The sequence below is a fragment of the Periplaneta americana genome, chromosome 16 (assembly GCF_040183065.1).
Source record: "Periplaneta americana isolate PAMFEO1 chromosome 16, P.americana_PAMFEO1_priV1, whole genome shotgun sequence".
Classification (NCBI taxonomy): Eukaryota; Metazoa; Arthropoda; class Insecta; order Blattodea; family Blattidae; genus Periplaneta; species Periplaneta americana.
The window spans coordinates 45,524,666-45,596,754 of NC_091132.1; the positions used below are offsets into that span (position 1 = coordinate 45,524,666).

The 72,089-nt window shown below is 34.1% G+C and overlaps 1 protein-coding gene across 1 annotated transcript; it reads right to left on the minus strand.

Moving 5' to 3' along the window:
- Positions 1-9,086: 9,086 nt before the first annotated feature.
- LOC138716211 (cuticle protein 7-like) lies at positions 9,087-37,924 on the minus strand. Its single transcript, XM_069849046.1, has 3 exons — positions 37,836-37,924; positions 15,729-15,935; positions 9,087-11,480 (listed from the first exon to the last, which is right to left on the minus strand). The coding sequence occupies exons 1-3, from the start codon at positions 37,848-37,850 to the stop codon at positions 11,124-11,126; spliced, it is 579 nt and encodes a 192-aa protein (XP_069705147.1). The 5' UTR covers positions 37,851-37,924; the 3' UTR covers positions 9,087-11,123.
- Between the last annotated feature and the right edge of the window lie 34,165 nt (positions 37,925-72,089).

The following is a 72,089-nucleotide window of genomic DNA, read 5'->3' on the forward strand; positions in this document are numbered from 1 at the left end:
GTTAACATTGAAATAGATAATTGATAAACCCAAGTACAGTATTAAGCATTAAAATCAGTAATAAAATATTCACGTATAATACCACAAAAATATTTGGAAACAAGCCAACTACATATTTTCATTTTGGATTCAGCATTATTATTAATACAAAAAAATCGTACTGCTATTTTGTTCTCTATGTTAATTACTATAATTTCGAAGCTCGGAGATTTTTTAGTTAATGTGGAAACGAATTAATTTAACATGTTTTGCTGCTTAGTAAAATGGAACGTTCCAACCAGAAAGGAGGTATTAAAATTCATCAGTGCAGCTCCAAAAGAAACATTTCTGATATTAGAGATTGCTTTCTTTGTTTTTTTGGTGGATACCGACGGCAAGAGTTTGTGAATATATTAATGAATAATATATTAGAATTGTAGACGATAGAGGCTCAGAAACTGTTGTAAATGCTTCTGAAACGAAGAATGATTAAGAAGAGATTTTTTTAATATTATTGACGTGAAAAAATGAACAGTTTGCATTTGATAAGAGAATATATGTCGTCACGACCACAGGATTGCTCTGAGGGAAGCGTCTTCTTGAATTAGAGACATGTCGTTGTACTGAACAACCTGTTGAGAAATACCTTGAGGAAAATTCCAAGCATAATAGTAAAATACCTGGGTTTGACGGAATTGGATACGTATACAGATCATTGTTTGCAACGAATTTCCACAACTCTTCTGGCGAAAGCAGGGACTAGTATGACAATATTAAAACGATACAGTGGATGAAAAAGTACATCGGTTATCGGAGGATATTTGGAGGACAGTATTTATTCAAAAAATGGAATTTCTAAGATGTTAGCTGGTGTAACTTGTACTTCTAGTAGGTCTTGTATATAAGAATTATCTGTTTTTGTAAATCAAGACAGTGATAATCAGCAAATTATAAAACAGGATTTACTGCCAGTGATATCAATATAACGGGAAGCTATCAGAATTGTAACTTCTATCTGAATCGGCTAATAATTAATGTTTACGACCGATTAATGTTCTATTTTTGTATTTTAAATTTACTTACAGCGTAAATGTAATATCAATATAACTGGAAGCTTTCAGAATTGTAACTTCTATCTGAATCGGCTAATAATTAATGTTTACGACCGATTAATGTTCTATTTTTGTATTTTAAATTTACTTACAGCGTAAATATAATATCAATATAACTGGAAGCTTTCAGAATTGTAACTTCTATCTGAATCGGCTAATAATTAATGTTTAAGACGGATTAATGTTCTATTTTTGTATTTTAAATTTACTTACAGCGTAAAAGTAATATATCTGTGCAGATTTCAACAACTATTTCTTTGGATAGAGTGCAGCAAAAATTCTAATACTATATTACTCCTAAATGAATACTATTAACAGAAAAAAAAATAATTTTCTTGTATATAAGAATTATTTGTTTTTGTAAATCAAGACAGTGATAATCAGCAAATTATAAAACAGGATTTACTGCCAGTGATATCAATATAACTGGAAGCTTTCAGAATTGTAACTTCTATCTCAATCGGCTAGTAATGAATGTTTAAGACCGATTAATGTTCTATTTTTGTATTTTAAATTTACTTACAGCGTAAAAGTAATACATCTGTGCAGATTTCATCTATTTCTTTGGATAGAGTGCAGCAAAAATTCTAATACTATATTACTCCTAAATGAATACTATTAGCAGAAAAAAAAATAATTTTCTTGCACCCATATATAAGAATTATCTGTTTTTGTAAATCAAGACAGTGATAATCAGCAAATTAAAAAGCAGGATTTACTGCCAGTGATATCAATATAACGGGAAGCTTTCAGAATTGTAACTTCTATCTGAATCGGCTAATAATTAATGTTTAAGACCGATTAATGTTCTATTTTTGTATTTTAAATTTACTTACAGCGTAAAAGTAATACATCTGTGCTGATTTCATCTATTTCTTTGGATAGAGTGCAGCAAAAATTCTAATACTATATTACTCCTAAATTAATACTATTAGCATAAATAGTAATTTTCTTCTAAATATTACCACTGTTTTACTCTATTGAGTACTATCCGTAAGATTCTGATGTCTATTCTTTTTATTAGAGAAACCGATAAGGAATGATTTATCCCTTTGAAGTTTTTAAACAAAACAGACGATTTTCTTGCAAATTAAATGAAAACACGTTTTATTACTTCCTGTCATTAGGATGTCTGGCACTCCTGCTACAGTGACTAAAGAATAGAATGCTGCTATTCAAACCTGAGTTCGTGTGTGTATTCATAGGTGTGCCGGCGATGCACTGTTGCCAAACTGCGCAGGCTTTCAGCCTACTTTTCTAATTAACCACACACTTACAGTAATTTACAAAATGCATAATAAATCTTTCTTTATTTTAATTTATTCTATTGCTCATTTGAATCTGCACAGTTATATAACTTCCATCCTGTATATTCAATACCTTGAAATATTACTTTCTTGTTGTTGTGTGATAATCTTATAACACCCGCGGGGGAATTATAAAACCTTAATGTCCACGAGAAAATAATTTACTGCGTAACGTATACTAACTAGGCAATTAATAAACAATTATGAACTAGTCAACCATAAAAGCAATTATATCTGACAAACTTTATACCATCTGGATATACGTCACAAGATTCTTCGTCTTTTACGTAGTCTTCTACCGCTAACTATAGAGAAATACACAGTTTTTGCCCCTTTAGAACCTCGTGGTAACACTTTTGTTGCTATAACAGCAGTCACCCTGTCAGGCATGCTCTCCACTAGTTTGTGTAGGATATCAACTGGAAGAGTCGCCATTTCTCTTATAACATGACAGTCAGTTGGGCAATGGAAGGTGGCCTCATCTCCAGAGATCTCAATCGCCGGTCCAAATCTTCCCAAAGTTGCTCACTGGGATTGAGATCAGGACTCTGTGCAGGCCAGTCCAACAGGTGAGCATTATTGTCTGCATACTACTGCATAGTAGCCGCCGAAACATGGGGCCAACTTCCATTCTCCAACTGGGCGCCATGTTGCAAGAGGAATGACGACACATTCCAGTGGATATCCTACGCAAACTAGTGGAGAGTATGGCTGACTGCGTGGCTGCTGTTTAATATAGCAACAAGAGGTGGTACCACGAGATTGTAAAGTGGCAAAAGCAGTGCCCAATTCCTTTTTGGTAGATAGTGTATTTTAATTGCCACCCAAGATTCGGTGTTTATTCTTGATTCAACTTCCTTTCTCTTCCAAACGCCCGCTGCAGTGAATCCGTGGTGTGAAATCCCTAATACAGAAATTAAATTAATGTTAGAATTAGTAAAATTGAACCTAAATAATATTATTATACTAAAACATTTATCACAGTAACTTTCAGAATCACCGTTCGTTCACACATAGTAGACATTAAGATGGCAATAATAATTTTTCAGTGCTTCTTCGTGGTTCTTCTACACAAATCCATGCAGTTTCTGGTCTTAAAGCAAGTCCTCTATTTTGCGAGAATTATGCAAAGCATTTGAGGTGAATTTTCTAGTTTAGCACCAATTTCTTCAAGTTTCTCCTCGGTGAGCACATAATCTCTTCCTGTTTCGTTTTTTGTCCAATATAGATCAAGTTTGTCTAAAAAAATTAATAACTTTGGTAGCCTCTATATGTATAGAAAGAAAACCTGGGTACATTGTGACAAACAGTGTTCTTACTTCTCTCGTACTTACGGTGGCTGACTGACCTAAACCTTCGGCCTGTTATGTAGAACGTCCGGGTTCGAATTTCAGTCAGCTCTGGGAATTTTCGTTGAAAGATCGATAGTGACACTTGTGGCGAATGCTCTCAGGTTAAATTTTCTTTTACCAACTTCGTTTCGAATTTCGGGTACTAACAAATACTCCAACTGTAGTTATTTTCTAACTGTTATGTTGGCAACAATAATTTCGGTTAGCAGCATAGGAAACTGATGAAAATGCAAATAAATACATTTTAGGTTAGGTCTCATGAATCATAAACTCTTTAGTCAAAGCAATAAATTTCATGTCAGAAAAATACATTTTAATATTAGATCATACTAATCCTAATGGGGGAGGTCGAGACGTAGATGAGAGGATAATATTAAAATGAATTTGAGGGAGGTGGGATATGATGAAAGAGACTGGATTAATCTTGCTCAGGATAGGGACCTATGGCGGGCTTATGTGAGGGTGGCAATGAACCTCCGGGTTCCTTAAAAGCCATTTGTAAATAAGTATGTAAGATAGAATTAATAGAAATATCAGAAAAATAATTAATGGGGAATACAAAGGAAGGTTTGAATTTCACAAGCAATTTATTTTAAAACCGAATATTTCTATGTGTAAAATAATTATTTTCAGATGTTCCTACAAGTATAGCGTATTTTTACTGGTTATGAGCATTTAATAAATATTCCTTCCAGATATAATTTCCACAAAGGAAGTAACGAATGAATATAAAAGATCTGGAATCGGAATTGTTGCGTGTATTACATCACTATTGATCGCAATCGATCAACGCTAGCAATTAATCATACCTGGTCATTAATCAGCAATCAAAATATCCTGGTTCGAGACCTACACGTAACCTTCTCTCGTGTTTTTATGCCTCCGGTATAGGAATATGTAATCGGTCCTTTCATTCGTCTATCAACAGGAAATGGATCTCTTCTGGCCACTCATATTTCAGCATTATAATGTCATAGACATTCAAAATTACATTAGTAATATAATCTGGCTGTACCTGCTTACAAAATTATAATGATTAAACTAGAATTACTGAATGAAAGTGAGATAAGGAAATATGACCAATAAAGAAGAAAGAAAAATGTTAATTATTCCTTATAGGCCTACCGAACTTATAGTGTTACACTAAAACATACATCAAAATTTTGGGGAAACATTTCTCACATCTAGAGAATAAAAAAAAGTAATGTAAATAAAGGTCCAAAAACGCTTCATTTTCTTGTCAAAACTCTGAACAACTGTGTTTATATTCTTTTACGCACAAGTTTCATTATCTTCAACAACAAAATCCGTTTCCTTATTTGCTATCCCCATGCACTTTTAACTAAAAGCTAAATCCTATTTGTTGTATTCTTCAATTAACTTTCTACTCATACTCAATATCTTCATATTCTTAGCCTAATAAGATCTGCTCATCGGCTCCATGCAGTCTCCAATCATCACTCTTCATCGTATTTTATCCCATACAGCTAAAGCTTGTTCTAAAATATTTTGAACAAGGTAGGAAATAAACAACACCACTGGCGTAACGTGAAATTCAGATGATACTTTGTCTTTAGTTTTCATTTTTGCAATTTATTATATTATATATATATATATATATATATATATATATATATATATATATACAGGGTGTATCAAAAATATGTGTACAAACGTCAGGCATGGGTTCCTTACACCAAAAGAAGGAAAAAAGTTCATATGAACATATGTCCCATAGTCCTTTGTTTCCCCGTTATTCATTTATTAATAAAAGTTTCAGTTCAACGGCCTTCGAGGTCCAACCTCAAAACTTCATTTCTTTATGCACTCATTCATAGAAGGCTGTGACTCGTTGTATCAGAAATGGACTGCAGATGGCGAAGTGTTGCCATGGAGACTTGTTTACATGTGTCATTTGTCATTAGTCTGTCTTCAACGTTGCAATTGTGAACGTGGAGTGAGTTAACATGTTTCGTTCAACCATGGCAGGACGGTATTCATTTCGTGAGCAGGCTGACATCATTTTTCTGTATGGTCGCGCGAATGGTAATGGACGCGAGGCTGTACGGCTGTATCAGATGGCGTTTCCAGACCGAAGACAACCGAATCATCAAAACTTTGTTGCTGTGTATCGTCGCGTTGCTGAGACAGGAACCGTTGCACCACAGACTGGTGATCGAGGAAGACCAAGAGTTGTTCGTACGCCGAACCTCGAAGAAGACATTTTACACTGTGTCGAAGACGATCCAGGTATCAGTACAAGACAATTGGCTGTGGCAACTGGTACATCACACAGTACAGCATTGAGGGTACTTCACGAGCAGCTCTTGTATCCGCAACGTGTGCAGAGCCTTTCGCCTGCCGATTATCCACCACGGGAGAACTTTTGCCGATGGTTTCTAGAACAAATAGCCAATCCATTGTTTGTCTCATCAGTTTTGTTTACAGACGAGGCAACGTTTGGGAGAGATGGAATTACCAATTTCCACATTGAACACGTATGGGCAGATCGTAATCCTCGTGCTGTATTTCAGGCTAGACATCAGCAACAATTTAGGATTAATGTGTGGGCTGGAATTGTAGGTGACTGTCTGGTAGGTCCATACGTTCTACCAGCACGTCTTACAGGTGCTATCTACAGGGACTTTCCAAAACACTCTTCCAGAATTACTGCACGAAGATGTGCCTCTGAACATAAGACAAAACATGTGGTTCATGCATGATGGGGCTCCAGCACATTTTAGTCGCCTTGTTCGAGATACACTGACTGGTGTCTACCATGATAGATGGATAGACAGAGGAGGACCAGTTCAATGGCCATCACGTTCTCCCGACCTCAGTCCTTTGGATTTTTATCTTTGGGGGCACCTTAAACAAATGGTTTATGGAGCAGACATCCCGGATCAAGAAACTCTTCATCGACGTGTCATGGAAGCCTGCGAAACATTCGACATCATCCCGGAGTATTTGAAAGGGTGCGACAGTCCATTCGACGAGTGCATGCATGTCTAGAAGCAAGAGCAGGACATTTCGAGCATTGGTTATGAGTTTTGTGTGTTGGCATATTATGAGTGTACCAATGTGTTGAACAGTTCCTAACGGGGAAACAAAGGATTATGGGACATATGTTCATATGAACTTTTTTCCTTCTTTTGGTGTAAGGAACCCATGCCTGAAGTTTGTACACGTATTTTGCATACACCCTGTATATATATATATATATATATATATATATATATATATGTATATAATTTGTTTCCAAAACCTGCTATTTCAGCTATTTCACTTTCAGTTATTTTTACAGGAAGAAGCTTTAAAATAAACGAGCCAATTTTGAATACGTATTCATTCTTATCTTAATTATATTTTATACCATTCTATGTCCTTAATGTACTAGAATACGTCACAGTTTCTCAATTAAAATATAAGGTAGTTGGTTTTGTCCTGAAAAAAAACATAAAATGGGAGGTTTAGGAAAAAGAATTCTTTTAAATATCATTTTCAGTGACAAATAGCAATATTTTGTCAAAAAATAACTTTACCATTGGAATAACAGTTTAAGATATATGTATATTATGTTATTCCTGGAGCACGTACCTCTTTGCTCTCCCAACTGGAACAATATAGAATAAATAATATCACAGCTCTACAAGAAACAAGATGGTTTAACACTAAACCTGTAGGAAGACAGAAAGCCAGATGGGAAGATGCCATACAAAATGATGCATTACAGATTCTAAGAATTAAAGACTGGAGGAGACGAGTTCGGGACAGAGAAGATTGGAGACATCGATTGAAGGAGGCCAAGGCTCAGAAGGGGCTGTAGCGCCATTACGGAATTTTATCTTCTTAAGTCAAAATCGGTTTTTGAGCAAAATGAAGGTTTTGCAATCAAACCATTAATATTTACTATATTCTGTGGTGTTTGGGTAAAGAGAGATAAGTCATAAAAATGAGTTCGGAGATAAATGAAAATTAAACTTGGAACCCTTATTACAAATAATTTTCTACACAAATAAAACACATCAACTGCTAGTATTCTTTGATTTTTGCACACACACGTGTATAATTTAACTTGTGTGTTCATCTGGGGAACAAAATTCCACCTGGACAAAAAACTGACTTGTACCCCTTTACCCGAACATCACAGATATAGTCTCTGATTGAGGTTCTAGCTGATATTTACATATGAAGAGTTCGCGGGTAAAACGATGAATGTCACATTTCTGTTAAGGATTAGATAATGATCTAATTGAGTCTATAACTGCAAGATGTAGTGCTGTTTCTATAGAAAATGAAGGAAAGGATTACTGTATACATGGTGATAATTCTCCTTTTTATCATTTTTCATAAGAACAATATTAAATTTCGCAGTGATCCATTGAATTAGATAATTACATCAACGTTAACAAAACTGTAACATTCATCGTTTCTCCCGCGAACTCTTCATATATTATCAGGCAGTACATTTCACTTGACGATATGTGTCAGAGGAAGAACAATTGTCCGTATAGACCTACATCTGGGGTGAGACTAAGAGGAAAGCAGAAAATAGGAAAGATGGGAGAATGCTAGGTTTGCAGTGAAAGACCTGTCCATGGGCAGTACACTTATGTATGTATCTGGAGTCTGATTAGTGTAATATGTAGCTAATCGGCGATGTATGCAATGGAGAGGAAAAGGAACTGGCCACCCTACACCATTACCTCATGGCCTAGTTGCCTCATAAATGGTGCCTTGTTAGCATCACAAATTCAGATCTGTCTTCGGACAGTTTACTAAACAACAACATATGATATAATATTGTATTGATCAAATAAGGTGAACTGAAATATGACTTTTGCTCAAATTCCCATAATTTTATAATGTATTTGATCTGAGTGAGTAACAATCGAGCACTTTAATCCAGAAATAAAAACACTTTTATTTCATTCAATTAAGTAATCATTAAGGTTCGGATAAAGCAGCTGTATCAAGATAGGCTGCTTAGCTGTATAAGATAGGGCCTTGATTTGCTTCACACTATGTAAACACTACCCCCTTCCACTAGCTAAAACTCTACCTGCTGGGAAGATCAGTGAATGGACAGTACAGGAACTGAATATACGTCGTCACTACTGTCGTCTGGGGGACACACGACAACTGGTTAATGTTTGTAAACAAAACGTACGGACCAAGGATGCCTATCCTGATACAGCTACTTTATCCGAACTTTGTAATTATAGTGATGTAGCTCATTAGCATACTGTAAGAGACAATACAATTTAGGACGATATGTGGATAGTCTCACATTTAGGATAAGTCATTAAGGGAAAGAGAAAAATAGTTATACTGTATTACATCGGATACATTTATTATCATAATATAAGTTTGATCTTCAGTCTTAAAATGGTACACTACATTACTGAATAACAATAGATATGTTTCAAATGTCCCCATTATGAATCCTACATGCAAGGTGATTGTAAATCCTATTCAAATGACCACAAAAGAAAACTAGATGAAGATAGTGCTAAGTTTAAATACAAACAATACGTACAGAAGATGAAGATAACAATAAATACGTTATTATGACTGCAAAATGGATATGCTAATCATGAGAATAGATACAAGGGCATGTAACAATATGAATAAATTATCAACAGTATAATGTTCAGAATGGTAGTGAGTGGAGTGTGAACAATGAACATAGATTTCACTTTCCTATAAATGAGAAAGTGGCATTCTAAAGTACGAATCAAATGCTAAAACATTCTGAAGCACAGATGAGTAAATACTAGTGAGATAATATACGTAAGTGTTGACTTGAAGTCCATGTCTAGAGTTACAGTTCTGGCCGGACCCATTTAATAATGTACACTTGCCATGACAGAGGATATAAATATTTGTTGCTCATATTAGTAAACGATTGAATTGCAAGCAATATATAATTGCACAAAACCTTTAGTGTCCTATATCCTATACATTGTATTTATTAAAACATCTAGTTCAGGGCTGGGCGTCGGGAGCGGAACTAGACTCTAAACGGGGACGCTTAATATTCATCCGTCCCTGAATCATCGCTGCGCGGTGTTCGGCGGGGAAGAAAGGGGATGAAGAGAAATCATATGGCTCCCCGTGAGAGAGTAGAATCCGCTCTTGCTGCCCAGCTCTGATCTAGTTCAATTAACTTGGTACTTGCTACAATGTTTGTCGAGTCTATTGTCATTTGTTTCTTTAACCCTGCTGCAACTTATAACTTAACATAGCTTTCAATGAAATGACAGAATAATAAAATTATTAAACTTTCAAATTAACTGAAAACATTAAGTGGTATAATATTTACAAAACTCTTAAAAGTGGCGTGATAACAGTGACGGGTCGTAAATAAAAACTATACTTGCTACAATTTACAACATTAAAATAATGAAAGATAGTTTTGTCAGAATATTATTATTATTATTATTATTATTATTATTATTATTATTATTATTATTATTATTATTATTATTGAATTAGATTCTGCGTCTCCAAAATATGTCTACAGATGTTTTAGAAAATAGACCTATATTAATAGTTAAATACTTGCGAAGATCTTTGAGAAATAAAAAGTGAATCAATCACATGCGCACGAAAAAATTAATCTCTTTTACAATTGTAAGAAAGAAAAGAAGAACGAAATTGATAAGTTTCTGTTGTGGGAGTGAGAAAAATGTATCTTCATACCTTGGAATAATAAATATCTGAATTAACGTACTGAGCGTCTGCACATATTAGAAGCAGTTGCCGCTGCGTAAGAAATATTTTTAAGGTTTTTAACAGATTGAAACCGTGAGAAATTTGACTCTTGTAAATACAGTAAAATGTAGAATATATTTTGTACAGTTATATGATATGTTGTTTATTGTACGTAGTCAAGTGTAGTTTATCTTTGTCTTTAATAGACAATGTGGTATGTTCCGAGTTAGTCCCAAGTTTTAAAAATATATAATGCATGTTCAGAAAAAATGAGGGAGCAGCTGGTTAGAGAAAGCATATAAACACGTGATATTATTCGTAAAGTATAGCTGGGAAGGTGAAACCTGAACCAAACATTTGCATGCGCAGTAGATCATAATTATGTCATCTCCTCTGTGGCAGCCGACGGAAGGGAGGCAGTGCCTTCCCTTCTGCGCGTGTTTGGCTCAGGTCTAGCAAACATTAGCATGCGCAGTAGACCATGATGACATCATCTCTATAGGGTCCGGAGGAAGGGAAACAGTGCCTTCACCTCTGCGCATGTTTCGCTCAGGTCTAATCTTCCAAGTTATACAAGAGGTTGTGAAATGGCAGCTATACGGTCACAAGTGTGCATTATGTGATGATGGGTTTTAATTCACTGGCGTAGCAAGTACTTAGTGGTAGCTAAATTCAGCTCCATGACCATAACTACCGAGGCTAAGGGCAGGGGCCTCGTGAGATATGAGGGGAGCGTGAGCATACGAGATGACGGGGGCGGCCACCACCTTGTGTACTGGCACGGCAACCTTCACGGGAGCGGCGGGATGTACTGCGTGTCCGGACTTCGAGACCACGGCGTTGAATCCGTTGTGGTGGTCAGCTGTATACTTGACAGTGCGGGTGGTGCCGTCGGGTTCAACCAAGCTGTAATAACCCTCCACTTTGTCGCCTACACGCTTCTCAGCCTGTTCCTTGATGTCATGAGTGTGTGTGTCCTTTACTCCGTACTTGAACTCGTAGTTAGCGGGGGCCTGCAACAAAACAATTTATAACATTAATTAAAATTTGTCTCCTTGGTTAATGCATAACGTCATCCAAAAGTCGCTTCAGTAATGTTTGTTGATGATTCAGAGTAGATTTGTAGTTGTTGACGTCTTTTTTCAATTGGTTATTATACGAAGCTTTATTAAGTGCTATGTTATCTAGCGTCTGAGTGAGATGAAAGTGATAATGCTAGCAAAATGAGTCCAAGGTACAGCGCAGAAATTTACCCAGCAATTGCTCCTAATGGGTTGAAAGAAATACGCGGAAAACCTCAACCAGGTAACTTGACAAAACCATAATTTGAAACTGGGCCCCCTCATTTCACGGTCAGATGCGCTAACCGTTACTCCACAGCGATGAACATTATTGTTGTGAATATATATATATGTATACACAAATGTATATGTTAAATGGCTGTTCGTTTGCTTGAAAATATGTTACAGTGGCGACGAGAATTTATAGATACAGTCACAACTACTTCAGTATCTATGAACCAGTCTGAATCATCATCAAATATTACATTCCTCCTTCACCGGTTAAGAATTACAATCAATTCAATGATATATTAGTCTATTAGAAGGCTTAATCTTCCTACTAGAACGCCTCAACGAAACCTCATTACGTCCATATTAAAGCATTGTCTCCTCTTCATTGTTAATGTCCTTGTCCTCAGAGTCAGCGACCCTTAATCCACGAGCCACACTTCATCTTTATCCTGATTACAATTACTCTGTTGACAACTTCTTCCTTAGCCCGATTATGAAGGCAACGTTTCAAGGTAGACAATTTTTTAGGCGTTCTACTAGAAAGGTTAAGCCTGCTCGTAGATTGCGATAGTATTTCATTTATTGTATTTTTTATCGCTTGAAGGAGGAATGTAATGTTTGTTGACAATTCAGAGTGATCAAGGTCAGGGGCGTACGGAAAGGGGTGTTACCGGGTTTGAACCCCTCCCCTTTAACTTAAAAAATTACATATTTAGATTTGAATATTTTTTTATCCATAATCGTTTACCCTTCTCTAATTCTTCACTGTCATAGAGTAACAAAATCTACATCGACATAAGGCATAGTCCTTCTACCCCTTCTTCAATATAATCCCTGTGCTTGGTGTTGCGGCACGTTCGAATTATAATAATTCTATCTTTATTATAGAGAGATCTACCGCCTAGTACCGACCTTGTAATAAAATGAAGCTGACACAATATGAAATTTAATCTTATTGTGAAACATATTGAAAAGGTTATTTTGACAGATTTACAGTCCAAATGTTTAATATTGTGCATTGTCGATCTTAAACTCATTTTAAGAGTAGTATTCACCTGTTCGTTAGAAATCTGATTTTATTTTGAAACTTTCGTTTAACATTTCGTGCATTTGACAGTTCATATTTCAATAATAATAATAATAATAATAATAATAATAATAATAATAATAATAATACACAAAATTTTAAATACCGATAATGTAAATTGTAAACAAAATTTTAATAATGACCCCCCCCCCCCATTGACAAAATTCTGCGTACGCCACTGATCATGGTTGTTGATATTGTTGATATGATTCTATCTACACGGATTGTATATGTTATATGGCTGTTCCTTTGCTTGAATAAATAATAGAAATATATTACAACATCAAACTTGAAAGCGTTATAAATTGTATAATATTCGTGATAAAAGAAAATATAAATATGACTGTCTTGAGTAAACAATGGCGTCAAAATATTGGGAATACTTCTGATGATCTCTTAATCAAGACACACCACTCTTTCTGTGACGTCATGCACAAAATTATGCAGAGATGTCATGGAATAGTCCCAATTTCTTGGGAAATAGCATCATTCAGGTGTTGTAGAGATGTTGAGTGTGCCACGAAAATTGTATCTTCAATATAACCTTACAACGAAAACTCAGCCGGATTCAGACTGGACATCGTGAAGGCTATATTTCTAGGAAGTGTCTACCGACGACACGTCAACAAAGATCCATGTAATCAATTGTTTTGTAAGGGTGTCAATGCACTGTATTCATTTTATTTGCGATTGTTACACTTAAGCTATTGTCATTTTCATGTCGCTAGTTATTCTAGTTTTGCCCGGTAATTATATATTTCTACAATGGAGAGCTAATGTGGCGTTACATATTGAGTTCCGTATTTTCCTTGAATAAAGCTTCTCAACATACTAATCAAGCTCACGATGAAAATTTACTAGAAAGATCCGCTGTTCTCAAATGATGAAAACAGTAACAGTGAGAAAATGAAGGATGAATCTCATACCAATAGCGCTGGCTCCAGCCGTAGAGGTGGAAAAATAAAAAGAATACAGGAGTTAATTGGTTAAGATAAACATACTATACATATTCTGATTGTCAGGAAAATAAGTTCGTGATATTCTAGCCAAATGTCTCACATGCAATTCACATGCAATAGCTGTAACAACTTCTACATCGGACAGACAGGGAGATCACTTCAAACACGTTACAAAGAACACATCACAGCCATAACCAAATCACACAACACTTCCACATACGCAGAACATATCACACACGCCAACCACGTATACAGTAACATAGACACAGACATGAAAATTCTACAAATCCAACCGAAAAATCAGAAACTAAATACATTAGAACAATGTGAAATATACAGACGCATAATAACACACCCAAAACAAATCCTCAATACACAACTGAATTTCAAAAACACACACATTATTTGACTCCACACTGCACAACACAAACGCATCCCACAACAAAACAACTGAAGAAACCGGAACATGCAAGAGCTTCACTAGTTCTGAAGATGGCTCCTACTAAGCTGAAACTATTCAAGAGAGAGAGAAATAAATCGTCCGGCCTTAATTAAGGATGACCACAAGGATCCGAAAATTAACAGCAAATAAAATATAATGAATTAATTATGAATGTAGTTATAAAAATAAAATATAATAATTAAACATAGTTGATTATCAATTATAAAATAAAATCTTAGAAGATGACTATAAAATTATACTTATAAATAAAAGATTTTATTTAAAATTAGCATATCCTTAATTAAGACCTTCTGAGTGGTATAAATGAAATTGTATAATCTGCAGGGAATCTTTAAGAGTTTGGGAGATGATTTTTTGAATTTCAAAAGATGGTACTGATAATTGTTTTAAAAAATTATATGTAACTTTTCGTAAAGAACTCCGAGCACCAAAAAATAAACCTGTCACTGACCAATTGAAGAGTGAGATGTTATACTTGTCACTAAGGTAGGGAATACAATGCTCATAAATGGCTCTCTTTTCATGATCAACCTGATGAGCTTGGTTTAGTTCTCTCTCCACGCGTATAGTTGGATCTATGATAATACCCTTTTGTTGTTGCCTGTTTATTGTTATTATATCCGCTCTTATGTGAGAGTCGTCTTCAGAAATACAGTGGACCTCTTCATAAACTTCCCAACTTATGAATTTATACATTCCTCATCGTTACTGAATACACTTTGTATTTTTTTTTTTATTTTAGTAGGTTATTTTACGACGCTTTATCAACATCTAGGTTATTTAGCGCCTGAATGAGATGAAGGTGATAATGCCGGCGAAATGAGTCCGGGGCCCAACACCGAAATTTACCCAGAATTTGCTCATATTGGATTGAAGGAAACCCCCGGAAAAAACCTCAACCAGGTAACCTGCCTCGACCGGGAATCGAACCCGGGCCACCTGGTTTCGCGGCCAGGCGCGCTAACCGTTACTCCACAGGTGTTGACAACACCCTTTGTAAAATTAATAATTTACATTGCTATATAAATCATAAGCGAATAATTATTCTTACATTCTATTCTCTCTCTGGAGTTAACATTTTGAAATTTGTCCGTTAATAGATTTCCTGTATGTCAAATGCGAGCAATAAGAAGGAATGAATCGGCTTGTTTATAATTGGGTAGGAAACCTAACGAATAAAAAGTAAGAAGAGCGAAAAAGAGAGGGGAAAGAGGAAGTGACATGAAATGAAAGGAAAAAAGAAGAAAATTGAGGACTGAGTAGGAAGAAAAATAGAAGAGACAAGAAGGATGGAAAAACGAGAAAAGGAAGAAAAGGAAAATAAGAAATGATGATGATGATGGTGATGATGATGATGATGATGATGATGATGATGATGATGATGATGATGATGATGTAACATACGATTATCCTTTGTTTATCGATATAATTTCCAGTTCACAGGAAGACTAGTTACTCACGTGATGTTCCACTTCCTTGATTACTGGCGCGTGCGCAATAGCTACAGGTGCGTGTGAAATCTGGAGAGCTGGTGCGTGTGAGATCTCAAGAGCTGGAGCGTGTGAGAGGGTAAGGGGCGCAACGGCCAGATGGCCGTAGCTTTCCTCGATGCCTGGCAGTGGTACGGCCTGGACGGCAATGGCCAGGGCTCCAAGGAGCGTGACAGCCTGCAAGAAATGACATCTTCTTCAGTACTAGTCTCCGATTGTATGTGGGCTATTCATTAACTAAAGATATAAATAACTATAACCGTATTTGTAGATATACATTGACAACTTCGGTCATTGGCGTAAGCATCCACAATTATGAATAAAGATAAGCCGACAGAATCCCTTTACGTCTGCATGAGCAGGGCTAGCTTTCTCTGTTACTTACGAGGTCTTAGATTTTTCAAATGAAAAATACGTAGTAACACTTTTGAATGAATGAAGTGCATTTATTGATACATAATTATACAAACTCATGTAGGTACACAAGGTCCTTCGCACCAGCCTATATTCGTGCTATAACTACCAAATTTATATTTATTATTTGAATTATTTATTGCAATTTTAATAGGGGATTGAATACAATATATATGTTCCATTGTGTTTTTTTTTCTTCTATATCTTACATTTATTGTATTTTTATTATTTTTCTGAAATTTGATATGAAAATATATTAGTTATAATTGTGATAATTAATGATAACGGTAGTAATAATAACAATTATTATTGTTTTACTATTTTATTATTAGTAGTATTCTTTTGTTTTCTTTGAAAATGCAAACTGTGCATACCCTGGGTAGTTACAAATATTAACATAGCGGGATTCGGACTATTGTTTAAAACGTGAGTTACTAATGTGGAATAATATATGAAACACTTAAGAAATGTTGAATAGTATTTAATGTAAAATTATTACCTTATATCAGAGCTGCATATTATGAGAATATTGCATAGTTCATATTACTTTCTGTAATTATTAATTGTTACATATTTTTTCTTTGCTTTAGTGAGACAAAATCAGTTCTGACATTAGGAATGAATTTACAATAATGCTTTATATATCCATTGCTGACAACTGCAAAAATAAAAATGGTAGTATTCTGATGCTTGTAATAATTATTGGTAAAGGCATGTAGACAACAATGAAACTTAATTTGCTAAAACCTTAAAATTTCCAATATATTTTAACTTCTATTCATTTATTAGGCCTAAATAAAAAAGCTAATTTTTATTGTTCTATCAACAGAGACAAAGGCATTGGGCCTAATAACGAATTTTGTTGACTCACGTTTTATGAACTGTCGGAAATCGAAAGTACGATTTGGAGCAATTTGTAATGCTGTAGTCACAATTATAAACAGCACACATACACCCTGACATTTTAACACAGCACTAATTAATAAAACTATTAACTAGCCCAGCAACAATATACATTGCAGTTGATTACAGCTTGTTTCGCGAGTATGTCCACACCGGTAGGTAGGTAGCAGCACCGGCGTCGTTCGCACGCAAAACAGCTAGCTATCCGATATTATTATAGTAGGGGAATTCGGGGGAATATGGGCACTTGGGGAATATGGACACGTGGGGAATATGGGCAATATTACGGGGAAGTCGGGGGAATATGGGCACCTTAGTACTATTTCGGGTGCAATATTTCTCGATTTTTTTTCTAATAATTAATTTTACAGCTGGGATATGTTTCTGAACAATTTAGCTATATTATATACGAATCCTGACTGCTTACTCCTAAACGTATGCAAGTAAAACTGAAAAATGTAAGTTAATGTGTTTTGCCCATATTCCCCCGAGTGTGGGGGTAAAATGGGCATTAATGATGTGAATCACAATCAACTGAAAGAAGTGAAAAAAAAAACACTTAAAATACTTGAAAATATAACTGTATGAACTGTATTGTATATTGTATATGCAATTTGTGATGGTGACTGCGTAAGGTCTTTGGCAGATGATGTGACTCTTTGGCGATGAATGACGTTTGGAGATTCTAAGACATTTGAATCAGTGGAAGGACTGCTCGTTGAAGTACACCTTACTGACAGCAGGCAGCTGTTCTTTCAGTCATTATCGTCCTCATTTCTTTTATAATGATACTTGGAGGAAAGTAATTCAGTGCTGCATTGAAGCCGGCCACAAGGGTAATGATTTCTCCCTTTTGTTTAGGGTAAATGCAATGCACCACTTTGTGTTCTTTGGGTGCAATGACATCTTTCGCTCTTGTAATAATTTGTAGGCCATTTTAATCAAGATTGAAGAGTTATTTTTATGAAGTTTAGTGCTTGCCCATATTCCCCGAACATTAGCGCCCATATTACCCCGACATGTAGGGTTCACTTTCAACAGTTGGCTCTACCGTAAACTATTCACAAAACAACGTCTGACGCAATAGAACGGCAGTTCAAGATGTGTATTCTGTATGTATACTATTAGATTTTAACTATTTTCTAAAGTTCATGTGTAATCTATTGCATATAACATATCTAAAATAAGTATTGTGAAATTTTAGTATACTTTGAAGTCAATAATCACTTTTAGATGGCTGTTTTAACAACATTACGAGACAATACTGCACAGCGCGCTTCCCACAGCAACCATTACGATACTCTCACTTTATACTAACCGTTATTAGCGAAGAAACATAATTCGTTGCAAGAGTTTAGACATGAAAACGTAATATTGCCCATATTCCCCACGTGTCCATATTCCCCAAGTGCCCATATTCCCCCGAATTCCCCTACTATAATAATACCGGATAGCTAGCTGTTTTGCGTGCGAACGACGCCGGTGCTGCTACCTACCTACCTACCTACCGGTGTGGACATACTCGCGAAACAAGCTGTAATCAACTGCAATGTATATTGTTGCTGGGCTAGTTAATAGTTTTATTAATTAGTGCTGTGTTAAAATGTCAGGGTGTGTATGTGCTGTTTATAATTGTGACTACAGCATTACAAACTGCTCCAAATCGTACTTTCGATTTCCGACAGTTCATAAAACGTGAGTTAACAAAATTCGTTATTAGGCCTAATGCCTTTGTCTCTGTGTTGATAGAACAATAAAAATTAGCTTTTTTATTTAGGCCTAATAAATGAATAGAAGTTAAATATATATTGGAATTTTAAGGCTTTAGCAAATTAAGTTTCATTGTTGTCTACATGCCTTTACCAATAATTATTACAAGCATCAGAATACTACCATTTTTATTTTTGCAGTTGTCAGCAATGGATATATAAAGCGTTATTGTAAATTCATTCCTAATGTCAGAACTGATTTTGTCTCACTAAAGCAAAGAAAAAATATGTAACAATTAATTACAGAAAGTAATATGAAGTGTGCAATATTCTCATAATATGCAGCTCTGATATAAGGTAATAATTTTACATTAAATACTATTCAACATTTCTTAAGTGTTTCATATATTATTCCACATTAGTAACTCACGTTTTAAACAATAGTCCGAATCCCGCTATGTTAGTATTTGTAACTACCCAGGATATGCACAGTTTGCATTTTCAAAGAAAACAAAAGAATACTACTAATAATAAAATAGTAAAACGATAATAATTGTTATTATTACTACCGTTATCATTAATTATCACAATTACAACTAATATAATTTCATATCAAATTTCAGAAAAATAATAAAAATAAAATAAATGTAAGATATGGAAGAAAAAAACACAATGGAACATATATATTGTATCCAATCCCTTATTAAAATTGCAATAAATAATTCAAATAATAAATATAAATGTAAGACATAAAAAATATATACACACGCAATAAAAAAACAAACATATAGAAAAAACACACAATAAATTATTAAGAATATTATCCCCTAATTAGCTTATTTCCTCAGTGTTAATATTACCCATTGCAATACTAATAAATAACTCTTCGTTGTTTATGTTTATATTTATGAACACAAATGTATTTCAGTAAGGCGTTTTTGTTTCATTTTGTAAATAATCTCGCAACACCCCTCATCTCTTCATATGACCCCTGGGGAGGGTGCCACCCACACTTTGGTAACCTCTGGTCTATACTGCTCCAAACTATGCATGACAGATGTACAAAGACAGTAATAGAGGTGCATAGTATCAAAGTTAGACAACTCCATTTTTTGCGATTTTTAGATATCGATTGTTTCTCATAGAATGTTGTATGCTGAATGGGATTCTGGAACTGTTTAGATTAAAAAAACGGACAGAACAGAGCGAAAATAGCACTTAATTGTGCGCTTTAGAATCAAAATGTAGACAATTCCACTGTGGCTTGGTTTCGAATTAGGACAATTCCTTCAGTAGCCAATTAGAATCCCATATTCTTAACACCTTTTCCCATCACGCATTGCGAATCCAACATGGCTGATTGTTTATATAATCGGTTTGTGAATGAATAAGTACTGTTTTACGTAAATTTGCTTTGAAACCGAGTTAGAAGAGACTCAGATTCAAAAATAGACAATTTAACTTTAAATATGGCTTCGTTTGGTTTGCAAAACATACAACTCCACTTTTAATATGGCTTCATTTGGTTTCAAAAACAGACAACTTCATGACTTAGTTTCAGAGATTGACAACTCCACATTTTAAACTTAAATTGCGACCTGAATATTAATTTTAATCACATTTTGAGGATGAAAAAATGTTTCTATGACCCATGAGAATGTTTTAAAAATATACGTATAACGGTGACATTGGTTTCCAAGGATCTAGTTTTTCGCCTCTCCTGTAAAAGAAGCAAAAGTGAAGTCGTCCAACTTTGATAATGTATTCTGTAAGACACTGATTCTTTACCAGGGACTCGCGGCCTTCTGGAAATCCATGGAGCAGTTTATGGGGAGGTCGCGAACATTATTATTATTATTATTATTATTATTATTATTATTATTATTATTATTATTATTATTATTGAATGTATTATTGTGTACTAGTATTATTATTACTATAATAATAATAATAATAATAATAATAATAATACTTACTTAATTATGGCTTTTAAGAAACCCGGAGGTTCATTGCCGCCCTCACGTAAGCCCGCCAGCGGTCCCTATCCTGTGCAAGATTAATCCAGTCTCCATCATCATATCCCACCTCCCTCAAATCCATTTTAATATTTTCCTCCCATCTACGTCGCGGCCTCCCCAAAGGTATCTTTTCCTCCGGTCTCCCAACTAACACTCTATATGCATTTCTGGATTCACCCATACGTGCTACATGCCCTGCCCATCTCAAACGTCTGGATTTAATGTTCCTAATTATGTCAGGCGAAGAATATAATGCGTGTAGTTCTACGTTGTGTAATAATAATAATAATAATAATAATAATAATAATAATAATAATAATAATTTTCAAGTTCTATAATAGTACATTATGCAACGAGCCTATAATGGTAGTAATTAAGACGCGAGTATGTTTGTTTATGAAATGAGCGCAAGCGAGGTTCATAATTTTCATACGAGCGTCTTAATTACCATAATAGGCAAGTTTCATACGACTTTTTATGCTCGACCATATTTTTAACTTGAAATTATTCATAAGTATTCATGTTATGGTTATGTGAGGAGCGGAACTGACCTGAATTGTGAGATATGCGCAGGCGCGAAAGTATTGATTTTTTCCGAGGCACGAATGTCATTGACTTTGATATAATCTAGAGAATAACATGAACATTAGGCTTGATATAACCTGGAAATTGATTTAGAATTGAAAAACGAGATGACAAATTGAATTTATTTGAATATTATTTACAATTAACGCTAATTATTATAGTAACAGAACATAACCTTCTGCGACAGTATTGGATTTCCAGCCTCCGTGACTTTTCGCTAATTGTCTTTCGATTGCATATCCGAGAATAATCGATACTTGTGGTTTTATAATGGTACAATGATGATTTCTCATTGGCTGAACAACTGAATTATAATGAATAGGTGTACTTTAATGAGGTGCATTAAAGGGCTACTACCAGGTGTATAATTACTATATTTCAGCATGGTCGAGCATAAAACATTAAACATATGACTAATTTGCATTAAATGAAAGCATTATAATATCCTTTTCTTTTTAAATTAACACCAAAATTCACATTAATATGTTCTACATTCTACTCTACACCTTAGACCAAGGGACCGCGCTAGAGTAATATGAGTGAAAGGGGGAAGGGACCTCATCATCCAAAAGTTTGAGTAACACTGCTATAAAATATAACAATAATATAATTTTATTTAAAACTATACAAATGTTCATAAACTTCGAAAATGAAATTATTGTCTCGGGCCATGTTAAACTGTGTAGAGCAGAGGAGATATGATTTTTTGCAGTGAGTTTATAATTTCCACCATTTTCCTTATAAATCTCAACGTAGGCGAACTTTACTTTAAGAATCTCTGCTCTCAGGAAATATCTAGGAAACGCACAAGTTTGCACAACGAGGAACTCGGCAGTTTACATTGTTCCCCTAGCGTGGCATTGTTCACTTTAAGACGTTCTGGTAGGTTGGTTTTATGGATCGGATGAAGATATTAATAGTTGTGCACTCGAAGAGGAAAGTGTCTTGCATGTTATTATAAAAGACTGAAATCCTACAGGCGGATATGAAGAACAATACATGTCTTCAAGACTGACCTAGTAACGTAGACTGAAATATAAAAGTATACGCAAGAATCCAACATGAAATACTTCATCTACTCGTAACATTATAGCTTAGAGATAATTGTTTTACCAGCGGTATTATCACAAGACACCGGGAGTGGTCTATGCAATTTTTATGGACAAAATGAATTTTTAAAATATTCAAGTTCTTCTCGTCTTTTTATTCAACTATTACTTCATTAAATGTATACATCTTATTTCGACCTTTTTTGGGTCATTCTCAGAACTGGTCGTTGTTGACCTTGGTCTTGAGTCACGAAAACACACCCCGACGAAATTCTCAACACACAACTCAATTTCAGAAGACACACACTCTTTAATTCTACATTACACCACACGAACACACCCTCACAGGAAACAAAATAAGAGGCACCAAGGCCAACAACGATCAGTTCTGAGGATGACCCAAAAAAAGGTCGAAACGTGTAAACAAGGTACGTTAGAATTTAACACAAGAAAGTCTTATCATACATATTCCGAAATGTTATATAGGCCTATCTGAAATCCTTCGTACTTTAAACCGTTAAATAGAGGTAATATCACCACTCATCTAAACTTAATAGACTTTGTTGTAAATAGTCGCACACTATCTAAAGAACTGAATCAACTTTTTTCTAAAAGTTCTTATTCCGAAATTACAATAGCTATCAGATCTCCATTAAATTGATTTATTCCAAGAATAGGGTCTTTTCAAAAGTGCTGTGAATATTGTGAAGCTTCTGTACATCTTAATAATTGTATGTGTAATACCAGACGAATATGATAGAATTCTTAACAGATTTTAGCAAGAAGTGAAAAAAGCCCTTTCAGAAATGACTGGTAATGGAATAAAGCCCTTTCGGAAATGACCGATTCCATGAGATGCTATACCTATCATCTCATTGTCTGAACAGCCTCTGTACTTTAAACGAGGCCTTTTTACTAAAAACTTCAATTTTTTATTAATTAATAATGCTCCCCTATTCTGAGTTTTCTCTCCAACCAAATATTACTCGATACATTCGTCTTAAAATATATATTTCACATGACCATTTTCAAATATAACATGAATATTGTGTATGTACAACGTTGAAATTCAATCCTTTAATTAAATTTCTTCATATTTTCTATCTTCTGCATCTTCATCTGTCATCGAAATTGATTGTTGAACGTTGAGGTTCCAAATAGTTATAAGTCGACCTCTTCCTTTCCTTCCTTAAACTTGCCATTTTGTGCACCGTCTTTGGTATTCTAGTATCTTCTATCCGTTTACATAATGCCCATACCATACAAACTACAAGTACGAAGCACAATCAAAAGATGTACGCCCTTGGAAACGACAGCTGAGTTTTTAATTAATATCCTTTATGATTTTAATAAGAAAACTTACATTAAAACTATAATCTGTTGACGATTAAATTGCCGTAATTTAAAAAATGAAGATACCCTCCAACTCATACCCTGCAAGAACATTAAATGTTTCCGAGCTTCTATCTGTCTTCCCAATGAAGGAGTCTGGTTATAATTTCGAAACTCTGGACGTTTCTACGTCTATCATGCGGTTGAAAACCCAAAATATCTCAACATCAACAAAAAATTACGTTTTAACGATTCGTTTGATATTTCAAAAGGCTAGAAAAGAAATAACTTAGAGTCTAGGAGTATCTTACATTGCAGCACATATGCATTCAGAATGTGTGCTAATCGCTTATTGATATTTTCAAATTGTTGAGAAACCGTTTTCGAACAATTAGTTCAAAAATAATGTTTCAGAATAAATTAAATAAACGCTTATCAGCTCCGATTTTCTGTAGGTATGCTATCTCAGTATTGATTAATAAACGTACTGTTTGCCGAAAAATAGAGAGATCCGGTGAAATATAGAACAATTTCCCTCCCTCTCTTTTGTTTTCATCTTTTTCTACTGAAGTAATGACAGCTTAGTCAGTTTCTTTCGCTTCTACATACCATTAAAACTTGTACATATTTTAGTAACAAGATATGTTACTGTTCGTTCAACAAAGAGGCAAATTCACAATCAGTGAGGGTTTTTGCCAGTTTGAGAGTATAAAACGGGCGTTGCGAACAGGATGAAGAAAACTATAGAGATGGAAGAAATTTTAATAATAATAATAATAGTAATAGTATTAATAATAATAATAATAATAATAATAATAATAATAATAATAATAATAATAATAATGAGAGATATTGCTTCAAAAGCGATCGTACTGCAACAGGTCTCAAAAATGATTGGGTGAACTGTAGTCTCTAAGAAACATCAGATGATCTTAGCTAAGTTACCAAACATCTCTTCGACATTCAAGCAGCAGACTTATTTTTTTGGTTATTCAGAAGAAGATGAGCGGAAATATTGTGACCTTCGTGATTGTGGGTGCTCATTATGATAAACATCACTCATATAATCATTCCATAATCAGATTATTAATCATGCTGAAAACGTAAGTGACAATAAGAAAATATGAATTATAGTGGTCACAGAATATCTCCGAGCCTGATGACCGTTACGATAACGATTTCGATCCCTGAAAGAGGATTTGCGGGAGAAAGGGACAATAACATTATCAGTATGAAAAAAAATCCTTCACACTGCTGAAATTAACAACATCCGCTCACTGTAACTGTAACTGTGTGCAACACTGTAACTCAACATACACGCATGAAAATCCGCGCTACAGAATCGTATATTTGTTTCTCCTAATTTTGCCCTCTCTTTTCTCTAACATAGGGCAGCTCAAAGTTATTTTGCGTCCAATGTAAAGGACATTAATTATTATAATAAAGTAGTTATTGATTAGCTATAATTCCTTAACCTAGAACGAATTGAATCGCACTTTTTAGAAAGGAACTAAGTCAAAATTTGCTACTTTTCAGGAGAGCATAAGAACATTTTTCCATGCACATACAGAAGAATAAAATATTTAAGACTTACATTATATAAAGATAATATGGGATTGAATTTAATGATAACAGACTTTTGAAGAAAATTTTGTGCTACAGTGGTATACATAAATTTCAAAATTTGAGACTTAGTTCCTTTCTTCACTGGAAATTGTTTTTGAAAGAACAAAATAAATGGACTAAGTTAACAACATTTATTCAACACAGATCTACATGTATTTTGATTAAATTTTCATGTTACAAGTTTTAAAATAATATTATGAATCAAAAAATTCATTCAAAATGGACATGTTTCATAAAAAAATTAACACATCTGAAATGACTAGTGAGTCTCAGTCATGGTGCGCCAGGACCTGTGTAGTAGAATATGAAAAGATTTCTTCGTAAAATGCTTCAGTATTTTCATCACTGACGTACCTCATTAGTTTTTTAATGTCTTCAATCTTTTGGGCATTGATGGGAACTTTTTCTTCTGGATATGCCTTTGTTAGTTCAGTGTCAAACTCGTAAATTCCCCCTCCCAAGGTGAAACCTATTGCTTATATAACTCTTGATGTATGGGCGAGCTTCTACAATGCCAGGACGTTCTGAGGTGTATGTGAATTCCTTTCATATAGAGGGTGTGAAATGAACCTTTCTCTCACGAGAATTCTTTGAAGTTTCTTCCGATATGGTATTTTTTTTTTAAATTTAGGCCATCATATTATCAAAGTTACTGATGAGTTTTTCAGAGTCCATTTTGTACGGTTGTTTGTATTGTTGTCTGTATAAACATGTTTCGTACGCAAGTCTAACAATATACCAAAAATTAATGTACCATAACAGAGTTACAAACGCTATGTTGTCATGTTTTCGATGTCCAAACGGTGAAGAAAAGCACTAACTTCCTGACTTATTTCTTTTCTTTACCGTAGCACAAACATCACGGTGATGTTAGAGACAAATGGAAAGGTCTGACTAAGTTCCTTTCTTCTCCAATCAATGTGTCTTGGAAGTAGTAATCATTTGGCTAATAAAAACAAAAATGGCAAAATTTGACTTAGTTCCTTTCTAAAAAGTGCGATTCAATTGTAATTAATAGAAATGCTTAACTTTTCACTTGCTAAGCACAAGAACAATGACCAACAATTGATGAAATCTGCACATTTATTAATGAATAGAATCGCTATTGCGTCAGATAATGTAAGCATTCGTACCACAAACGTACTTCCCCTTGCCATTTTATCTCGCGCTTCTCTTCTGAGTAACAAAGAATGTGAAGCTTGTCTACTCTTTCAACTCTACTCCGGACTATTTCGAATTATTTAATTAATACCGCCAATCCTTATATTTACCTTAAAATACTGTACTTATTTTAGAATCTTCTACGACATATTATATCCTGTGACAGTGACATATTGGTTACGCTGATGTGATTTGTTTTGTATGAATGTGGAACGTTGTGCTTTTACCGCTTTTATGGACATCCCTACTACGTAATGTTACTTTCGCAATGATACTGAAATATGTAGGCTTACACAAGTCGGATTTATACATTTATGAGTCAATTTAATACTTAAAATTACTGCTCTTGTGAGGACAATGAAAATCCCATTTACTTCGACTATTATATTAAAATTTAAAGAATTTATATTTATACATATATTAGAAATAATAATAATAATATATGCTTAACAAAAATTTTCTCTACACTTTACAACCCTTCTGTCATTTACCACCTTTCTTCACTTCAAATTATGTGGGCTTAAGTTCTTTATACTATAGCTGAAGAGAAACGTGAAGAACTTCATTGAGTCCATATCTGACTACATGACGTGCCAGAGAATTATTGACAATTTTAAAGAACGTTTATGCTCGACCATGCCGAAATGTAGTAATTATACACCTGGTAGCAGTCCTTTAATGCATGTCATTAAAGTACACCACTATTCATTAAAGTTCAGGTTTTTTATTATTCTCGGATATGCAATCGAAAGACGAGGGAAACGTCAATTTCGAGCTATGAACAAGATCACTTCCGATCTTCTGTCAGATACAAATAAAATGAATATTTCTGAATAATTTCAAGTTAGAAATATGGTCGAGCATAAAAAGTCGTATGAAACTTGCCTATAATGGTAATTAAGACGCTCGTATGAAAATTATGAAACTCGCTTGCGCTCGTTTCATAAACAAACATACTTGCGTCTTAATTACTATCATTATAGGCTCGTTGCATAATGTACTATTAAATCATTGTATTGCCATTCGCGGTGGTCATTCTGAAAATGTTATTCATCGTGCATGAATCTCCCATGTCCTGTTTTTAAACATGTGCAGCACTGTTGCCAACATATCGCTTTACAATCTCGCTAACTTTTCAACAAAAAGTAGCCAAATCTCTCCAAAGTTTGTTAAAAGATCCCCAGAAATGTCGCTAAAATTAAGAATAAATGTCACTAAATAGAAATAAGAGAAACATACATATGCGAAGAAAAATATAATTTCCTCGTCGTCACCCTCTTCTGCGGAGTCTGGTTGTATTGTTGACGGCTGTGATGTTGAGGTGGAAGGTGTGGGAACAGCTGATTGTGAATACACTGCACTTTCTGGCAAATTGTAAGTGTGGAAATTTTCACTCAAGCGTTTGACCATAATTGTTTTTGTGAAATCTAACGCTTTTTAAATCTTCTGTATTAAAATATATTAAAATCAGCAAAAACTACAGTCTCATTTGCTTCACACGTTCTGTCGGCACAAAATTCCAAAACTCAATTGCCTCGGGTCGGTTCGGAGTGGAAAATCTCCGCGTTGCGGGGGAGAACCAAGACTTAGCTGGAGCTCGCGATTCGTCACGTGTCAATCAAAGTTGCCACCGTTTATCGGTGTTGGAGCAGTAGCATTGAGAGAGAGACGTAACCCGTGAGCATCTTTCACCCCTGATCACTGATCACAAATATATGAGATCAGGGCTTTCACGTATGGATCATTAGACGACTCAGTCATGCACCCGTGCCTCTTCTAAAAACTAAGTGCACGACTTCAGTTGAATGTTTTAACTTAAAAGAAAGGAAAAAGTGGAAGAATATAAAAATCAGCAGGAAAGTCGCTAATCGTATTTTACAAAATTTGTCGCCGAGACTGATTCAAAATTCCCTAGATTTAGCGACTTATCGCTAAATATGGCAACACTGATGTGCAGTAATAATCTTAATATATAAAATTGAATGTGGGTATGTATGTATGTATGTATGTATGTATGTATGTATGTATGTATGTATGTATGTATATGTGTGTGTGTGTGTATGTTCTCTATACAAATCTACACGCTTTGACCAATATGTGCCAAAATTTGCACATTTAACCTTCATAACCAGGAGAAGAACATAGGCTACATTAAAATTGTGCAAATGGAAGTTAAGTTAATTAAAATTATAAAATATAAAAATAAATAGATCAAATCTTCATGTATAATATTATAATACAAAATCTTCTACAGTCAATTGTTCTTTTATTATTGTCTGTTGTATTCAAATTCACGAGGCCTTGGAAATTTTAACACGAAATTAAATTACATTGTTGTTACAGATCGCGAAAGCTAAAACTAGATAATTCATGCAATATCTTTACTCAGCCCAGGAACGTATTATGAATTTCTCAATGCAGTTGTACATAGTGAGCAGACTGTGTTGTATCCAACTGAATTCTTGAATTCTTGAAACCACAAGGATTGCTATCATATAATTTAATACTTAATATTGAATCACCAAAAGTACTATTGTGAAATACTGACCCACCAAAATTATGCAATGAAACAAGAATTGGTGTGAAAAAACTCATTAAGAACGTAGTAATAGAAGTGACAATATTAACTGGCAAAACGAAAGAAGATGTTTTTATCCACGCATTCTTATGATACCCACTAACATGCGTTTCGATTTTAAGTAACAGCAATTTCAGTGCGACTAGCATTTGTAATGGTCATATTAAAATTAAGCTCAAGGACAGTCGCTCAAAGTTGCAGACATTAACTTAAAAACTCCGTGTTTTTCACATTCTCAACTATATTTTGTACAAAGAAGTAGGAAAAAAAAGATTTTACACACATCAAAAAGAAATCCAGTGATACTTTTGTCATATTGCTAATGTAGTATGTGAATGTACGTAAGCCGACTGAAAATAACACTGTCAGGTCAGATAGTAAAAATAAAAATAATATCATACGTCTCTCAAAATATTGTTGTTCATGTCCGAAAATGTGTTACTGCGAAATTCTAACTGTATAATCACGTTACCAATGTAGTATGTTATGCGTTGTGGAAATAATCTCTTAATTTATATTAAAAAAACTGGTATACGTCTCTCAGAATATTAGTCTCTATTTTAAAAAATGACTTATTGCGAATTTATATTGTATCTGTATTCTGTGTATGAAATAAGAATTAATATAGGCCTAATATGTTCTGAATTTGTGAGATAGAGTTTCTCAGGTCCTATTAAAAAATAGGCATGCAGAAGTCAAGGGGTAAAAAATCTTCCAATATAAATTAAATGATATATGTATATATTGATTCTTTGGTACAACCAGTTTAATTTAAAAAAAAGAAGCAAAAAGAACAACTCGGGCAACGCCGGGTGCTTTCAGCTAGTTAAAATATAAAAATTAGTTCAAGGTTACTGATTATTAAAACGTTCATATTTTATTGGCGCTCTCGTTACTTATTCTCTTGTTAAACCTAGAAAATTACTATGGGCTTCAAAATAATTTGAAATTAAAAGAGATAGTAAGTGGTAAAAGGCGAATCTTTCTCGCCATGTCTATGTACTGTCCTAAAAAGAATATTTTTTTTTTTAAATAAACTTCTGGATATTTGTTCAGAGAGATAATGGTCATTTCTGTCACAATGAAAATGCTCTCGAACTTCTCACTTTTGATTTATAGGCGTAATGCAAGAGAGAATTATAGATCACACCCTAATTTCGAGGGAAAAACAAATCATACCTGGTATCTTGCGTCATAATCAGATTACTGATATACCGTATGTTTGAATAATATCGACCATGACAATATCAACAATATCGACCATTTCTTTAATTTTTAATTGGGTTATTTTATGACGCTGTATCAACATCTCAGGTTATTTAGTGTTTGAATGAAATGAAGGTGATAATGCCGGTGAAATGAATCTGGAGTTCAGCACCGAAAGTTACCCAGCATTTGCTCGTATTGTGTTGAGGGAAAACTTCGGGAAAAACTTCAACCAGGTTACTTGCCCCGGCCGGGATTCGAACCCGGGCCACCTGGTTTCACGGTCAGACGCGCTAACCGACCATTATTTCTTAATATGCATTTTGGAGATATAGTTAAGATTCGCATAAGCAAAATATGTGTTAGTTTCATATTGTTGCCATCAGTAATACAATCACTTTCAAGACCCAAATCTTCCCTCCCAGCATAAATAGCATTGTTGACAAAGAAATGAAGTGATGGTGTAGAGGAGTGTCAGTGTTGCCAGATTTAACATATTGGTGCTAATTCTTGCGTAATTTATGTCTTTTTAGTATCTAGTATCTCGGTGTTAGCATAAATGCCATTTTTCCTCGGATCAATTTCTTATGTTCTTAAAGAGAAAAAAGATGGTGAGGATGATATGAATATTTTTTTTGTATCTTAGCTGTAATAATGTTCACTGGACATATTTGTTTCCATGAAGAATATACTGTACAAGAAGCAAGAGCCTACTGAAGAAAATTCTTAAGACTGCAACTAATACAATAAAAAAAAAAAAAACACAAAAATTATGCCGATAAGAATTTCCAGTCACCATACCCTGTCTTCTTATTAAAAATAATCCAATAATTGCTTCTTTCCGAGGCACGTTCGACGCTGGTTCGATTTGCATTGTTATGCTTATTGTTATAATTGTTTACCGCAGGGTTGCCACACGTACGAGTATAATTGTTTAGTAGTACGACTATTTTACTGAAGGGACAAAATTATTTTGGAACTTATAGTGTTGATCTACAATTAAAATGAAATTAACGGTTAATTCTTTTCTTTTTAGACAACTTTTCTTCATTCAGTATGTCGTTGACTAATACGAAAGAAACATGCTTTAACGGAATACAATAAATATGCTTTGAAAATTATTTTGGTGACCAAGTAAGATTAAGGGCCGATTATATAAACCATTTAATCTTAGATCAGAGGTTAAATGATCCTCGTTCTAGCTGAAGTTCGACTTTTTCATAAGTTGGTACGATGGTTGCATTTCCTTTATCTGGCAACCCTGGTTTACCGTCACAATAAAGAGATCGAGATGTTTAAAGCTGGGGGAAAAATCGTAGCGATTCGAACAAGAAATTTCAAGTGTATGTACAGAAATATAAACAGAGCTTCATCAGGGTGAGTGTCTAAATCTCTTTTAATTAATGTTTATTCAAATTTGTGTTTTCATTATTTCGTTTTTGGCTGTGTGAAAAGTTGCAAGAAGCATGCCTATATCCAAACAATGCCCGCTGCCAACAAATACATCTTTTCTGTTAATAATGTTTACTTCCCCACTGCTGAATATATATTAAATTTTTACATCATTTTGATCTAGTTATGTAAAAGAATGAAATTACCATCTTTCTAAAATATGATAAAATGAATAAAATAAGGAGGAAGGAATTAAATGAGAAAGATCTCATCCATCGAAATAGAGTTATGAAATGATCTCAAGATGGAGGTAGCATTCCCTTGCTGAACCACAATAATTTCAGTGCGTTGACGAAGGAAATTGATACATCTAGGATCCCCGGTACAGGACAGTAAAAGAAGAGGCGAATATTGTCGTAAAATTAATTTGAAGTTTATTAATAAAAACAAAATAATAATGTTTATATTCACGTACAGGAATACAGCTTTGTAGGTTTACGAAAGAGCGAGACAAGTTTCGGCATTACATGCGAAATGATATGTTACGAACCTCGGTTCTTGATTTTAACTTACTCCACTTCTGTATAAATAATCAATCATGATGAACATCTCATAAGAAACTGCTAACTAATTTCTAGCGCGTACATCACCATTATCATCACCAATAGGAGTATACGCTTGACGTGGTATGATGGTGTGAAAGGTGGCAAAATTCCAACATTTTGCTTACCTCAATAATTTTGTTATCTGGAATTCAATATATTCTCACTATTCCCCACTAAAGATATGAATCAGTGTAAACAAATATAGCACTTTATAGGATAAACCCTGATTATGTCCACCTCTGAGTTGAGAAGGACCCCTAAGAATATTACCATCCAGGAGTATACATTTGAAGGTGTATCCCAATTCAGATACCTTAGAGTTATTATTAATAATAACTGTGATGTGAGTGGTTGTGTCAACGACAGAATACAGGCTGGAAATCGGGCTTATTATGCTAATCTTCCACTATTTAAAAATCAGTTGTTATCGAGGATGACAAAGATTAAAGTTTATAAAGCATTAGTTCGTCCTGTAGTTACCTTTGGTTCAGAGACATGGACATTTACAAAGAAAGACGAGAACTCTTTAAGAAGTTTTGAACGGAAGATTCTGCGTAGAATCTTTGGCCCAGTCAATGATCATCAAGGATGGAGGACACGCTCCAACAATGAACTTCTTAACCTGATAGGAGGTCAAGATGTTGTAAAATTTATGTAAGCTCAAAGACTGAGAGGCTAGGACATGTAAACAGAATGCCTGAAACACGCACTCCTATTAGAATGTTAAAGGGTAGACTCTATAACAGGAGGAGAAAGGGTAGACCAAAGTTAAGGTGGATGGATGGGGTATCCAAAGATCTTGAAATTATGGGAGTGAGAGGATGGACTAACATGGTAAAGGACAGAGTAAGATGGAAGGCTATTGTTAAGGAGGCCAAAACCCACCCCGGGTTGTAGCGCTAACTGATGATGATGATGATGATGATGATGATGATGATGATGATGATGATGATGATGATGATGATGATGATGATGATGATAAGATAAACCTTAGATCATATGTACCCAGATAGGTCGGCCTTATAGGCTTTGAGGTTAACAATTTTTGTCAGGTTTACTATGCTGCCATCTAGTTGTTACATAAGGAATCACGTCATAATTCCCATTTGAATTGCATTAGCGACTGTACTTCCATCTCGTTTTCGTTTATGGCAGATGGGTGGCGATCCTGGCGGTTGTTCTCTTCAAAGTGCTGCCGATTTTAACATAACGACGAGTTATCTGTTACATTATATGATCTAGGGATAAACACATACACAATTTAAAGGCGTAGGCCTAAGTAATATATGCCGCATACTTTCATTTCATGTTATTCAGAATAGGTCTTCGATGATTATTATTAGTTTTTAAGGCGACTTTATGCTACATGCAACTCTCCAATCGGCAACTACGTAGTACTCATCACAATCTGGCAAACTTGAGCGTTATTGCCTTATTGTTCAGTAAACCTACTCGATATTGAAGCAGTACGTGGATGGAATTCGAGCAAATTATGCCACAAAATTTAAGTTAGTAGTGCAATATACAGAAGAGAACAGAAGGGAATAATGCATCTTGTAAATTCTAAAACAATACATATTTACTTAAATATTTCACCCTTAGTCAAACTTGATTTAAAATGTTTGGCATTTTTTTCAATGCATATATAGGCCTAGGTCTATATATTTTTTTCTTGCGTTATGTGTGTGATAATTAACTTTGTAGAACACAGGTTGCAGGAAATTCTAAAAATTGCATCTAAATAGATTCAATAATTTCAGAGAAAAATGCACTTAAGCTTGAAAAATCTTAACATACGTAAAACTGCATTTTAAAATAAGGATATACTATGCGCAAAACTTTTCTTGATCCTTCGGCTCCATGGTACTCAATCGGTAAGGCTCGGTTATCTTCGTTGACAAGGAGTGGCAACCATTAAACACTAAAATTGAATTGCATAGGAGTACGCCGTGATATCTGATGGTATAATCGCAAAGCCTTGAATATTGTGGTTATTGATTGTTGTTTAATAGAAAAAGGAAAGTAACACGTTGGTCAATTAAATTAATTTTGCTTTCGATCATAGTCCTAGTACTTTTTTTTTATCAAAATTCGTAAGGAAATACCAGACACATCACAGGAACACCTTCGAAATCCTCCTCGGAAACGAACTGTTCACAATGAGGCAGAGAAATAACGGTTTGGAACAGCTTACAATATGTTTACTATTTGTTTCGTTCAGTGCTGAGTTCTCTTTGATTGGCAGCACTGCCGTAAGCAAGGCGGGAATAGTTCCCTCGTCCCTTTAAAAGAAGGATAAGAAAATTTTCGCGGATAGTATGAATTACATTTGCTGCCGTATTTGAAGATACTATATAGGGTTTATCCACAGAGATAACTCCCCCAATATATGAATAGCCAGGTCAATAAGTGCCTAAGTGACACTTCTTTATAAATTGAATTAAGATCGCCATTTCCTTCTATAGGTAGATGTGCATCATATCATGGCAAGAAACACCCAAGTTAGGGCTGTTAGACCACATATGTAAGGTATTGAAAATTAGCCTCAAGGCAATAAGAGACCATGTATGTGACACTTGGGCATTTCTTGCTATGAGGCTGGCACAAAATATAAAAGATTTGTTTACACCAAAGGAAGCAACTAAGTATCTCAGGTACCTTCTAGCAATGTGTGGTCTACGTTTAGTTTACTAAAAAGTGATGTTACTTTCAAGGATTTAGTTATGCCTCAAGATCTTGCTTCCTTTACTGTCTCCATAAATAGAAAGGTTGGAGGATATTTACAAATTTTATAAATACGTCAATCCTGATGAAATAGCTTTCTATAATGCTGTAAAGACAACAGTCATTGAGTCCTTAGCAGCACTGTTGCCAACATATCGCCCTACAATCTCGCTAACTTTTCAACAAAAAGTAGCTAAATCTCTCCAAAGTTTGTTAAGAAATCCCCAGAAATTTCGCTAAAAATTAATAATGAATATCACTAAATAAAAATAAGAAAAACATACATATGCGAAGAAAAATATAATTTCTTCGTCGTCACCCTCTTCTGCGGAGTCTGGTTGTGTTGTTGACGGCTGTGATGTTGATGTGGAAGGTGTGGGAACAGCTGAATGTGAATACAATGTACTTGATCCAATAATTGACATTACACTTTCTGGCAAATTCTTAGTGTGGAAATTTTCACCCAAGCATTTGACTACAATTTTTTTTTTTTTTTGTAAAATCTAACACTTTTTAAATCTTATATATTAAAATATATTAAAACCAGCAAAAACTACAATCACATTTGCTTCACACTAACTGTCGGCACAAAATTCCAAAACTCGATTGCCTCGGGTCGGTTCGAAGTGGAAAATCTCCGCGTTGCGGGGAAGAAACAAGAATTAGCTGGAGCTCGCGACTTGTCACGTGTCAATCAAAGTTGCCACCGTTTATGGTGTTGGAGCAGTAGCATTGAGAGAGAGACCTAACCCATGAGCATCATTGAATCAGTATATTTCATCCCTGATCGCTGATCACAAATATATGAGATCAGGGCTTTCACGTATGAATCATTAGACTACTCAGTCATGCACCCATGCCTCTTGTAAAACTAAGAAGTGCATGACTTCAGTTGAATGTTTTAACTTAAAAGGAAGGAAAAAGTGGAAGAATATAAAAATCATCAGAAAAGTCGCTAATCGTATTTTACAAAATTTGTCGTCGAGACTGGTTCAAAATTCCCTAGATTTAGCGACTTGTTGCTAAATATGGCAACACTGCTTAGCAGATGATAACTTAATATCGATGACGTGTGAAAAATAACAAATCTCTTTGAATCATTGTTGCTACTTTGACGATCCCAAGTGATTTCTCTTCACAGTCTTTTTAAAGGTATACATTGTAGTCAACAGTTAATAGTTTCTTTAGCATGTTTTGTTTTCTTTTATTAAGGTTTCGTTAGGAATGTAAGAATGAAAGACACAATAAAATAAATTTAATTTGAGAATATTTCATTGTGAATGTAACTGTATTATATTATTTGAATAAAATGTAAAAAAACATGTTAATTAGAATATACTACCAAAGAGAAAAGGAAACAAAAGGAAATAGTATTTAAGAAACGTTTGATAAAAAATCAGATGAAAAATTCTTGCAGTTAACACAAGACATAGCCAAGTGACAACCTGAAATCAATAACTAACCAAGTTACTAAAATTAAATTAAATTTTGCCAACAATTTGAAGACCATAGAAATAAATAAGTATTGTCTTCATATTAAGCTTGTCACGAAAAACTGACATTGCAATACTTTTTTTTTTCTAAAAACTTGTTCTTCGTTATTTGGTCACTTATTGACTTGAGCTATTCATATATTGTTTTAAAGAGCTTGTACTTTTTTAAACAAAATAAGTAATTTCAAATCATTCACCATTTTCCATAAATTTAACTCTTATTTCCTTAAATTTAACTCCCACGAAAAATTTAAAAGATTTCTTCTACATTTACAGCTTAAATAGCTTTCATCTCTGGCGCGCATAGAGGCTACACACTATTTTATTTTAATATGTAATGCATAAGTCATAATTTTGTCCTTTTTCAACAGAAATTGTATTAAAATGTCTATCCTAAGTATTGTTCCGTGAACGATCTAAAAAACGTTAAGTTGGGATTCTAAAAATGAATTGTACGAAAATTCGCTTATCCGAAATCGCTTCTTTCCCCAGTGTTTCGTATGCATCAGCAAGATTTCGCTGTATTTAAATTGGAACATAAAATAAATAATCCCACGTTTTTATGTTGTACAATACTTACTTATAAATGGCTTTTAAGGAACCCGAAGGTTCATTGCCGTCCTAACATAAGCCCGCCATCGGTCCCTATCCTGTGCAAGATTAATCCACTCTCTATCATCATATCACACCTCCCTCAAATCCATTTCAATAGTATCCTCCCTTCTACGTCTCGGCCTCCCCAAAGATCTTTTTCTCTACGGTCTCCCAACTAACACTCTATATGGATTTCTGGATTCGCCCATACGTGCTACATGCCCTGCCCATCTCAAACGTCTGGATTTAATGTTCCTAATTATGTCAGGTGAAGAATAAAATGCGTGCAGTTCTGCGTTGTGTAACTTTCTCCATTCTCCTGTAACTTCATCCCTCTTAGCCCCAAATATTTTCCTAAGAACCTTATTCTCAAACATTCTTAATCTCTGCTCCTCTCTCAAAGTGAGAGTCCAAATTTCTCAACCATACAGAACAACCGGTAATATAACTGTTTTATAAATTCTAACCTTCAGATTTTTTGACAGCAGACTAAATGACAAAAGCTTATCAACCGAATAATAACAGGCAAATATAATATAATAAAATTATACTTAATTAGAAATGCCTAATTCGCTAAATGAATTGTTGATTTGGAAGACAGACGATACGTTTTGTAACTGTTCCAAATTTATGGAACTGAAGTACCATTTTATAATGTATATTTGGCTATTGACAATACATTTCTTACCTTCGAGATGGTCATGATGGCTCCTACAGTTTCTGGTGATGTGAACTATTGGAATAGTTGGCTAGGAGTGACTTCACTGAGCAAGAGAATTGCCTTTTATACACTCCGACATTGTACCTTCTTTGGTGTGGCTTATGGGTAAACGAAGACTAAGACACGCCTCTTGATGTTCAGTTGTTAATTCATCACGACATTTCTTTCTATTCCTTTTCCCCTCAAAGTATCTAGCCTTTAATTATTCTGATGCAGTATATAACACCATATTACACTAGACAATCTTCCTGACAACGACATTATTATTACTTGAGAAGAAACAGAAGTTATTTTTAATAATTATTTATATTTCAGACTTTGGTATCAGCTTTTAAAATTGATTCATTATTGTTTTATATTGGTGTTGTGTTTCTTGGAGTTACGTCATAACGTCTCATCTCTTGCATCATCCTGAGTGTAATATTGCCTCCGAAGAATGCAGGACAGTATAGGGAGGGGAAGAGGAAGGAGAAGTTGAACAGAATGTTCGCGTAACAAGTTGCAAACAGCCTGCTTATCTCATAATGGAACGTATCTCCTCGCATTGCATCCACAATATAAAAAAATAGATCACTTTCCCTTTCAGAGCGCACTGGAAGCACATATGATGTATGGTCAGTAGATCAAGTCATTAATTGTCAAGACACCGAAAATCAACCATTGTGTCCATCTCGAATGGCTTTTGAAAGTAGAATCAAGTAACTGTAATTTATTATTTGTTATTTCTTTTATTAATATTTATGAAATACATTGACATTTTTAGTGACTGTAGTACAATTTATTAAAGATGTGCATAATGGGAGAAAATCTCGATATAACTTACAGTAAAAGTGAGTTGAACGTAACTGAAGATGAATTATTTAAATTAAGTACAACTCGAACTACAGTGAAACCCCGATAATACACGCCCATTTCTTACGCTATCCCGCTTTATAGCCTACGCTCTTTTCATCAGGTTCCTTGACATCCCTACATGTAAAATCCACCTCTTAATATGCTCATGATCCCGTTTAATACACTCTTTCATCTGCTGAAAATTCTAAAATACCGTACTTTAAAGGCTACTGAGAAAATTTTCTTGGACTTCTACATTTACCGCTAGCGCCCGCATATTCAAGGATTTATATGAGTCTTTGTTTGGTGAATACAATAGAATGGAATGCGATTCTTGAGTACCTGCAAGAATACTGTTTCCAGAATCTGTCCTTCTTGCTGGCAGTTTTAAATCGCATTGTCAGTGAAGACTTGACGAAGAGTAAGTGAAGCAAATTCTTCTCGCAACAAAGCCCTTGCCGCGGTGCCTATAATTCGTAGATTCATTAATGTTTCTAGTAGTCAAATTAGTCATGTCATTTCCGATTTAAATCATATGGAAAATGCAGTTATTCGTAGTACTGAATCAAGTGCAAGACAGAAAACAATTTTCTACTTTTTTAATAAAGGGGCACTTTAATTGATAGGACAGTGTATTTGGTCTGACATTTTCTGAAAGGAAAGAAAATAAAATAACCTTTTATATTCCATAATTACAGTATTTAATCCTTAAATTTCTTCAACATACCTTTGGTTAAAATTTAAGAAATCCAAAAATGGCCCATTCTCGCTAATACGCGGTCCCGCTTAATTTATATATAATATATTACCGTATGGTTTTACTTCTCATAGGAGTTTTGTTTTCCTATTGTCAGTGGTATCAAATCATTAATTGTTGCTGGGGTCAACGTCTCAACTCTCATTATAAAGGAACTCTAGAGTCTAGACATTACAGATAATGGCGGATTTAATATTTCATCGGTCCAATTTATTTTGTGCGAGATCGTGCGTATTTGCTTGTTTTCCGCACAGAACCAATACGCGGTAAGTGTGAAATACCACATTCAGTATTCCCAACGTAACACACATAACAATTTCCCTCTTCTTGCCGCTTAACCGCGACATTCATTTTACTGCTTTAGGCTTTTAACATATTATTTGTAGAGACGTTTAACATAGTAATAATTATAAATTGGAAACTTACCACTGCAATTTCACCTAAATTGCAATGTTAATTATTGTTTTTAAATATTTGCAAAAATTAAGTAAAATCTACTACTCCACGAAACTTATTGCATTCCTGATACAAGTAACATTAAGGAAGCCGTGAAAAAATCAACAAGATTCCAGATGCCGATGTTATTACTGCAATATGTTATATAAATAATATTGTTAAACTACAGAGTGTTCCGCTTATAAGTATAACAAAAGAAATAGCTATAACTTCTGAATTAATACAAGTATATAGTTGAAACCAACTGCTACAAAGAATGAAAACTGGGAATTTTTGTTACCTTATGTTCCATAAACCTCAACATGGCTTCCATTGGTGGCACGGGAAATATCCAACCGGTATTCAACCTCGACCCAAGTGTTATGAAGCATCTGTGGTGTAACATTGTTGACAGCAGCATAAATTCTTTCTTGTAAGTCTGCCAAATCACGTACTGGCGTCCTGTAGACCTGGTCCTTAACAAACCCCCACAGGAAAAAATCAGGTGGTGTTAGATCTGGTGATCTGGCAGGCCATGTGATGTACGGTGATCCTCTTCCGATCCATCTTGCAGGGAATTGTTCGTCTAAGAATGTGCGAACCATGTTGGCAAAGTGTGTCAGACACTTTACGCTTGGAATGTTTACCTGCATTAGACAACAAACTTCCTGTTTCTCTGAGCTGCCTATCCCATTTCATTATTGAGACGTACGTCGGTACAGCTTCCCTCGGTCTAAGATTGTACTGACGGCGAAACAAGCGCTGTACACGAATTATGGATCTATGTTCTGCTAATGACAGCACACAAAAGGCTTTCTGCTGTGGCGTCCACATGCTGACTGACTAAAGATACGATACGAATTCTCTTATTTAATGATCTGCGCATGCGTGAGTCTTCTAAAAATAAGTAACAACAATGGATTAAAACTTCCCAATTTCCTCTTTACAATGGTACCAATCTTAACCCATTTGCATGCATTGTTATGAAATTATAACTATCTCTTTTATTATACTTATAAGCGGAACACGGTATTAAAATTAAAAATAAATCATTACATAACCTTACCGTTTGTTTTAAGTTCGCATTTATAGACTGGGGGGGGGGGGAATGACAGACGTATATCACGGCCTGCTGGATTATAGTAAACACAGAAAACATTTTATAGCAACAATGTTGAAGAAAGATATTTTGGTTTTCCGAAGTTGCCGTCATTAAACAGAAACCAAGATGGAGATTTTATTGCAACTAATTAGAAATTCGTCTTTCAGGTATGTAATAAACGATCTTCGCACAAAATAATGTACGATACACGAGCGGTATGTTTGTTTTCATGTTCTCGGAAATTAAAAAAGCTCAACTACGTTTCGCTTTTTCAGTCTTTTCCTCGAACATGAAAACGTCAACATACCGCTGTTGTAACGTATATTACTATTATTTCAGTACATAATGTAGGCCTACCTACGTGTATTAATTGTATGTTATATTTATATTTTTGCTATGTCGACTGCTAGCTAGTGTGATGTCAGCGCCAACTCTAAGGAAAAAGCAGAATCTCACGCTCAAGCTGGTTTGAAGGTCATTGAAATCAGTGACTGCTACATCAAAGGTACCGACGTGAAGTGTGCATAATAAATTGAATGGACTCTGTCTCTCAGACTGGTATTTCTTAAACCGCGACGGACTGTAATGTACTGTAGGTTATTCTCCAATTTTGCTTAAATTTATACTTCCTTACCAATTTATTTTCTGTTATTTTATTAAAATTATAGCATAAATTAAAATGTTGTATGCTACAAGATAATTAGTCAATTTAAGGGTTTGAGTAGAAGATGATTACCATCTTAAATTATACGAAAAATTTTGGGGGTCCGCCAAAATGTAATATGAGCTTGAAGCAATCTGTGGCACTCAAAAGATTTCAAACCGCTTCTGTAGACTACAATATCGTATTTTGTATGCATTATAACTTTATATTAATACCACAGTCTAGTATACACAGTCACGAAGCTTGAGTTGTTGAGGATACTAGGAACAATAGACTGTGCCGGTACTATTTCGCATTATCTGTAATGAAGTGATAGTAGCGATTCTAGTGGTTAGCAACTATCTATGGATGCATATTTACTACGTATTGAGCTTCGTGTCTGTGTTAATACTTTAAAAACCACGCGTACCAACCTTGTGTTTCACATGAATCATTTTATCAAATTGATATGTAGATACTCATTCTGTATAGTATTTCTTCAATAGATAAGGATAAATCTCTGTAAACAAGTATGTGAATAGAAAGTTGGCATGTCAGAGACTTCTTCTTGTACTTTTTCGGTATCAGAAATGTTTAAAACATAGATTTCCATCATACTGTCGAAGTTAATTTTCAGAAATACCACAGTACTTTTTGTTCATACTTGTATTCGTTATAGGCCTAGTAAAAAATAAAAATATTTCATAAGAAAAAGAATTATTAGGTCTTCATTTGTTATGACTGTTGAGACTTCGTTTCCAAACCGCACACTTATCATGATCACGTTTGACATTACATCAAGGAAAAAGTCTCTGCGTTCCAACCCAATTATCTAAGATTTATAGTTGCGGTTTCTTTATTAATCAGTAATGTTAACCGTCAAGAGCGAGAAGGAATACAAAAAAGGTGCTAATTACGAACAAAACTATATTCTGCGTATCTCTGAAGCTGTAAGGATGTTGAACGCCGTTGATGTGAAGAATAAATTAAAATTTTAGATAGGCTACCGGTTGAGATTCACTGATCTGTATGTTTTTCTCAACGTATGTTTTGGTCCATTATAATGCCTAAATGTTTCACCTCTTCACTTGTAAGAATTTTAAGACATAATCAAGGATTTATATTTGAACAATTTCCGGTATGTACACATGCGTTCAAAGATATCTGACCTCCAATTTTCTGATAGTGTAAGCGATCTTTCTAACCACGGGATAAGTCAGATCCAAAGATATAACAAATAGACAATTTAAATAGTTCCGCTAGATTTCAATAAGTGACAATAATAAGCTATTGAGACAGGTAAAAATGTGTTGTGGAAAATGATAATGTAGATTAAGTATAAATTATTGCCATAATTATTGACAGTATTAGCGTTTTTTTGCAAAAAGTTGCTACTTTTTTTTTTTGCATTCAGGAGAGGTGGATCAAATTTTGAATACTATAATGCGGGTATATTTATCTATTATTGGCGAAATTGTTTGTTATCTCCACCATCTATTCATATAAGTAAAAACTAAAGGAGCCACACTTACACGAACAAATTATCGATTACTATCGATTACTAGGGGTCAAGTATCTTTGAACGTCAGTGTACAATTATTTTGAAATTATTTACACTTGGAGAAAGTCCTATTTTATTTAAAGAAAATTATATAACGGCATTATGGAGTGACACTGAGAGGTCTGTAATATAACCACAGTCTAGTACATACAGTCACGAAGCTCAATACGTAGTGAATATGGATCCATAGATAGTTGCTAACCACTAGGATCGCTGCGATCGCCTCATTACAGACAATCCGAAATAGTACCGGCACAGTCTATTGTTCCTAGCATCTTCACAACTCAAGCTTCGTGACTGTATATATTAGACTGTGATATAACCACAAACTGCTCTTAACAAACCGACATCAGTGACTTTCTTGCGATAGGGTTCGGTTCTTGGACGCATAAGCTTAAATACTGTTTTTAAAAATGTCGGAGAGACATTAACAGAAGTAATCCAGCTTGTATTCTACAATAGTTGCTGTTGAAAGAGCGTTATACAAACACAAATCCCGTCTTATAAAATGATACTACAACAATAAAGCTGAAAGGATGAAATGCCATAGGAAGTTACTCTTAGGCACGGTTATAACCGAAGTTTATCAGAGAATGTTACGTATTTCCGATTTCGAAATGAACTCAATATCTTTCAACCGTCCAGTTTCTAGACATTCTTATTGGATAACGGATATCTAGCTTACATTCTTATATAAAAATGTGTAACTTCGAAAGCAAATATGAAACTTAGCGTTCCTTCTCGTTTTTGCTTCCGCTTCATATGTTCTTTCTCAAACCACGTGAAAGCTATATCTATACTTGTCTATTTACGTACCCATCCATAGGCCTATATAAGTCATATACCATATAAATTCGTTATGTGTTAACCCCTCAAGAATAATTTATTTATTAAAACGTTCGAAACCCCTAAAAAGTATTATAGTGTTATGTCTTATGCCTATGGCATTCGTATGTGGAGGAATAGCAGTCTGCATCCAAAGTTCTCATTCTTAAAAAAATAAAAATAAAGCTATACGAATACTGGCAAGTTCTCCTTACGGATGCACATTTTAGAACTTTATTCATCAGAGAAAACAGTTTAACTCTCTTGTAAATCTGCAGGATGTAAACGATATAATCTGCTAAAATTATAGATACAGTACATATCGACCTACTGAACAAAATATCTAGTGAAATTTACTTATCTTATAATTCTAATTTTAATTTGTAAAATACCATGTTTTTAAGATTGATAGTAGTTCAATTACTGTACGTGAATGTTATTGCCAATGTCCTTGCACTCAACATACACCAATACACAACAGAGTAGCAAACGACTACTTCAGTGTACATATCAGGCAAAGTAGCCTAAATAATGACCGTCTATTCTCTTTTCCAAAAACATTGGACTCACAAAACATTTTTTTCTGGGAAAACCATGACAGTTACTGAAAAACAACATTTGACTTTTTTCTTCAGTTGTTTATGCTCTACCATCAGTATATATTGCAGTTTATATCGTTGGCACCTGTATACATACTAAACTGTTTATTAGCTGTTAAGAAAAACTTCATCAATCATAATAATAGGTTTGAACTTCACAGTGCCAGTACGAAATACAATATAATTAACTTTCTTAACCGAATGTCGGATTAAACAAATCACAGAATTATTTTAACTCGGTTACAGTTGCTATGTTCAATAAATTACCACAACATCCATATGTTGTATATTTTAACAGATATGAAAGCATCTTGCAACGTTGGCTAATAAAAATTTATTTTATGATATTCAGTAATTTTTCGACTCTTCTGTAGACATAAATGTATTTTTCAGTAGTATGTATTGTTAATTTTATTTTGGTTTCTATTTTCTTTTAAATTTACTTGTTCTATCTTTGCTTTGTATTTATCGTTGCTGCAGTTCATAATTGTCTATAGCATCACTATATAGTAGATGCATATCGCATTAATGCAATAATTATTAAATAAATTACAATATCTTGCTTTCTGTATGTTACAGTATGTATATTTAATGGCCTGTTTGTTCTGCATGGATGTATTTGTCTATGTGTTTGTTGTTTATTTGTTTACTTAATTCTTTGTATTTATTTATTTATTTATTTACTTATTTATTATTTATTTATTTATTTTTTTTTTCTGTTTACCTGTCCATCTGCTTATCTATTTACCTTATTTATCTATTTATCCATTTTTCTATTTATCTATTTGTTTATCTATTTAGCTACTTATTTATATATTATTTATTTATTTAGCTATTCATTTTATTATTTATTTTTGTTGTTTACTTAATTTTTTTACTTATTTAGGCCTACTTAATTTTTATTTATTTATATATATATATATATATATATATATATATATATTTTTTTTTTTTTATTTTTGTGTATACCTGTCCATCTGCTTATCTTGTTTATCTTATTTATCTATTTATCCATTTTCTATCTATTTAGCTACTTATTTATATATTATTATTCATTTATTTTTGTTATTTGTTAACTCAATTTTTTGCTTATTTAAGCCTACTTAATTTTTATTTATTTATTTTTTGTCCATCTGCTTATCTATTTACCTTATTTATCTATTTATCCATTTTTATATTTATCTGTCTATTTATCTATTTACCTATTTATTTATATATTTATATATTATTTATTTATTTATCTATTCATTTTATTATTTAGTTTTGCTATTTGTTTACTTATTTTTTTATTTATTTACTTTATTTATTTATTTATTTTTCTGTCTACCTGTCCATCTGCTTATCTGTTTATCTTATTTATCTATTTATCCATTTTCTGTTTATCTGTCTATTGATTTATCTATTTAGCTATTTATTTATATATTTATATATTATTTATTTATCTATTCATTTTATTATTTATTTTTATTGTTTATTTATTTTTTTATTTATTTATTTTTGTGTCTACCGTCCATCTGCTTATCTGTTTATCTTATTTATCTATTTATCCATTTTCTATTTATCTGTCTATTTATTTATCTATTTAGCTATTTACTTATATATTTATATATTATTTATTTATTTATCTATTCATTTTATTATTTATTTTTGTTATTTGTTTACTTATTTTTTTATTTATATACTTTATTTATTTATGTATTTATTTATTTATTTTTCTGTCTACCTGTCCATCTGCTTATCTGTTTACCTTACTTATCTATTTATCCATTTTTATATTTATGTGTCCATTTATTTATCTATTTACCTATTTATTTATATATTATTTATTTATTTATTTATCTATTCAGTTCATTATTTAATTTTGTTTATTTATTCATTCATTCATTTACATGAAGTTTATTAATGAATTATTGTTTCTATCTATTGTTAGGTCTATGTGAATGTTTTCTTTTGTGATGTTTCTGTTTCTACAATAGTCTATCACCCCAACGTATTGAAGGCAATTAAAGTAATACGAAAATTGACTCAATGAGAGCGATTAGTATTCTCCATGAATTCTGTATTGAAGTGCAATAAACATTCTTGAACCGTGTGGCTGGTGTAATCGCGGTTGACACACTGCTCCTGTGATGCACAAGGCCGTGTAGCAGTCGGTAACGAGTAACGGCACTGCTACTGTCATCTTATGTAACTGACTGCCTGGCCGGACTCCTTTCAGAAAATAAAATATTTATAGTTTCAAGGAGAGAAAACATTCAAAGGAGGGCAGCGGTTACCATAACGACAGGACATGATAAATATGCCCTCTTACTGACTTATCTAATGTGAATGTATCGTTATGTAGTTACGTTCACAATTCTCTGCCTTTGTAGCAGATACCATTATTACAGGCGACTCTACATACGTATACATGCTCGTTGGACATTATAATTGGTTTCGACACAGAATTCGGTATAAAGTTCATCAATTTTCGGGCCCTTACTCTCTTTCATGTACACACTTTAAAGTCTCCGTTACAATTTATAGGGTGTATTCACAATGGGATGAAATATATTCATTCATTCATATATTATATTACTAGCTGTACCCGTGCGATCCGCTGCACTTGTTAGAAATAAGTATAAAGTAATTACATAATTAAAATAGGACATCTGGTCCAGTGAACATTCGTGTTTGATAGAAGGATAAATCGTTTAATATGTCACTTAATTTAAATTGTATTTAAATAATTAAAATGCGATCATTTTGGTCCAGAGACCACTCATTTAGTGCAATGATAATTGCTTTAACATATTTCTTAATTGTTATTACATGAAAATAATTAAAATATGATAATTTGGTTCAGAGAACATCCGTTTTTGGTGCAATTTGGTCCCATCAAAATTTTGCTTGGAATGAAACGTATCGAAAATCATTTTTAAAGAAACTTTTGTTATGCAACATTTGTCACAAAAATTAATAATAAGGGAGATATTTCGATTTATTTAATTCAAGCCCCCTTATAACCTCCTTTTTAAATAAAGTATCTTGAATGTCATATAGCCTAAAACCTAAGTTACAACGAACTTAATTTATATTTCAATTTTCATATAAATCGGTTCGGCCATTATCGCGTGAAAAGGTAACAAACATCCAGCCAGACAGACAGACAGACATACAAACAAAAATTTCAAAAAAGCTATTTTCGGCTGCAGGATGGTTAATTATACATGTTAACACCAATTATTTTTGGAAAATCGAAAATTACCAGAAAAATTTTGGCTACAGGTTTATTATTAATATAGATAATAAACATACAATATATATAAAACACAGTTGTATGAACACTTTACAAATGATGATAATTAAGATTGGTAAAATTCAAACATGTTTCGGAGGGTGCCCCTCCATCTTCAGTGACATTACCACGACGCTGGTACAGGTGTTCGACCGCGATGTATCGTGGCTTAAAGGAGACTCACATGTGTGAGTTAAATTAGTATAGATATTATATTATATATTGTTTTCCCTCGCTGTTATTTATACTCACTTTAACATCTGTGGCAGAGCCTTCTTCAGTTACAAGCCGGAGCCATACGTCGGCAACATTGTAATTAACTGTCAAGCGAAGGCCTACGATACAGAACACGTGTTTGTGCTAATGCCGACTTTCAATGTAAATTAATGTTACAATATACAGTGTGTGCCGATGGAATTATGTTCGCGGTAGTACCAAACGTTCTTTGTTGATGTATTATAAACTAAGAGCGTGTTGGCGATAAAAACAAGACAATAAATTAAAATACAATCGTTGCAGTCTTTGGCATTTTTTACGGTTAATGATGACAAATGATCGACAATATTAAATATTGTATAAACTACAATTTTTACTTGTGGTTTGTGGTGTATCAGAATTCTAGCCAAATTGTTGAGTCTCGCCTGCTATATTAATAAAGTTGTGCCGTTGATTTTCAATTTCATTGTAAACAGCTGTTTTGTGATCCCATAAATGTTGCAGTTTTGTTGAAGATTCAGAACTACCTATAATTTGTAGCTGCATACACTCACTTCGTTGGTTTCAAGGTTTGTTTATTAATATTATTTCTTTTGTAATAAATTAGTTATAAACATGTTTTTTTTCACTTCATATTTACAGAATTTAAAGTACACTGAGTTTACGAGAATGGGCATAGCGATACTTCATAGAAAATGGTGTTTTTTGTTACGTATTATGTAGAAGGTATGTTTCTTAATTTTTTCATAGATCTTTATACTTGGCCTAACTGTAATTACATCCTCATAGTTTATTATAATATGTCAATAGTTTCCTCTCATTACATTTTTATTCTATTTGCATAATTTACATTCTTATCTTGTTTTCTGTAGTTATGTTTATTTAAAATTATATTTTAAAAAGTTTATAACAAATAATTTAGGATACCGATATTGTTATGGTTCAAAATAAAACTGGGCTCCTGGGCATCTTAAATATTTATAGAAAACCACGACAGATAATAACATGAAATTAAAATGTATATGATATCCTGTAACTTTCACGTCAGAGGTGAAACACCATAAAGTCACAAAACATTGTCTTTGATTATTGAATGAAACTTAAGAATACTGCGTAGGAACTTACGTCTTTATTGCATTATTGATTTTCGATGCAAGGAATATCTTATTTATTTACTTATTTATTTACCTTTGTATTATCAATAAAATACATGTTTTTATAATTATTTTAAGTGGCAGTCTTTGTATGCAAGTAGCCTACTTACGCCGTATTCTGAAGTATAGCTAATTGATTGCAATAAAACACTATTTTCGAATCCGTACTAATTTACATCACTTCTCTGAATCTTGATCTTACCTTCGTGCATAAATTAATATTGAAAAAATACACGTTACATACAACGAAAGCAATGGGCAAGCACAATTAGATCAATATCACTTTAGAATCTCCCGCCTCCACTCAGCGTTGCCAAACCTACCCATTCTCCGGTTTGTAACTGAAGAAGGCTCTGTCTCTGGTCATATCACGAGTTAATCTTCTGTGTGAAATTCGAAGGCCTGTGTACTATTGTTGAGACTGGTTCTATTGTTGTGAACTAGATGGTGACTGTATATATGTATTACTGATTTGTTATGAATATGATTTCGGTGATGAATGAGGTCGGTGATATTTAGGGATGTTGTGGCCTGAATTTCCTGGCATTTGCCTTACGGTTGAGGGAAAACCCTGAAAAACCTCAACCAGGAAATTCAACCCGACCGGGAATCGAATCCGGGCCCTCTGCGTAAGAGACCAGCATGCTGACCTGTACACCACAGAGGTGGTCTATATTATATTATATATTGTATTGCAATTTATTGTGTTGTATTGCATTGCATTATATTACGATCCATTTTAGATTTTCTTTAAAGCTACGTATGTAGGAACAGAATATGTAATTACATAAAATCCGGGTTCTAGTTATTTACAATGTAAGACAATTTCAACAAAAATAACCGCAAAGATTTTATAAGTTTTACATATAAGAATTGTTGGCTTCAACGTCATCGTAATAGGAATGAGACGAACTTATTCTTATTTTCCGATTCCTAATTCTAACAATATCTGGACTCAACTTCCCTTTGTCAGCCTGGAGAATCAAAATCTCGCAGAAAGAAGGAAGATGAGCTTGTTGAGATATCTAGTGACAGTGTTTGAAAAAGACGTTTAAAAGAGAATATCAGGTTTTTTATTTTTGGTTTTGCAAGTTCATGCGGAATATAAAGAACTCACAGGAGCCTTAGAACATTTAACGCCGTTTCTAAGACTTACTTCTGCTCTTTTCTATATCAGAAAGTTAAAAAAAAAAAATAGTAAATGTGGCGACAGACTTGACATTATAAAGATACGAGTAACTAGCATTGATTGATCCTAATCAGGTCTGTAACTACATTTTAATAATAAAAAACAGTTCCTTTTCAGTACAAAAATGTTATGCACAGAATTTATTTGAAATTAGGTATATAAAAAGCATTGTTATTTTAAAACATATATCTCGCCATATGGTAATGCAGAATTCATGCACGGAAATATCATTATGTACTTCGGTACATCATAGTAATATCAGTCCTATCAAAATTTTGCATAGAATAAAACTGATCGGAAATCGTTTTTAAAGAAACTTTTGTTATGTAATATTTTTCATAAAAATCAATAATAAGCGAGATATTTGGATTTATTTAATTCAGGCCCCCTTATAACCCTCCTTTTAAATAAAGTATTTTAAATGAAATATAGCCTAAAATCTAAGTTAGAACGAAAATTATCAGAAAAATTTTGGTTACAGATTTATTATTAGCATAGATGATACAAGCATTTGAAGTCTGTTGTCTCGATGCGCTTCACAACAAAGCATGGCAGCAAGTAACTCATGTTTACTAGGTCAGGTCCGCAGAGAAACGGCTGTTCTCTCGTCAGGCTTCTGTCACGAGAGTTACGTATTCGGTTTCGTTACGATACGTGCACATTCCACGGAGGTGATGTCGTTCTGCAGGCACAGAATCTCGAAGCATTGCATCGTAAGTAATGAATGACTTGTTGGATCCACACTTGCTGCTGGTGTAATTATTACGTACAGTATACAAATAAAACTGAGCAAGGTTACAGAATGCCCTCCTACAGTAGAACTACATTCGACAGCCTAGTGGAATTTATACAGCATCCTGTTCTTGCCCTGTAATTCCACCAGCTGTCCAACCATTCATTCATTCATTCATTCATTCATTCATTCTTTTTTCTCCATTCTTTATGTTTCTTTCTTCCTTCAATTCATTCTTTATTGTTTCTTTCTTCCTTCCATTCATTCTTTATTGTTTCTTTCTTCCTTCCATTCATTCTTTATTGTTTCTTTCTTCCTTCCATTCATTCTTTATTGTTTCTTTCTTTCTTTCTTCCATTCATTCTTTATTGTTTCTTTCTCCCTTCCTTCCATTCATTCTTTATTGTTTCTTTCTATCTCCCATTCATTCTTTATTGTTTCTTTCTTCCTTCCATTCATTCTTTATTGTTTCTTTCTATCTTCCATTCATTCTTTATTGTTTCTTTCTTCCTTCCATTCATTCTTTATTGTTTTTTCTCCTTTCCTTCCATTCATTCTTTATTGTTTCTTTCTTCCTTCCTTCCATCCATTCTTTATTGTTTCTTCCTTCCTTCCATTCATTCTTTATTGTTACTTTCTTCCTTCCATTCATTCTTTATTGTTTCTTTCTTCCTTCCATACATTCTTTATTGTTTCTTTCTTCCTTCCATTCATTCTTTATTGTTTCTTTCTTCCTTCCATTCATTCTTTATTGTTTCTTTCTTCCTTCCATTCATTCTTTATTGTTTCTTTCTATCTTCCATTCATTCTTTATTGTTTCTTTCTTCCTTCCATTCATTCTTTATTGTTTCTTTCTTCCTTCCATTCATTCTTTATTGTTTCTTTCTTCCTTCCATTCATTCTTTATTGTTTCTTTCTTCCTTCCTTCCTTCCATTCATTCTTTATTGTTTCTTTCTCCCTTCCTTCGATTCATTCTTTATTGTTTCTTTCTTCCTTCCATTCATTCTTTATTGTTTCTTTCTTCCTTCCAGTCAATCTTTATTGTTTCTTTCTTTCTTTCTTCCTTCCATTCATTCTTTATTGTTTTTTCTTCCTTCCATTCATTCTTTATTGTTTCTTTCTCCCTTCCTTCCATTCATTCTTTATTGTATCTTTCTCCCTTCCTTCCATTCATTCTTTATTGTTTCTTTCTTCCTTCCATTCATTCTTTATTATTTCTTTCTTCTTTCCATTCATCATTTATTGTTTCTTTCTTCCTGCCATTCCTTCTTCATTGTTTCTTTCTCCCTTCCTTCCATTCATTCTTTATTGTTTCTTTCTTTACTCCATTTATTCTTTCTTTGTTCCTTTCTTTTATTCATTCATTCATCTATCCATTCAACTAATCACTATCGGTTCCCTTGATCACATATAACAGATTGATCAGCCTAATGGACTTTTAAGACAACAACTTTTATCAATTTCACTATGCTGCCATCTAGACACTGCAAAAGAAGTCACGTTATATCCTTGATGGAATTGTATATAGTAATACCTTGCAGCAGTACTTCCATCTAGCGCTCGTTACCAAAAAAATATAATTTTCGACAGTAGCGATCCTGGTGGTTGTTCTCTTTTATAAGTTGCCATTTCATGACATTGGAATGACCAATCTGATATACATACGTGATCAGGGCCACTACCAATCAAGTTCGAATTCCATACAGCAAGAGATACATTGATGCTATACAATTTAATTTAATATCTTCCTTATAATGCTTAACTGATCTATTATTTAGGCCTACCTATTTATTTACTATTTATTTTTATTGCTTTAGTTTTTATTTATTTTATTATATTTACTAATAACATCGTTTACTTCTAAAAGAACACATAGTGTTTTATGCACCTTCTTTCAAGGTTCAGACAGTATTCTGCAAAACTGAGTAAATTCTCTTCAGTGTTTTTCTTCTTCAATGCACAATACTTCTTTATGCAAGAAATTCATTGCACTATGTAGCATATACGAAGCGCTTGTATTGTATTGTTTCTATATATACCACGAAAAAACTTCTTCCAAAGTGTTTTCACAAAAGGTTAAAGTATACGCAATATATTATGTGCAGTATCATTACAATTGCAGGAGGAAGTGAGAAGCATCGCGTTTTTTTAGTGTGACAAATATTTCGTATTCAGTATCTAAAAAAACTCGCAAAACTCCATTAGGTCTAACACCCGCTAGATTTTTCTCAAAAACGCGCAATTTTATTCCAAATCCCACTCGCTAGGAGAGCAACAGCTTAGGTAATAATTATAAATCGTAAAAAGATCGATGACTAGAAAGTAAATAATTAAAATTTGTCTAAGAAGCTCAAATCCTTTAGTGCCTTTTATGAGGGTTATTTTCTGAATGAGATGGGAGCACTGGAATTTAAACAATGTTCATAAAATGCGTTTAATAAAAATTATAATAGCACATGAACTGTCTCTCTGAATATTGGATAATAATGGAATGATAATAAAATTGCCTTAGAAACAGTTTAAGAAACTTATGAAAAATAAAGCATTCAACGTTCGGGTAAGGTAGCGATTTACTTGATCGACACATTGTTACATAACGTTAAACAAAATTTTCTAGCGATGCAATGAAGAAAACCTCGTCTGCAAACCCGCAGGAATGTTTTCATCACACAAATCAATCATCAACTGATATTCATTTGATTTTATTGCTACAGCACTGAGCTTTCTTTTCTCTGGCATGTTCTGTATTTGTTTTCTTTTGTCGTTTCTTGCTTTCTTGCACCCCTAGCACATTTATATTCTTGGTCTACAAACGGGTTGAATTTTCACTGATACTCCTTAATACTTCTCTTATAACTTTTTTGCCGTCACATTCCACATGCTTTTTTGGAATATAGTCAACTCTTTATATTATTGACTATTTCATTTTATTTTTTTGGTGTGTTTTGTGGTTTTGCTTTCTGAATTATTGACTCAACGTCATCATTTCACGCTTAGCCAAAACAATAAATTAGTAATGCCCGCTATTGATGCCATATTGCAATGCATACTGAATTTTACGTAAGCCTCTTCAGTGAAATCCCAAAACGGTAAATCTGTGGTTTCTTTGCGGCGATCATCGCTGGCGATTGTCACCTGGAGTTGCTAGCAGTTAAAATGAATGCGCACGGTTTCTTTACAGCGATGATCGCCAACGTAGATCGTTGGACGCGACGCAAATCGCTGGAGGTTGCTTCTGAAGCAAATTCAGGATGCACATCGCCGCATACATGTTCAATAATCGATATTTAGAGAAGGCCATGTAGAAATATTGAATCGAGTTATGGCAGCAAAACAAATGAGAATTGACAGCGATGTACGCTGATAAAGAAACCACTTCCTATGATCGCCAGCGTTTATAATCGCCGGCGATGTGCGTCCGACGATGATCGCTGTAAACAAACCGTAGCTTTAAGGTGAACCTGAGACCAGCTAATAGGGATTATAAAGAATGGATACTTCGCGTCGGTACCTTTGATGTAGCCGGACTGATTTCAATGACCTTCAAGCCAGCTAGAGCGTGAGATTCTGCTTTCTCCCTAGAGTTGGCGCTGACATCACACCAGCTAGCAGTCGACACAGCGGAAATATAACACATATCATTAATACTTCTAGGTACATTATGTACTCAAATAAAATAAATTGGATCCGTAAAATAATAAATCCGTCTCTATTCTCAATTATTGCCTTAGCCTATGCTTTATTGCACTAAACTCTAGCGCTTGAAAGTAGAACTAAACGCTGGCGCACAGAGAAACAAAACACAGGAAAATTCGCTCAGTGTCCATTCTTTATAATCCCTATTCGCTGCTGAGACCATAAATTATTGTAAAGATCCAGGGTTGTGATTGGTTCCTAGGTTCAGCTGATTTTGCTTGCTTGATTATTTATTTATTTGGTCAATTATTTATTTACTTCTTTATTTATTTATGTATATGTTCAGTTTGTTCCTTTGTTTGTTTATTTGTGTATTTTCTAATGCTTATTTATTTGTTTACTTGCTTATTCATTTGCGTAATTCTGTGTGTACTTGCTAATTACTTGTGTATTTATTTCCTAATTATTAGTGTATTTGTATATTTGTTTATTTATTTGTGTTTATTTTTATGTATTTATGTATGTATTTACTTATTTATTCACTTATTCCGTTATTGGTTGATTCATTGAGCCGTTGCTTGATTTGTAGTAGTCAATTTAATGGATGGTTGATCGGAAGGTCGATTGTTAGTCTGGCTGGGTGAGAGAGTGGGTACGTAGGATAAGTGTGAGTGAGTGAGTGAGTGAGTGAGTGAGTGAGTGAGTGAGTGAGTGAGTGAGTGAGTGAGTGAGTGAGTGATACAGGTATTGGTTTTGTTCCATCATTGAATCGTCATAGTTAATATCTGTACGGTATCATGTTGTCGAGTTACATTCTGAACGTAAACTTCTGACTATTCTGCATTGCCCTTGATCTCTGATGCTGAGGTACCGGTAATTTCGATTAATTAACAGAAATTTATTAGAGAAAGTGTAGGCTTATCTCCTTCACTTTTGTCAAATCCCAGTATCAATAAATGAGATTTGAATTCCAGTCTGAGATATAAAACATTTCTTCGCTACTTTTCGATTAAGTTTTGCGTTCCATTCGCTAGTCAACCCTGAAGCAAATCAAAACGAAAATGCTACACTCACATCTGTTGGTGCGCCTCACTTCCACTCACTGATGTTATGAATTCGGAGCACGTTCCAAAAACTGGGTCGATCAACAACAAACAGACATGAAAATTCCTTACGAGGCGACGATCGCTGACGAATGTCGCAGCAGAAAAAGTAGTTGTAATGGAGGTACAAACATTACACATAATTACGTAAAAAGTTGCCAAGTCTTTCCTTTCATTGTGTTTGAGGGGCTCTTGCACAGTTACAGAACACTGCAAGTTGTGTCCGAATGCATCATTCTCTGTTGAAATGCGTAGTTAGATATTCTTGGTTAACCTATAACAATAAAAACCGATGCACCATTGACTTCGTTTAGTTGTTAAACAGCGGTTTGTTGCCGCTTGTCTATTATTCCTCTGCGGATTTTGAGAATAATATATTCCAAGTAAAAACCCTAAAATATGTATAAAAATATATACATACTTAAAAATGCCGAAATATGCACTTACATATGCAACAGAAACTGAAGAACAGGTAAACTTACAAAAAAAAAGCAACAAAACACAGCCATATAATGCAAAATATTCAAATTATTGGGAATAAAGAAAACACTGTGAGTTTAACTTATATAAAAATGCGCAACTAAAATATAATTGAAAAAATATATGTTTTATTGATGGTAGAGGATAAATAAATAAATGCATAGATAGATATTCCTTGCAACAAAAATAAATAATTTAATACTGTAATAACAACACAAGTACTTACACGGTATTCTGAAGTCCCATGTAACAATTCAATTTTACTCGAATTTGTACAGAAATATGAAAGAACTAATGGCTTGTGCAACAAATGCTGCAAACTAAGTTCATTGGACATTCAAATAAACATATTTCAGATTTATTTTCAATGAAAAATACCAGATATTGTGAAAGTTATTTGTTTCCATAATAATGAAACATACTCCCTCTGAATGGTTTTTTACCCCAAATACATTTTCTTGACAAACGCACAGGAGATCCCAATCAGAGTAGGCGACAGAGAATTGCAGTATGTCTCTGAATATGTGTATTTGGGTCAACTGGTTACCTTCTCACAAAGAAACCAGAAAGAGATCAATAGAAGAATTTCATCGGCATGGAAGGCGTTCTGGAGCCTGAAGTTCATATGGACGGACAAGACAATTAACCGGAATCTCAAGTTCGAGGCACTAGAGACATGTATACTCCCAGTTTTGCTATACGGCTGCCAAACTTGGACACTGACCGAGAGACAACGCTCAAGTATACAAACATGCCAGAGGAAGATGCAAAGGAAAATACTGGGCATCACGCTACGAGACAGAATGACAAACGAAACACTGCAAAGACTGACGAACACTACTGACGCAGCAGAACGAGCCACGGCAACGAAGTGGACCTGGGGGGACATGTGGCGAGACTACACCAGACAAGATGGACCCATGCAGTCACGATGTGGGACCCCTACGTCGGAAAGAGAGGACAGGGAAGACCACGGCTCAGATGGTCTGACATGTTTACCAAAGAGGCGGGGAAACAATGGTCGAGGACAGCAAAGAACAGAGTTTTGTGGAAAGAACTAGGGAAGGTCATTGTAAATAGATAACGTAATCAGTGTTAAGATATTGTAAATAGTAAAGTTAGTATTAGTGAAAGTGTAAGATAAGTTTTGTAAATAGTAAAGTCACTGTTGAGAAAGTGTCAGTTAAATAGTGTAAATAGCAATCAGTGTTTGTCAAAGTGCCAGTGTCAGTATAATGTGTGTAGTGCAAGAAAAAAATGATCAAAGAACAGTGCGGAGACTAGTTAAAGTTGAACAGGGTTATTAACCATGTCACAAAAGTAGTATACACGACAAGCTCGCCTGGATTGGCTCACCAAGAGAGTACACTTGAGCCATCCCTGTCGAGGGGGTTCTAACCCCATCACAGAAGGACTGTGCCCAACATGGGACATCATGGCTAACATTCATTCATTCATTCATTCATTCACATTTTCTTGAACCTATACATGTTCAGTTTTTGAGTTTGAACTCGGAAACGCAAGTAACAATGTCAGGACGATCAGTGAGTTAATCATGTGGGAGTAAAGCAATAGCTAATTCATGTCATTGTGGATTGTAGTTGAAAGTTAAAAAAATGTCAGGTTTGCCATGCTTTCGAACAATAGGCATAGCATCTTGGTATAGCTGCTGCATGTTTCGTGAACTACTTTGAAATGTAGAGGGTAAAATCATTTTATCCTTCTAAGAGATCTTGCTGAAACGGTCAGGAGACTACAAAATCTTGTAGGCCTCTTATTTTACCAGTAAGTAATATCTTTTGGTCTTTCCTTAGGAACTGTTATTATTTTTGCGCTCTCTCGAGCCAATACTGAAGAGAATAACGCATATAAATATCTACACCACACCGCCATTAAATATATGAAAAAGACCCAACCCCACTTGATTAATAACTATAAAATATGTTATATTTAATAATATTATTATCTTACGTAAGCTTTGTAGTTTTCAGTAACATATACTATACATACTATATAGCCGCCAGTCAGTAAATTATAGAAATGTAGATCTAACTTAAGATATTCTCTACATCTACTTACATAACCCGAAAACGTTTCACTTTCATATCATCTATATAGCATTAATAATATGTAATATAATTAATGAAAAATAGACGCATCATGGCATAATAATATTTCATTTCTAATGGTAATAATGTCATCAAACCACCTCAAGTTTTGTAGTTTTTAATATCCAATACATAGCTGTACTCAGAAAATTACACACTACAGAATCAGACCTGTAAATTATTTTTAGCAAGCCTTGAAGTTCTTAATAACCATTTGAATTTGAGCTCTAAATATGCCAGCAATCCTGCAGGTCATGGCCTTCGTGTAATATTGTTTATTGTAGTGTGTGTTTTATTTTATTCTGAATTCTCAAAACTGACGACAGATGGATTTTGGAAAATAGGAAAATTATGTAGTAAATTTGAGATTTCACCGAAAACTACTATTTTTCTGAAAAACTTTGGGTTCCAAGCTTCAAAATGAGAGGTCATTTATTAAAATCCGTTCAGCCGTTTTCCCGTAATTTCCCTTAAGTTATAACGAAAGTTAGTTTTTTTTCTCCTGCTGAGAGATACATTTATAAGATTTTGCGTTTTTCTATATGCGACACAATCGCTGCTACTTCAGCAATCGTTTCATTTTATTTTCCTCTCAGATTTAAAGTCTTTACAAATTTATGTTTTATAATAAAGATAACTAAACGTCATAGAATTGAAAAGCAACATTAAATGATGTTTTAAATTGTTTTATTTTCCTCTCGATGTAGAAACAATATAAACCCATAGAGGGGTGAGTGAAGTGACAGTAGGTTATGAATTAAAATGTGATCTATTGTAAAGTAAATGAATGAACTCAACAATAATCTTTGAGGAAAGATATCTAGTATCGTTTACGATATGTCAAAATGTAGAACTTTTGTCTTCATTGTGTCAGAACTGTTCCTTTCGAGAAGTCCTGCAGACATCAAAGACGATAATTTGCACAATTTCTCAAAGAAACAAATGCATGCTGCAAAATATCACAAACATCATAATTTATTATTCTAATGTTAGAATTGGCAATGTACTGTTTAAAAGACAATGAGATATTTGGTCTCTACATTTTATGCGTGCGGTGAAAGTGAATATTTCGCCATGGTTATACATTACAATTGGGGTTTTCCATGACAACTCATCATTCATTCATTCATTCATTCATTCATTTATTTTATTCCATAGATCTTACATGAGCAATGACGCTTTAAGATGTGGAACATGTCAACATTTTACAATATTACAATTACAATTTTTACAAATTTTTATAGTTTTACAATTTAGTAATTTTCTACAATTTTTACAATTTTGTACAATTTTTTTACATTTTTTTTTTTACATTTTGGCGAGATGTAGTGAGATGAGATGAGGTCCGAGGATTCGCCAAAATATTACCCGGCATTTGCCTTTTCGGTGGGGGAAACCTCGGAAAAACCCAACCAGGTAATCAAATCAAAGGGGTTGATGCCAAGGACTCGCCATAGACCATCCGGCTTCAGTCCCACGGCTGAGGAAAACCTCCGAAGAAACCAAAGTCCAAAGGGGGATCCAACCCAAGCCCGAACGAAGCTCCGGATCAGCAAATTAAAATATAAAATGAACAGAAATATACTTGAAAATATATTATGTTCCTTATTCGTTCAGTCATGAAAGAATTGCAGAAAAATTACAATTTAAGGGGTTTCATACATTAGAGGTTGCACTTCTTACAAAATATTAAATAACTTGACTACCATGTTATGTATTTTCTTCAAATTTTGCACACTTATTCTACATGATTTTAGCTTCGATTTAATATATAATACATCTAGTAACCATGAATATGTTTGAAGGTTTGAATTTTCAAGGAAAAAAAAATTGTGTCTTACAGAAAATATTATTTAACCTAAACTGAGAAAATAACAGTCATTTACTATCTTTTTCCTTAAATCTGAGATCATAATCTAAAGACTGGTCCTCAATAAGCATCACAGCTGACTTCATACTAAATTTATACATTTTTAAATTTACATTTTAAAAAATGTTGTTTCTTTTTCAACGTACTTTGACTAGAAAATTACTCATTTCTCATTCAAATTTAACCACTGTGGTCCAATCTCTAGAGATTATTACAACGGACAAGTGTACAAAATTTGAATGAAATCAGACAAACGGTTCTTGAGATATCAGGTTTTTTGTATCGAAAAACATAATTATTGGGAAAATGAGTCTAAAGTTGGGACATGCTTGTACTTACATCCTTCACTAAAAAGCACCTGTTGCATATGTTACACCCTCCCTGTCAACATATACTGTATTTGGAATTTTGGGAATGTATACAGAAAAGTATACTCTATCGATTAAGACAATAAAAACGTTTTCAATTTTTTTTTTTTCATGATCCTTATTGTATAAGCTCCCTTAAAAAATTGATAAGCCTACGTGAGAACTAATTGTTTATTAAAACATTTTGTTTTGTTCAGTTACCTTTCGTACGCAGATACTAGTTCCACGTTCTTTGGCGTCATCTGTTACAGAGATATCAGAATGAAAGTGAATGCAAGCACGGACATGCCATCTATCGCTTAGTATCTGAACTGTGATGCGCAGCTGTTAATAGTTCATAACACGAACACTACGACGATGCGACGGGCTGTTGTCCACTGCAAACCGAGCATTCTCCAATCTTTCCTATTTTCTGCCTTTCTCTTAGTCTCCGCATATGATCCACTTATCTTAATGTCGTTTATCATTTGATATCTTCTTCTGCCCCGAACTCTTCTCCCGTTAACCATTCCTTCCAGTGCATCCTTTATAGGCAGTTTCTTCTCGGCCAGTGACCTAACCAATTTTCTCTTTCTGATCAGTTTCAGCATCATTCTTTCTTCACCCACTCTTTCTAACACAGATTCGTTTCTTATCCTGTCTGTTCATTTCACACGCTCCATTCTTCTCCATATCCTCATTTCAAATGCTTCTATTCGCTTCTCTTCAGTTCGTCGTAATGTCCATGTTTCTGCCCCATACAATGCCACATTCCATACAAAGCACTTCACTAGTCTCTTCCTTTCTTTTTCCAGAGGTCCGCAGAAGATGCTCCTTTTCCTATTAAATCTTCCTTTGCCATTGCTATTATCCTTTTGACTTCCTGAATGCCGCACTTCGATTATTGTGAAGTTTTGTTAAGTGACCTAAGTTCTGAACTTTCAGTCAAGTTACAGCGAGCTCAGAATATATGCGTCAGATACCTGTGCAACATCCGACGATATGATCACATATCACCGTCCTTCGCAAGTCTTTCGGGGCTCCGACTTAAAGAACGCAGAACTTTACACTCTTTGTCTTTACTCTTTCGAATTCTGCACACCTCAACACCAAATTACCTTTCGTCTCGTTTCTCTTATCTATACTCTAACCACGACGTAAATACCAGATCACTTATCTGTAGCACGCTCAGTATACCTCTTCATAGAACATCTTGTTATTCATCATCTTTTACAGTATCCACCTCGCGTCAATGGAATTCCTTGTCACAAAGTATTAGGGGCTGCAAGACAATAAACACCTTTAAAAACAGTTTAAAAGATAACCTTATTAGCATTTCACTCCAATCATAGTGATTTAAACTATCACTGACTACATTGTTACTTCATTCTTTAGACATCATCCTGATAGTGCTGTATTTTCAAAATTGTCTCATAATAATCTCTTTCTATTATGTAATATTATTTGAAATATATTAACATTCTATGTATTTTAGCTTAATTCTGCTACACAGTTTATTTCAGTGTTTGATTAATAGTTCATAGTATTTTGTTGTTTAATTCGTAAATAACTCTTGTATACATGTAACTCTCACCTAAATCAAATTGTTGAATTCTTTGTAAGTTCATGCATATGTATATACACTTTTTGCTGGTTGAGTGGAAGAGAAGGCCTTACGGCCTTAACTCTGCCAGCTGAAATAAATCATTATTATTATTATTATTATTATTATTATTATTATTATTATTATTATTATTATTATGGGGTCAATAATAAATTGGTAATATCAGCAATTCTATTTATAAATTCATAATATAATGAGATCAACAATAAATTGGTAATATTAGTAATTCTATTTAAAAATACCGTACATAATATAATACAATGGGATCAGTAGAGCTCGCGGCCACCGGCGTAACTCAGTCGACTGAGGTGCTTACCTTCCGATCCAGAGTTGTGCTCGAGCGTGGGTTCGATTCGCGCTTAGGCTGATTATCTGGTTGGGTTTTTTTTCCTGAGGTTTTCCCCAACCATAAGAGCGAATCCTCGGCCTCATCTCGCCAATTGCCATCTCCCTATCACCAACTCCATCGACGTTAAATAACCTAGTACAGACGTCTCCAAAAGCGTACTCGCGAGTAAGCCCCTGAACGGAACTGAAGCCAGTACGTAATGACCGCGCTCCGCCTCACCCATCCCCACCTGTACTGTACTCAATGTTTATGAGCAAACGAAGAGCAGTGGCGGACTGCCATTATCATTGTGTTGGTCGGAGTGTTCCACCGTTTTACAATGTCTTGTAATCATGGACGTAGTACATTCAAGGATGAATAGAAAGATACATTTTTTTGTGTTAGTGGGGAGAATGTGAAATGCTTATTTTGTTCGAAAATTCTTAAGGGTGTGTTGAAAATCAACATGCGAGGACAATACTGGACTCTTCACAAAGAATATTATACAATTAATTACAGGCATGTTGGACATGTGAGAATAATTTATTTTGTGGCTATCTGTATAACTGTTGGTTATACATAATAATCAGTATATTACTATACGTTTACACTCAGTTCCGCATGACAAACATATAGTTTTTAGTTTAATTTTAGGTGAAATGCGTAGGCCTACAAATATTTTGATAAATATAAAACAAGAAAATACAAACACAAATCACACACGTGTCCTCAGTTTTAAACAAAAAAAGCTTCTTGCTAGCTATGTTCTAACTTGGAATATTGGAAAATCAATGAAGCCCTTTACATAAGCATCATTTATAAAATCGTGCATATAGGACGTTACTAAAATACTGTCTCCAGAACAAAGTCAAAGTTTAAGAAAATTAAATTGTTTCCAATTACAGTTTAGATAAGGAATTTCAAGATTGTAAATGCAATTGAATCTAAAGTTGAAACCACAATTAACCACCTTGTGGCTTACTCACTTGCATTGCACGAAAGCACAGATAGAAATGACAAAGCTCACCTAGCCATTTTCATCCGACGAGTTAATGAACATTTTACTGTGTCTGAATGTCTTCTAGATGTAATTACAGAATACAAATGGAGAAGATCTTTTCCAGGCACTGAAAGGCACCATAGAACAGAAGAGGTTGAATTTGCAGTGGCTTGTGTCAATAGCAACAGACGGGGCTCCAGCTTCATAGTATGTCAAAATAATATACAAACGTATGATATTTCATATTCTTTTGATGTTATTATTTGTAAACATAAGCAGACTGTTGCCGCGATCCCCCACTGATCGCTTCCATCTGTTGAGGTACGAGTCTCTCCCCCTTCTCTAGCCTTACAGCACCCTGTGTTCGGCGGGCAGTATCGAGAGCACGATACGCTTTTTGGAGACCTCTGACCTAGTAGTTTATACAGTTAACTAAAAAAAATAGAACTTGCGCGAGTAAATAATATTGACGCGATTGCCGGGCTAATGAATTTAACAGGAAGGAATGACATCCGAACAACAGTCTGAATTCTGTGCGGAGCGCTTTCCATACCCACCCACTATTTGCTCCAATTTGAAGAACGTCCTGTCTGCCCTACTGGACAACTTCCTGCACTCTCATCTGTTACGTAACCAACAACACGTATGGATGCAGGTGATTCATAGTGACAAGGTCTGTTACCTTTCACTGGTTTTACTACCTGGCTGGACGTATTTTTTTACATCGACAGAAAAAGTAGTTTACGTGATGGAGTAGCAGTTCACACCCTCAAAATAAGAGCAGGAACTAGTGTTAAAAAAAATAACATCTATTCAGAGTTAGCACGGTAGTGATTGGCAGTGTTTCAAGAGGACTGGCATGGCATAACGAAACACTTTATTCTTTGCTTCTGAATTTCGTACCAGCAGTTTTATTCGCAAAGATGTGTACCAGTATTATCTTCTCCACTTAAAATGGTTGACGACTAAATAATAAACCTTATATGAGAATTATGCAAGTACAAAATCCTTAAGTTATTTTTATTTTAATAATTAACAAAGTAGGCCTATTAGGGTACACGGGGCTATTTGAATAATTTCAATTTTGTTGAGAATTTATCCGGAAAATATATGCAATAATTTCAATTTTAAAATATATAGTCCCGTCGCTCTAATTTCCGGCAGCCAATCATGTTGCAGGTCAGCTACATTTAAACGTGTGCGTCTTGTGATTCGCTGGTGAAGATGTTAAGCATTTCCTAAGGCTGGATAAATACTTAATATAATCGCCCGCCATTTTGGATCTTCCGTTGGTGTTCGCAGAAAGCATACGAGGACGTTATTTGCCGCTCAATTATTTGCTGAATTACAATGCGTTTGATTTATTATCATAGGAGCTACGACATGATAACGTTTAACGGTGTGGCAAATAGATCCCTCGTCTGGTAGCTCGGCAACGAAAGAACAAAAATGGCGAACGATACTACCTACCTAGACTTTATAGAGCCTTGACTTCCCAAGACGTAAGCAAAGAGTCACGCCGGGAATAACAGCGTCGCGTCTATGGTACCTTTACACTATGCATCGTCTTTCTCGATATGTAATGGAGATGCAATAAATTTAAAATTATTTAAGTTATCTAATTATTCGATTTACCCTCCACATAATAAATACCTAACATTGAGTAATGGATGGGGCTATTTGGATAAGTGAAAAAACAATAATTGTGTCATTTTCATGAAACTGTTATTAGAAAACAAGATAAATTTTAAAAAAATTATCACTTATTGAGAAACAATGAAAAATGGCTTTCTAAAACACATTTCAGACAAGTTACTTCCAGCGTCCACAAAGAAATTGTTTGCGACTCTTTGCATCCACGCAATATTAGTGGTACCAGGTCTTGCATTTCTGACAATGGATCCATTCTTTCTTTTCACCTTCAGATTCTACGTGAGATCATTTTTCCTGACAGAATCCACATTTCCATTTAGGATCTTCATGTTCAGAGTTAGTCACAGATACAGGATCATCTAGGCTGGAATCATTAAATGCCACTGCCCATTATAAACAATTCTTATTGAATTCACTCTAAGTTGTTAGTATAGGCCTAGACTACATGCAACTTAAAATGAAAATATATTAATTGCATTAGAAACTTCATCTTTTATCCTAAAATGATGTAATGCGTAATATAATCTTGCTGTGAAATATAGGATTTATTAATTAATTATTAAGTTATTGCAGTTTTAGATCTCATTCAATCATTCTATTTTATTTTGATTAGAAGTGCTATGTGTTTAGAGGAAGAAAAAAATAAAAAATAGCGAATATGAAAACATAATTTTGACTGTTCAAAAAGCCCCGCGTGACATATTTAACTTCATGACCACGTAGTTCCCCAAAATGCGCACAGTTTACAGCACGAATCTAAGGCTAGTGGAGGAAAGATTAATTATCACATCTGAAAACCATCCAATTTTCATGTATTTCAATGTTCGCTGATAAAGCTTATCGAACACCAAGAGCATTTTACAAGCTCTACAATCAGTACACCAGAACCACCTACCTTCGGTACTTCAAATATGTCTTGACGAATATTCTGAAGGCAACAATTAAAATAGATTCTTTTTCACTGCACAGAAAAGACTTCCACTAACAACATCCACTCACAAAATGGCTTGTCCTTCCTGTTTACTTCGCTGCACATGCGCAAAAGCTTAACATTATTCAAGTAGTCCCCCTATTCGAATAGCCCCGCTATACTAATAGAACAAAAATTAATACAATTATAAAGAAAATGATGATTATTATTACTATTATTATTATTATTATTTTAATATATAAAAGTGTATGTATGTTCTATATACAAATCTTTACGCTTTGACCGATATGTGCCAAAGCTTGCACATTTAACCTTCATAACCAGGAGAAAAACATAGGCTACATTAAAATTGTGCAAACGGACGTTAAATTAATTAAAAAATAAACAATATAAATAAATACGATGAAACTTTCATGTATAATATTAAAATGCAATCTTCTTTAGTCAATTTTTTTTTTTATTATTGTCTGTTGTATTCAACATCGACTTTCACGAGGAAATGGAAATTATACCACGAAATTAAATAACATTGTTGATAGATATATCGAAGGTTAAAACTAGATAATTCATGTAATAAGAATCTTTACGCAGTCCAGGACCGTATTATGAATTTCTCGATGCAGTTGTAGATAGTGAGCAGATTGTGTTTTATCGAACTGAATTCTTTGACCACAAGGATTGCTACCATATAATTTAATATTTAATATTGAATTACCAATAGTACTATTGCGAAATATTGAACCACCAAAATTATGCAGTGAAAGAAGTATTGATGTGAAAAAAACTCATTGAAAACGTAGTAATAGAAGTGACAATATTAACTGGAAAAAAGAAAGGAGAAGATGTTTTTATCCCACGCATTCCTATGATACCCAGTAACATACCTTTCGATTTTAAGTAACAGCAATTTCAGTGGGACTATTCACCTCCTTCCAAATTGTCAGCCTGTAACGGAAGAAGGTGTTACTTATGTTATGCGGGCGTCAACTTAGGTCGGAAGACTTGCTGAACGGATGACTACTGCGTTCGATTCCCGCTCACACTTATCAGAATTTATGACACCACCATTACATTTATAATGGAAAAGAAACGATTTTACTGAAAGAGGCTCTCAGGATATTCTAGGAAAACTACATGGTTACTGAACTTCGGTTCTAGACTGAATTATTTGTGAATGAAACTGTACTTGATTTATTGAATATATACAAAATATATACACAACGAGTTACTTAAATGGTTTCTCTCTTGTCAGAGCTGACGCCATTACAATCCTGCCTTCGACTTGTTTTTTCCTTAGACTCTAATTATCACCGACTTTATCACTGTCTGCCGTCAATCTTCTCACCATCACTTTTTATGTTCTCTTATCGGTTTTCCGGCCAGAGTACCACTCACGCTATCCACCAGGTGAGATGGGCTTTTAAACTCCTTTTGATTATATGTGCTTAAAGATGTCGTCTTAATCAAACATCTGTTACAATTAATTCGATTTAGTGCAATACAGTGATAAGCCGCATTAATGAGACTACGCGAAAGAAAAGAGTTCGAACAATGCGTAATATAATTTAACTAATTAAAATGCATGCTTTGTTCCACTGGACCAATGTGATTAGTCCATCAGTGATTCTTGGCGTAAGAATACTTTTATCGTAGACAGTGATTTACCGCACGTGCAATGTAACTTCTGTCAAATAATCATTGCGGTTAAGGCGATGTATTCTGCTGACATTTATCCTGAACTGTTTCAAATTTAATAACCCACAGGAAATCATGCTACAGGGCGTACTTTAGCCCTGGGGCATAACAAGGCTCTCTTCTTTTCAAAAAGACGAGACCTAGTGATCGTGGATTAGATTCTGGAATACATTCACACACACAAGCAACAGAAAGAGTTTACAGAGAGTTAATCTCGTGCCAGGGACTCTTTCTGCTCAGACAGGCTTACGGGGTATTTATTCCCTCGTCATTGGCCTTCAAATGCACATCATGTATACTATGAATCTGGTGGTCGCTGAATTACAAGGCAGAGCGGAATCATTAATATATTTTTTTAACTTGGTTTATGCATTCTAATTGGTTTTGGATTTTGTGTGTTAAATTTTGAAATATTCTATAATTTTGTGTTGGTTCTGTTTGGTTCTTTGCATGGCGTCAGCTGTAACGCTTATTAACTCTTGGTACAATAATAGTTTAAATTACATGTCTAAAAACAAAATGTAAAGACAAAGTAATTTAAAATGTGACAATTACAAAGAGACTGTACAATAAAAAGAATTCGTCAAAATTATAAAACGGATTTAAAATTAACCAAATAGAAGTGTAAAATTTGAGAGCATAATTGCTTAAATAAAAAATATGAGATAGAAATTTATTTGCAACCTTCAATGACATTTGACAAAAGATTTTTTTGGGATTTAGCAAGTCTACATGTTATGATATTAAAAAATCATTTCCTTGTCTTATGTAATGCATTTTTTAATATTAAATTCGGAAGATTATCTTTAACATACAAAATTAACTCTAAAATATATAAATTACAGTCATGATTTTGTTTTTCGCAAATAATGGTTTACAATGTTCATTAAAAGCTGCATTTGATATAACTCTTTTTTGAAGCAATAGGACCCTATTTATAAAAGCACTGTTGCCCCATAGCAATATTCCATAGATAAGAGTACTTTGAAAGTAAGCAAAATATGCATCACGAATATAGTTTTCAGGTACAACAGTTTTTAATCTCTTAAGGAGAAACAAAGTTCTTGAAGGTTTTGTAGAAATATGATCAATATGACTTTTCCATATCAACTTGGAATCAACAATAATTCCTAACGTATTAAACTGACTTTGTTCATTATCGGTCTTCTTAAGAGTAAAAATCACACGTTCAATGTTAGCTGGGTTCAACAGAAATCCATTTGCATTAAACCAAACTTCAGAATCTCTTAAATTATGTTGAGCAAAGCTTTTCAAATAGTTAATATCACTATCATCAGCGTACAGAACAATATCAGCATTTATATTGTGGTCATTAGTAACTAGCAAAAACAATATCGGACCCAATACGGAGCCCTGAGGAATTCCATAATAATAATTCATAACATCAGATTTCTTACCATTAAACGAAACAGTGTTTGCGATCTGATAAGTAAGATTCAAAATTGAACTCACTTCCTATGATATCCAAATAACTTAATTAATCAATAGAATTCTATGATCAACACAATCAAAAGCCTTGCTCAAGTCACAAAAGGTTGCATGATATAAACATTATTTTCAAAAGCCTCCAATGCTTGCTATACAAGACAACTAACTGCACCTATGGTATTATGTTTAGACCTGAAACCATATTGCTGGTAATTTAACAACTTGTTAGGCTCTAAATACAATACAAGTAGATTTTGGATACTTTTTCTTCCTTCGTTACAATAAAATTTCAAAATATAATGTATTATTAAGATAACACAATATTTCTCTCTCTCTCTGTCTCTCTCTCTCACTCACTCATTCTGTTTTGTTTTTGTCGGGACCCCGATATATATTATTTTCTCCTCACGCATACCTCACACACACACATACACACATTTTCCAATGTAATTCACTCCATTCTTAAGCTAAATGTTTATCCTAAAAGCATTCAAGTCTTAACTCTGTGTTTTGTATTGGACGCCTTTTCGTACACACAGCACTCTCCTTCTGCTGACACATGTGGTTGAGTTCCAAGTTGAACACTGATAGCGTTCCAGCTGGCGAGTGACGTCACCTGTCCATCGTGGCTCCCGTTGCTTACGCTGCGGTTCATGTTACACCACCGGCAGGACGTCTTGCACATACCTACAGTAAGTTCGAGTAGCACAATGATTAAATTAAGATAATCGTTTACACACTCACGAAAGAGTCTTAGTTATGACATGTCTAATTTCAACTTTTACATCAACTATGCTTTCTTTAAATCATCACTTCAGATGCGTTTGAATTGGAATATTTACACATGTGTATATTAGGCAGAGTAACCTTCAAGCCTATATTAAATGCTATTATATCCTTATGATAAATTCATCCTAAGCTTGGAAACACATCTTATTCCATTGTTCAAAATATCTATACTAATAATAAATCTGTAGCCAAAATTTTTCTGGTAATTTTCGATTTTCCAAAAATAATTGGTGTTAACATGTATAATTAACCATCCTGAAACCGAAAATAGCTTTTTTGAAATTTTTGTTTGTATGTGTGTCTGTCTGTCTGTCTGGATGTTTGTTACCTTTTCACGCGATAATGGCTGAACCGACTTATATGAAAATGTGAATATAAATTACGTTCGTTGTAACTTAGATTTTAGGCTATATGGCATTCAAAATACTTTATTTAAAAGGGGGGTTATAAGGGGGCCTGAATTAAATAAATCGAAATATCTCGCTTATTATTGATTTTCATGAAAAATATTACATAGCAAACGTTTCTTTAAAAATAATTTCCGATAAGTTTTATTCTATACAAAATTTTGATAGGACTGATATTTAATGAGATAAATGAGTTTTAAAATTAAAATAACAACGGCATTTAAGGCGCTGTACTGAAATAAAAACAAATTACTTTGTCTATAAGGGGCCTTGGACAACAACAATCGAAAGCTAATAAACATAGCCTAAGAGAATGTTTCTGTGTTTGTATGAAGTAATATCGGAAGCTAATTAATTGTTTAATTATTATTTCACCATTGGAAAGTGTAGTTTCTCTAGATGGACATAATTCTACAATGTTATTACAGTAACTTCTGAAACATATAGCAAGTAATATAAAGTATACACATTAAAACTAAATGATATGTCAATCTTCATTAAACTATGGTTGCATGTAATAACAATTTAAAAACATGTTAAAGGAATTGTCATTGCACCAAATGATTGCTCTCTGGACCAAAATGACCGCATTTTAATTATTTAAATACAATTTAAATTAAGTAACATATTAAACGATTTATTCTTCTATCAAACACGAATGTTCCCTGGATCAAACGTCCTATTTTAATTATGTAATTACTTTACAGTATATTTATTTCTAACATGTGCAGCGGAGCGCACGGGTACGGCTAGTTTCGAAATATAAATGCATATTACATAGCAGTTAACTCGATCAACAGAATTATTTATGGTACAGTTATTTTAAGTTACAAAAGTAGAATTTTACAAGTTCCATTTTGAGCTATGACATCTCCAGGCGAGCTTGAGGCTGTACTTAATATTATACAATATACTTAGAGTTTTACCTGGAATGGACGATATCACATCGAAGGTCGTTCAGATCCGATGACACAGGCTTCCTCAGTTTCCTCTGGCTAGACAGTGCGGCTGAGTAGCTGGAAATATTGTTACATCCGGGGAACAGACAGTGTAAATCTCGTCCCCATATTTTATTAGATAACTTTCTTGCAACAACAATAATTAGATAATCTGTAATCATCAAATAGGTCAGTAAATATTTCTACTTCTCACTCCGTAGCGAGGTGAAGTTGGTTGGCGTCTCTGTTCGACTGTTTCATTAGTCACACTGGGAGCATTAACTGAATTATGGGGGGGGGGGGGTGGAACTCGTGGTCTGGTTCAGCAGAACTGTGTGCCTGGAGAGATCATGTGATCTCGCTTTCCACGAGACAAGAGAGATTTCGTCCTCGGACTCAAAATCTTCATTTCTTTCTACTCTATCTCTTAATTCGCTTAGCGGTATCTCATCTTCCGATGCTCACGCGTTTTCTATCGCTGTTCCTGACGTTTCATTCATTATCCCTTCACCTTGGGGTTCTCTATTCGATTCCATT

Coding starts and splice junctions, on each gene's coding strand:
- LOC138716211 (XM_069849046.1), bottom strand. Junction 11,481..15,728: donor TCAAGGAAGTGGAACATCAC/GTGAGTAACTAG, acceptor GTTTTGTTGCAG/GCCCCCGCTAACTACGAGTT.